General features: G+C 40.5%; 2 pseudogenes; both read right to left on the reverse strand.

Moving 5' to 3' along the window:
- Positions 1-42,776: 42,776 nt before the first annotated feature.
- Positions 42,777-51,796, reverse strand: LOC115845816 (large ribosomal subunit protein mL45-like; annotated as a pseudogene).
- A 433-nt stretch (positions 51,797-52,229) lies between these two features.
- Positions 52,230-53,105, reverse strand: LOC115845815 (dual specificity protein phosphatase 18-like; annotated as a pseudogene).
- Positions 53,106-72,089: the final 18,984 nt, after the last annotated feature.

A 72,089-nucleotide genomic window follows, 5' to 3' on the forward strand; every position in this document is an offset into this window, starting at 1 on the left:
CAATAAGACAGAGCTAAGACTTCCCTGTGATTGTGTCTGAAACCAGACAGAGGCAAGGATGCCCTGCAGTCACACAAATATCTCAACATCCCTTGTGCTGCTCACAAGGGTGACTGATGCTTCTTGACCAACGAACAGTGACCCCACTTTAATCCCTCCGCCTCCAGATAAAATTTACCAAAATACTCTCTCACTTCCTGACAACAGCCAATACAGAACTGTACTCCACTTCCCCTAAACCCTACTTAAAAGTACCCAGGACAAGCCCAAATTCTACAGGTTCCTCCCAGCTCCTTCTTACCAAATTACTCAACAGTTCCTCTATACGTCTCTTCCTGGCTGCAGTAAGTTAACCAAACCTAATTTTGTTTGACCACAGATGAGTCCCTGGTGGTCTTTGGCTGATGAGCTTATTCATACAACTAACTGTATGAACAGCAGTAACTCAAAGTCCAACCTCCAAAGCATTTCCTATCCTAAGCAGAAATTGTTATGACAGGAATCTTCAGAAAATTCCCCATTCCATACATCACTTGATAAAGGATTTTTACACACTGTGGAACATTGTTTTTTTCAAAGATGGCCCAACAATATTTCCCATCTTATATGCTCTTCTGCAATATGAACTTGCCATTCCCCTATCCCAAAGCAAAGTCTAATCCCCCTCTCCTTGAATCTGGACTGGCTTTACAGACACTCCAGTAATCAATAAAATGTAATGGAAGTAATGCTGTGTGACTTTTTAGTCTGTATCTAAAAAGTTCATGCAGCTACCACCCAATTCTCCTGTAGTATTAGCTCTCTGGATGATCTCTCCCTAGACACGTCTTCTCAGAATCTAGCCACCATGTTATGAAAAGCCCAAACCACATAGAGAGCCAATGTTCTCTACTACAGTTAATAGACTCAGCTGAGTCCAGCCTTCAAGTCATCTCAGCCCAAGTGCCAAAACATGCGAACACAGAAGCCTCTAAAATGATTCTAGCCTTCAGCCATTTCATGTCTGTCTGGCTGAGACCCTAGACATCACGGAGCAGAGACAAACCATGCTCACTGTGCCCTATACAAATTCCTGGCCTACAGAATCTATGGGCATTTTAAAAAAAAAAAAACAACAACAAAGTGTTTTTTTATGCCACTAAAACATGTATCATTCATTGGTTTCAGGATTGGGCAGGGGATAGAAATCTGATACGCCTCAAGGAGATTACCCATAAGGGCTTAGAGGAAAGTGAGAAAAATGTTTTTGGAAGCTAGAGAAAAGGGGACCTTTGTTATGTAGTGGTAGAAAGTTTTGCAAAACTATCATCTGTAGTAATGCGGAAATTAATAAATTGATGGATCTAAGACTATTTCTGGATGAAACATAAAAAATGTCAACTGGTTTAGCTACATAAAACAAGATACAAATAGAAAGAGCAGTGCTAAAAAGGAAATTATTCCATTTTCAAGAAGAAATTACAGGTACGATACTATAAAGGAGGCAGGACTTTCTAGATGCAACAATAAAACTGATTCTCAGTCCCAGTCTCTCTAGAAGGCAAAAATTCTCAAATTAGGAAATGGCTTTAGTGTAAGATCAAATTCAGGTTGGGTTGTAAAATCCCTGTTAAGCCTCAGAAGGTGGTGTCTCATGGAATGGTAGAGCTATATAAAGACCTTCTGAGAAGCTTAAGGACAGGCCTGGAAAACTCTTCCTGTTAAGTAATAAGGTTCTCAAGACAGAGAAGGGCCTGACTTAAAGAGATTCATGGTTATGGCTTTCGGCTAATGGAGTGAACTCCCACAAAGTCATAGAATCCACAGAATTTTTAAGAGATGTGTATGTGTGTAAGTACTATCAGCTCAAACTAATGGACACAGGGAGAGTACAAAATGAAGAGAGATTTCTGAACCCACAGATTTCTGTAGGCAGGGATCAAACTGAGAAAACTACTCAGCTGGAAACATAAGCTAATTTTTATAGAGAAAAGTGGATGACTCAAAGGGCAAAACTATGAGATTGGGGCAGCAAGCCAAAAGCCACAGGAGCAGTACTAAGCCCCAATCAAGTAAATGGGTATGTGGCCAGCTAGATTTCAGAAATACTGTAGACCAGTGACTCCATCATGTCCTCCCCACGCCCCACCTCTTTGCATGGGGATGTCTACTACAGCTGGCCTATCACTGTGGCTGCCATGATCCTGGGTGCCAGGGAGGAGAAGGGGGGCCAGATAATGGACTCTTTGGGTCACAGGAGTGGGGGAGCAATGCATTCGAAGAGGAACCACAGCCAAGGAGCCACACCTGCACCTGAGCTGATTTAGATAATAAAATCCTAGAGCTCCAGCTAATGCCATAATAGGAAGAAACACTGGAGATTGGGGACGGCTGAGTGTGTTTTACATGTGGGAGGATGTGCACTGCTGTGACCACGGGGCAGACTGAGACAGACTGTGTTTTCAGAGGTGGTCACAACAATATCTCCCATCCCACGTGCTCTTCTATATTGTGATCTTGTCACACTTGCATCAAGAGGTGGAGTTCAATCTCCCTCCCATTAAATCCTGGCTGGCCTTGGCGGCTTGCTCATAACCAACAGAATGAGGCACACAGAAGTGACATTTCCAGACTCCCGAAAGTAGGTCAGAAAAGGCCACACAACTTCGCCGTGGTTCTCAAGGAACACTTGCTGCCTGGACACTCCCTTTTAGAATCTAGGCACCATGATTTGGCAAGTCCAAGCCACCAAAAAAGGCCACCTGCAAGTGCTCTGGTGGACAGTCCCAGCTGAACACAGCCTGCAAGTCACCCCAGCCTGGGCATCAGAGATTAGAAAAGCAATTTCCAGATGATTCCAGGCCAAGCTGAGTCACCCCATCATTTGCAATTTCCCAGCTGGGGCTTCAATGAGCCATCTATGCTGCCCTGTCTGAATTCCTGGCCCACTGAATCAGTAAGCAAAATAAGTTTTGGTAGTTTGTTGCACAGACGTAGATAACCTGAACAGACAATGTAGATATTGCATTGTCCAATATGTTGGCCATTGCCCACATGCACTTATTTCTTTCTCTATCTCTCTTTCTTTTAGTGTGGCTATTTAACCTGAAATTTAAATCAATTCAAATTAAATAACATTAAAAATTTTAGTCTTCAGTCACACTAGCCACATTTCGAATGCTCAAAGACCACATACAGCTAATGGCTACTATATTAAACAACAAAGATATAGAGCATATTTATCAACACAGAAATTTCTACTGAAGAGTATTGGTCTAAAAGTACTCTTCAGTACTGTAGTTTTATTTATTTATTTATTTATTTATTTCTGTAGTTTAACAGGGGTTGTAAACTTCAATGTTTTCATGATGCTAGGCAGGTAAGTACGTGAATGAAACAGACTTGATGTAAACAATATAGACAGCTAGGATCTTGGCAAACTAGAGATCATTTGCCCTAACTCATAACTGAAATTCTAAACACTTTATGGGTAAAGTAAAACACATACAACAGCTGCATATGGGCAACAGCCCATTAGTTTTTAGCCCTCAGTTTATATGAGCAATGGAGTAGTGTATTAGAAATCAGGACCATCCCAGAAAACCCAAGAAGAATGATTATAATTGGTATAAAACTTTGTAGAATGTTGAGCTAATCTGTAGGGATATTTATTTATTGTCCCTTGTACAGTGTAGATCTACCATTAAATTCTCCTACTTTGAATTGAATTTGTTAAATTGCAACTGTCAAATAATTACATCCAAGATCAGGGTAAGAAAAAAAGTTAGAAAATTCAACAAGACACATTAAATAAAATATTTTAAACTCCAAGATCAATAGATTGTTTGAGTTGAAAGGATCCTAGAGAAACTTAAACCCAATCCATTTATTTTATTCATGGAAAGAATGAAAGCCAGAGAAGTTAAGTGGTTTGTCTAATATCAAACGGGTATCTATTAGCAGAATCACCAGGGGCCTTCTATCTGCAAACGTCTGTGAGAGATGAAGAGGTAGGCTCATCTGATAATTGAAGACTGAGTGTTGAAGTAACAAGTTACTTGCCCTTCTCTATCCCAACCTTAACGTAGCAAATTTGCATTGAACTGAGTTTTCAATAGGAAGTGTCTTTTTAATTTAAAAAAAAAAAGAAAAAAGAAGGGACTGGTTTCAGGGCATTTGACAGGCCACTTGTGAAATGCCTTGGATCAGAGCAATTTCAGGATCCCTCAAATAACATTCAAAGCCAACCTTGAACAACCGAAAAGACCCTGAAAAATTAAATCAGAGCTATACCAGATTATTCAAATGAGCTTTCAGAAATAAAAGACACTCAGAATAGCCCTAATGTTTGAAGTCTCCCATATGTCTGTTGTACTTTTGACTCAAAGCCTACATGTGCCTACAAACTCACATAATTTCCTTAGGCTTTCTAAATGCAGTTATTACATACAGCGGCCTCAAGAAATCTGAAATTGGCTTCACTTTCCTGGTAATGTTGGATTCTCTTGTCACCATTCCCACCATGACACAATTCTAACAGCAGAGAAACTGTGAACACAGAAAATATCTAAAAGTTACAGGGAGCAAATGTCTGTTATGTTTCAGTTGCAAGATATTTAATGGTCTCTTTTGCCTACATAAGCAAACTGTCACCAACAAAAAAAGGAAAAGAAAGAAAAAAGGGGGTAAAAAAACACGTTCCCTTGGCACAGGTTTTTCAAGTGGGAAGATATTCCACATGCTAATTAAGGCCCTGTTAGGGGCCTGACCTTCAGTGATGAGGTGTTTTTTAAACTGCTTTGGTTTCACCCTCTGACTGTGATAGGACTAGATAAAAATCTTACTTAAATGCTAATAAGAAACCATTTTAGTGGAGAACTTTGACGTTACATGTGTACTGTGGATTGGAGACTCTCACTTAATACATAATTAATAGGTTGAGTTTGTTTTTTCACGTGCCCCTCCCCCCACCCCGTCTTCCCACCAACTACACTGAAACTTTTTTGTTTTCCTTAGTATCATTTCTTAACTAACTTTAAAATAGACATAACTCATTCTACTGTATCTAGTAAGTTTGTTTTGTTTTGTTGTTTCTTTTTTTAATTACACAGTTATACAGAGGCAAATACAACTTTAGAATTTTAGGGTCTGAGTGATCAAAATACTGATTTTTTTTTTAAAAAACACTGCGACTCTGAACAAAGATCAGGATCAGATGGCCGGATTTAATAAATAATATTAAAATCTGTCAAAGGCAATGAATGAAAAATGTTTCATATTGACAAAAATTCACTATGAAGTCAGGAAGTTGTAAACCTAGTGGTCTACAACTTTGTTAAGTTCTAAGGACCATTTACATCAGAATCACCACAGACCCTTCTTATTTTTTCAGATACAAATTTTGGGGCTCCACCCTAGATTTCTCAAATCCCTCTCCTAGATTCTGCATTTTAGTAAGTTCTATAACTGACTTAATATAAAATTATTGAAAATCACCTTTATAGAGGCACACAGAGCACTATTTTCCTCCCTTCTCAAGTAAATTTAAACTAACTTTGTGGTAAGGATTTGCCCTTGAGATAGAAAATGTATTTTACTGTAACAATAGTCAGAAACTGGTATATCAGATTACCATGCACAAAATAATTCAATAAGTATTAATAAATGTGTTTCTATTAAGACCTTCAGCCATCTAATGCACTAACTTGTCCATTTCTTTCTTCAGTTACAAAAGCAAAGGCAGAAAAAGAATAGAAATGACTTTATTCATATATTATCAAAACCAACTTACAGACCTCTGAAAGAATTTCCAAAGACGGCTTTGGAAGAATAGGCTGTATAACACAGATGTTAATTAAGTGGGTTTGGGTTAATTGTGCAAATGATTTGTCCTGAATGACTATGTAAGATAAAGGCTTATTAGTGGAGAATGAGGATGTTGGTGGTAGAACAAAATAGCGAGGTGCAATGGTGTGGCCAGCTACCTCCTTTCTGGGATGCTTCAGAACCCAATTAAAATTCTATTGCAGTTGTGAATAGCATGCTTTATTCATGTGTTTCCGGTAAATGTTTGCTCTTGACACTCCTAATACAATTTACTGAAAGCAAAGCCTTTACGTGAATGTTGTATTTCACAGAGAGTTGATTTTGATTCTCTGCAATTATTGTTGCTACTTCCCCCAACCTGGAGAAATGTGTTTGTTATTACCCACAAAACGGGGGAGTGTTTCAAAGTAAATATGTATAAAATATTGATAATTACAGTAAATGAATAAGAAACTTTTACATGTATTAGCATAGCTTTTTCTAGAAGAGAGTTAACAAAATTAACTGTACATTTATGCCAAGAAGAAATGAAATAAACAAGTTACATTAATGTTATAATGTGGTTTTAATAGTCAGTAAGAACTTAGAAAATATCTGCCTCATCAACTTTGGCCCCCAAATAAGTCATTGCTTATGGTCATTAAAAGCATCACACAAAACTAGATTAATTTATTAACTTAGATTAAACTACAACCATTTGTTTTGTTGATTTTTATCAATAAATTCAGTTTTGGAAGCCTTAGTTCTACTCAGTCGGATACAGTTTTAATCGGAGAGGGACACATGGCTAAGGAGTAGCTGACCAAAATTGGTAAATATTGATTTAACAGAACTGTGCATTATTGTGATTTATCATCCTCAGAAGGCTGTTAATAATAGGGAAGTCCTTATGCAGGAAAATTTACCTTTAACATCGACTCATTTTCTTCCCGGAATGAGGCTGCGAGTTGAGAAAGACAAGCAGATATACTATCGTTATGTCATTGCCTGCCAAGTTTTTCCATTACTGAGAAAATTAGTCCTGTGAGTGTCCCCGAAGCCAGGTCTAATAACAAGAACCATGGACTCAAAATCAGCCAGCTAATTTTGTGCCTCTGTGTGGGTCGGGCTGCCATTCAGACTGCTCTTCCCTTGGGACAAAGCAGTCAGGTTCTGCCGAGTTGCCCACTGGTATCCCAGCACCGTTCTACTAAAACAGCAAGGCTTCATTTTCTACTTCAAAGCCTCACACATGGCATGGTACACTGGGCATCTGGGGCCACAGTAGCTTTGTTAATTATCCCAGAGTCAACCTCTCAGCATGGAGGAATCAGAGTTAACAGGACAAGGAAAACCAGCACGTGGTGCAGAGCCCCATCAGGTCATACGGAATGGTCAGAGCACCTTGACAATTCCTCTTGCTTCCATGGGACTTGATTACCTCAGCCAGAAGCAAATTCTTAACCTCGGGAGGAAAAAGATCTTTTTTGTCAATGAGAATTCTTAGGGTTTACTCTCTTAACTTCCAATATCAATTGACACACTTTCAGAGCTAGGATTTTAGCCTCCAATTAAGGACTGTTCTGTTTTTGTTGGTTTTTTTTTAACATCTTTTTTTTTTTTAAAGAAGATGTTGGGGGTAGGAGTTTATTAATTAATTTATTTATTTTTGCTGTGTTGGTTCTTCGTTTCTGTGCGAGGGCTTTCTCTAGTTGTGGCAAGCGGGGGCCACTCTTCATCGCGGTGTGCGGGCCTCTCACTATCGCGGCCTCTCTTGTTGCGGAGCACAGGCTCCAGACGCGCAGGCTCAGTAGTTGTGGCTCACGGGCCTAGTTGCTCCGCGGCATGTGGGATCCTCCCAGACCAGGGCTCGAACCCCTGTCCTCTGCGTTAGCAGGCAGATTCTCAACCACTGCGCCACCAGGGAAGCCCCTTTTTAACATCTTTATTGGAGTATAATTGCTCTATAATGGTGTGTCAGTTTCTGCCCTACAACAAAGCGAATCAGCTACACATACACACACGTCCCCACATCTCTTCCCTCTTGCATCCCCCCCCCATCCCACCCCTCCAGGTTGTCACAAAGCACTGAGCTGATCTCCCTGCGCCACGCGGCCGCCTCCCACCAGCTGTCCATCCTACGTCCGGTAATGTATATATGTTAAGGACTGTTTTTAAAACTACTGGCCCATTCTTGGTGGGGAGCTGAAATTGCTTCCTGCACAAACTAAGGAGCCAAAAAAGAATCATCCCTCCCCAGACTGGAACTAAAACAACCTGTTCACCGGTTCAAGGTCTTAACTTAGAAGTGGAGCTTCCTGAGATTTTGATGAAAAAGCAATCTTAAGACAACAGAACACTAAATTTGCCCTGTGTGGAGGTGTGGCGCCCAAATTCTCACCACCTCTTCACTGCCTACAGAGTATGAAAACCCAGGTGGAGAAACTAACGTAAAACTTATCTCTATCATCCAAAGTACCCTTTGGACTCTCACAAAAGAAAACTCCCACTGAAGATGAGCCCATAAACAAAATTAAAAAGAGCAGGAGGAAACCCACCAGCACAAAAGACAGCCAACCATACAATAAATGGGAGAATTCACACCTAATGTGATGAATACAGAAGAATCCCAAGAAGTGAAGGAACATATCCAAAAGTTAAAAGCATGACATTATGAAAAGAAAAAAAAAAAAAGTGGATTTGGTGGGAGGAGGAAAGAAATTCTAGAAATGGAAAAAGAGTCATTGAATTTTTTTAAGTTAATATAATCGTTAAATAGTGGGCTAGACAGTTTTTAAGAAAGAATGGATGCTTTTGGAAGATAGAGCCAAACTAGCTATCCAGAAAGCCACACAGAGAATGGAGCAGCAATATAGGGATAGAGTGGGGATGTTTCAAGTCCAAATATTGTTGGTAAAATGTAGGGCAATCTAACCTTAATGAATATTGCGACACCAAGAGACAGGCTGGCTGCTTTATAATAAACTGTTCATCCAAATAGCCTGAACAGGAAGCAATGCTAAGTGCAAACTGGTCCCTGGGGGCTCCACCTCAAGTTGAACTTGGTGATGTCACTGTAAAAAAATTAATAAAACAGAAACCTCAATTAACTAGAGTAGGGGAAGCTCTCACATCCTACAAGGATAGCAGAACCCAACAAGAAGACTCCTTTCTTGACAAGGACACAGCCAATGAACAGCAATGGACTCTGCTATAGACCTCCCAACATCCCTTTCCTCTCTATACAAGTGTCCTCCTTCCCTTGTCATGTGGGAACTTGCACATGGCTCTCCAGGTTTGCAGACTCCACATTGTCATTTTCTGCTGATCCCGAATAAACCCATCTTTGCTAGAGAAATATCTGACTGTCTATTTATTTCAGGTCAACATCACCAACTTGCCTCATCGTCCAAGCTCCAGAAACCTCTCCCGACTCCTTCCCCTTGTCTCTTCTTGGCTGTGCTATTAGTTCCTATCGTGCTACTTCTTTTTAATGTTTTAGATTTCAAATCCATGGGCTTGAATGCCAACCTCAGAGCCATAACTTAACCTCCCATTAAATTTGCTTGAAAAGGTAGACTCCCCTAAATGTGTCCATGAACACTGGGTCTCAGGGCTGGATTCGATGGAACATGGGTCTTGGTCCACTGTACCAGTTCTCAGTTTGATCTAACATAAAGAGACTTTTAATGTCTTACTTAAAATGGGAACCAGCTACCACAGTTTCTATCTTTCTCACATTTTTACTCTCTTCAGTGAAACTCAAATTTTCCATCTATGTTCACTTCTTTCAGAAAGAAATTCTGTGCCCAAGACCCCTATTTAAGCAGTCTCTGCTTTTTCACAAGACTGGCACAATATACATAAAGTATCCCAAAACTTTAGACTCACACAGTCACATAAGGAAGGACAGGGTCATATAACTTGAAGAGCAATGAGGCATCATCTAGCAACCATCAGTCTGCTTGCCAGGAGGAGGCAAGGAGCCCACAAAGATGCTGTTATACAGGATGCTCTACGTTAGGACCAAAAAGACTAAATTCTTCTGCTTTGGAGCCACTCAGAAGATGTTAGAATGGCACCGGGGTACTTAGAGTGCCTATGTGGTCCTGAAATCTACTTACACATAAATGCATGACCTGAGCAACTCTCTGTAAAATAACAAAAAGTTACAGCAAGGACTAAATGATATCTTTCCTGTGAAAGGATTTTGAAAACCAAAAAAGATTACTTACGGCAATAAAATTTGTGTTTATTCATTTGGAATCAGAGTATGTACTTTTTTTTTTTTTTTTTTCGGGTACGCGGGCCTCTCACTGTTGTGGCCACTCCCGTTGCGGAGCACAGGCTCCGGACGCACAGGCTCAGCGGCCATGGCTCACGGGCCCAGCCGCTCCGCGGCATGTAGGATCTTCCCGGACGGGGGTACGAACCCGCGTCCCCTGCATCAGCAGGCAGACTCTCAACCACTGCGCCACCAGGGAAGCAGAGTATGTACATTTTATCAGTTACTTGGATTTATGGTAGAAAGCGAGGTGGATTTAATTCAAGGGAGGGAAACAACAAATTAGAAGAACTTAGACTTAAACATTTTTTAATCTGACATCCACGTCATTATCAAAAAGAAGATCATTTTCAGAAGGATTCAGAGGCTCTCTCTCCAGATGCCTGAGTTCAACTGTAACCTCTCAGAGGTCCCTCCACCCAGGATTCCCCTACCTCAAAACCATGTTACAGAACAACCTAGAAAGTGCCTGTTCCCTGGCTTCTGAAACGCTCAATTCCAAGGGAGCCCCTTTAAAAGATATCAAGGCAGATATTAAATCATCACGGTCTCCTTTTAATGGTGGGGGGAAAAAGGCTTAGGGGCATGGTTTCTACACAGTTAGCAGCTCTTGGTTAGAAAGAACCTCTCTCGGGAGGCCAAGATGAAACAAGAAATGTCCCCTAACCCTTAAGAAAGTAGGGACTTTGTATATACATACACTCAACGGCTGCAGCCTTGGAATCAGCAGCCAGTTCTGCAGAGCGATGAGTCAAGAAACTGACTTCGTTTATTTTATGTGCTCTGCCCTTCTGAACAGAAGACAAGCAAGTGAAAAATAAATAGGTCATTAAATGTTACTCTCTTATGTAACAGATTGCATATATGTGTTGGTGTTCACTGTTTTAGAATTTAAGCTCTAAAGAGTGGTTTGTTTGTTTCCAAAATAATCTCTAGCTTTTTTCATATACATATAAACATAAAATATGCCTTATTTACACATAGTAGCTTTTTGAAAACAAGGATTGTTTTGTACTTTCTTTCACAAATTATGTATGGAAGAGGTCTTCAGAGTGAAACTAAAGTAAGCAATTCTGTCAGTCAAAATCCTAACCGTCATTAGCATAACGGCTGCCATTTGTCTACCAGGCAGGCCCTCTGTCTGTGCATTACAGACCTCATCACATTTAATCCCTACAAAATGTCTATAAAGTTGGTACTATTATTATACCCATTGTGCTGAACAAGACAGACTTAACATCCCCTCAGACTGAGTAAACCTGAGAAAGGCTTGACCTGACCTCTTTTCTTAAAGCATTTATTTTAGAAAACTTGTCATTATAAAGTCTTTCTCTTCCCTCTGAGATGTAAATTGTCTCTTAAGAACCTGGGAGCCATCCCTTTGAAATGTAATCTTAGCACCCTTATCTCCGAGTCTCTGTGGGAGGGTAGGAGCCTAACTTTTATAAGCCCCAATTAGCAAACACAAATGAGACGGCCTCGTCACCTTGACTGACCTCCCCTTAACATCCCCCAGTCCTTTGCCACTGGCTCATCCTGCACTTTGTCTCAGCAGAGTTGAGTTCTCCCCTATTGCCAGAGCCTCAAACCAAGTCTTTCTGGCCTGTTTAACCCTGTTTGGTGCATTTTTTCTTGACAGTTCAGATGAAGAGACTGAGCTGTATAAAGCTTCCTGAATTGCCCAATATCACCCCTTTAGCTGTGGGGCTAGAAACCAATCCTTATTCAATAGGGTAAAAGGGGATGCCCAGAGGGAGCTTTCTGAGCCCTCACTCCTCCACAAGAGAAACTGATGAAAACCAAGGAAATGCTGCAAAGGAAAGCTCAGACTCGGTTTCTATCTCGATTCCCCTGAATGGTCTTTGATGCATGATGAATAACTGTGGTTTCATCTGTCCCTCTGACCGCCAGCTGTGTCATGTGCAGACCCAGGGAGAACACACTCTTGTATGTAGCCTCCTTGCTGGGTCTTCCCAGAGCCTTCAGGTGGCAGCCTCCTCCTATGACTCTGCTCCCAGAGCATCAGCCCCAGGAGAGGCCCAAAGGGACCCTTCAAGAACAAGCTACCCCCTCAAAGCTAAAAACACGTAAGGGGGTAGCCCTTCCTGCAGGGCCGGACCAGCTCTCCATTATTATTCCTGCTACCCCTGGAGTCATGAGGAAACCTCTCCTTCTCTCTCTCTCTCTCTCTCTCTCTCTCTCTCTTTCTCTCTCTCTCTCTCTCTCTCTCTCTCTCTCCCTCTCTCTCTCTCTCTCTCTCTCACACACACACACACACACACACACACACACACGCAATTTAACTCCCAAAACCTCAAGAGGAAAAGCTGGCTTCCTCCACCCTTAATATATTTTCACCCACATACCTGCAACCTTCTGACCATCTACCTCTAGTATCTGAATCCTTAGTTAAAGATCTCTTGTCCTCAGCCTCAACAGAGAGAATAAGATATTTTGTAAATATGATGAACTTAGATAAAACTTTTCAGACTCTTCTCCCAAATGCCAAAGCCTCTTCCCAGACACCCCTCAGCTGTGCACACAGCCCCTACATGGAGTCTGAGCCCCCAGATGCTTCTCCCACCCCACCCACCCCTGACTCCCCAAACCCCCCAACTTCCTGGGTAATTCTACATTCTTAAACAGCAGAAATTTCAGTGTTTCTCTTAGAGAATCCAGAACGTTTTCAGTTTATTTTTTTCTAAGCTATACTTTGTCCCCCTAAAAAATATATGTCTAAAATTTTTACTGAAATTCAGTCTCCTCAGTCAGTTTTAGTTCAGGCCCCATAAAAGTTTCAGTGTAAAGGACTGCAAAATCTGTGCCCCATTACCAAAAAAAAAAAAAAAAAGACGGGCCAGACAAAACCTTGCATGGTCCCAGAGTGCCATCTAGGGTCTAAAAGTTGAAACAACAGCCTCCAGATCTCTTCCACTGACGTTTTTTCTGCAAAAAGCTAGGCAGGATGCCGGGACACACTTGTTCATTCTCTTCCCAAAGTGGTGGAATCAGCTGTTCACAACATCCACATGTTGAACTAAGGGGGATAGGAAGCCCTTAGGAGTTTTAGGATAAAACAATAAAATGATTTAACTGCATATTAAAAGGATCTCTCTGGAGACTGTGGAAAACAACCCTAACGAAAAAAAACAAAAGATGGGAGAGCAGTTGAGAAGATATTGGAACAATTCAAGCAAGAGCCAACCATAGGTTGCAGTAAATTAGAGGTAGTGAGATTCTGGATATATTTTGAAGAAAACCTAACAGAATTTGCTAAGGGCTTGACATAAGGTGAGAGAAAGAGGGGGGGCAAGGACAACTCCAAGGTTTTTAACCTGAAAAATTTAAAGAATTGTATTGTCAGTTACTAAGTTGCGACAACCTGGGTGAATCTCAGTCTAATGAAAGCCTGTAACCGTATAAATAAATTCTATTCCCATGGGCTTGGATTGCACCATTAACCTGAGGCACCTCTCACTACAATAAGGGCTGATGGTTGTGGGGAAGACAGGTGAGACTGCAGATGGATCCATGGCAACCCATAAGTGCCATCAAATATGCTCAAGAGCTTAGAAGATTTTTCTACAGCAACAATAGTCCACTACTGAGAAAAACACACATGAGCCCTTTTACAGAGGAGTGCCCAGAAAAATCAGCCTAGACCACAGCCCGAAAGGTTAGCCCCAGTTCTCTAGACTGTAAAGGATTAAAAGAAAACTCAATTCAACAAACATGCAAATCCCAATAATCTAACTTTCCACAGCCTCTAGAAGAACTACAGACAGCATGCATGAAGCTGTCGGTGGCCTCGTGGACAATGGGTCAGTTTTTGTCAGATTCTCATCCAGGACACTCTCAGTAACACCTGGGTGCTCCAGATAATTTCAGGGCAATTGAGTCCCCCTCTTTGCCATCTGACCTGTGATTATGATCTCCATGCCACAGAGGCAGCTCTAGCAATGACAGGCCAGATCAAAAGATGCTCTCCGGGCTTCCCTGGTGGCGCAGTGGTTGAGAGTCCGCCTGCCGATGCAGGGGACACAGGTTCGTGCCCCGGTCTGGGAAGATCCCACATGCCATGGAGTGGCTAGGCCCGTGAGCCATGGCCGCTGAGCCTGCGCGTCCGGAGCCTGTGCTCCGCAACGGGAGAGGCCACAGCAGTGAGAGGCCCGCGTATGGCAAAAAAAAAAAAAAAAAGATGCTCTCCTTCTAAGGATTATCATTCTGTCTGAAGCAGCTCCTACTAACACAGGTGCCCCCAGAAGTGGGTCAACCATGTTTCTCCTGGGGGGGGGGCATTGCTACCTGAATAACTCACTCACCCCTGTGTGTTCCAGGGGTGACTAGAGCACACAGTGTACTTGCAAAGGGTATAACTTCAGATGTTCATTTGTTGTGATATTTCTTAAGGACATACCATGTGCCTGACACTGTGCTAGATTCTCAGGCTGAGCGGTTAAGACAGTCCCTCTTTCAGGGAATCTGATGGCCTTCTAGCCCAAAGGAGAGAAAAACAGATCTTTAACCTGTGTGATAAGATTTTTTGTGAGATTAAATTAAATAATATGTGCTTCATACCCTGCTTAGTATATAAACATTCATTAAATATTAGCTTCCTCTAAGATCTCAATTCAACATAATTTACCAAAATTAAAAAGAGGAGGAAAGGGAGGGTCTCTCCTCCTTCCGTCTCCGTTTCCCTCAGGATAAATCATTCTCCCAGTAACCCAGGGTTTTGAATCCTCCGCTCCTGTCTCCCATACATCCCATCTGCTGCCTGGTCCTTTCATCTATCTCTACAGTGTCTCTTGCATCTCTTCCCACCTGCCTTTTCTTACTCCCCATCACCCTCTAAATCAGATAAAATCATCACCGTGACATTCCAGGCCATAGTCCAGCTGCAAATTTTTCAGTCTCATTGCCCACAACTCCCCTAACCATCCTCTGCATCCTGAGTCAAACTGGGTTCTCACTGGTCCCAAAGCTACCTCCTGTTTTACTCTCACTTTGCCATGGCCAGGAATCCTTTTCCTGACATCTTGACCAGTAGAGGTTCTATTCCCTTTTAAAGACCTATCTCCTCCATGAAAACTTCTTATTTCCCAAATCGAATGTGTTATTTTCCTCCTTTGAACTTGCCTAGAATTTTCTTCATATGTTATTTTGTTATATCATGTTCTACAGGTATCTATTTCTTCTTCGTCTCCTCCCCACCAGCTTGTACATTTCCCAAGAGTCTGTTCTGTGCCTCATTTATGAGAAGAGGTAGAGCAGTGATCAACAGCATTGGCTTCAGATTCAAATTGCCTGGGTTTAAATTTTGGCTCTGCTACCTGCTAGCTCGGTGACATTTGGCAGATTACTTAACTTCCCTGTACCTCATTTCTTCATCTGTAGATTTTCTGTATTTGAAAGAATTAATGCATGTAAATCTGAGGTCAGCACCTGGCACATAGAATAACAGCCTATTAAAATGGGATTTCCCTTTCTCAGTTTTGGTTGATACATAAAGACGACAGACACCACGTTCCAAAGTAAAAACACCACACAGGACTTACAAAAAGGAAATGGAAGAAAGTCAGTACTGAAACACTTAGCTGAACATCCACCTCCAGCTATTAAGATGTCTGAAGAAATTAAAAGGAAGAAAATGAGTACAGAGAGTTTGAGGAATGGATAGTTGGTACATCAAGGGAAAGTAATGGGCTGCCTGCCTTTTTTCTTCAGGTCTACTGTGGAAGGCTTCAGGAAGCCCATGCAGAGAGCCCCTGTGTCCCCCATGTTTGGAGAACACAGTAGACAGTGTAAGTCGCTCATCTGAGAACTCTGAGGCCCAGCATTTGGACTTGCCAGGAGCTGAATCAAAGGAGAGGAGGCTGCATCTGTCAGTTGTAGTCTCAGAGTTTGTGAGGGCATAGAAGGGAGCTTCCTTGAATGAGAAGTGGGGGGAAAGAGACAGAGAGAGAGAGAGCACACCAGAGAGCTAACCAACATTGGATTGTCTTAGATGCCACCTGAGAGCGTCACCTGGAGGGGTAAACAGACCTCAGCAGAGAGAAGCTGAAAGTACCACTGGATGGTTAGGGGCTAGGAAGGGTTAGCAACAAGCTGAAAAGAACACATCACCCACAACAAGAGAACTATAGGCATGAGGTCCCAGTTATTGTAGGTGGTCAGGGAGCAAGAGGTTTGCGGGGAATAAGTCTACAAAGAACCTACAAAAGAAAGAATCAGTTTAAACACCTGCCTTACCCAGAGAGCACAACTCCTGCTAATGACCGCTCTGGCCAGGTAACAACTTTCTTGTTCCCTTTTCTCTTCTGGACATGCCAACATTGGAGGTTCAGAAACTATGACTAGTAAGACGGAGAAAGAGAAGCATTAGGTGAGGAATGAGAGGCAGCCACCCACACTCCCTTCTCTAACCTCTCTGTCAGGCCTGAGCTGGGGGAAGAAGAGAAGCCTCAATGTTAAATCAAGTTCAACATTTTTATGATAATATAGGAATGGACATTTTAATTACTTGTCTTACCTGAACATAACAAATGACTTAGAGGAACAGAGAGAAGCAAAAGTCAAGGTGCTTTATAATTGCCTCCCATGAGTCATGCTTGTTCAAGGTTACAGCTCAATAAGTACTCAGGGACTGTTAACTCTTTGTATCAATTTTGTTCCCCCTTATGCTTTATAGTGTCTTGCACTAGGAGGTACTCATTTATTTACTTAGCCATTCAAACAGTTATGGAGCAACTGCCATGTGCCTGCATAATGGCTAGAAACCAGGGATGAAGCAACAATGAAACGGCCCCTATCATATAAAGATAATGAATCACTAATGGATAACTTTAAAAAATGAGAATAGGGCTTCCCTGGTGGCGCAGTGGTTGAGAGTCCGCCTGACAATGCAGGGGACACGGGTTCGTGCCCCGGTCTGGGAAGATCCCACATGTCACGGAGCGGCTGGGCTGGTGAGCCATGGCCGCTGAGCCTGCGCGTCCGGAGCCTGTGCTCCACAACGGGAGAGGCCACAACAGTGAGAGGCCCGCGTACCGCAAAAAAAAAAAAAAAAGAGAGAGAATAGAGAGCATGAGGTGCTCTGTAGAGATGTACGAAGTGCCACTGAAAGAGAAAAAGAAGTGAATAATGGCTAGGAAGTAGGGGAGCTGACACAGTAAAAGAAATGTTTGAGCTCCTCAAGACGTATTTGCTAACTTTGAACTATTTGCCTTTTGCTACCTTGAAAATACTCAAATTTAGAGGAGGTAGGAAATTCAGATGGTGCCCAGGTGAAGATCAAGGGAATGCTGGTGGGAAAAACACTCAGTTTCTCCCTTCTAATGTGCCAAGGGTAGGGCTATTGCTCTGAGATGCAGGGCCACAGAGAATTGTTGGCTCCTACAAAGGAAGCAGCCTCACCACCAGGAGACCACCTGTGCGGTGGCATTTCAGAGGCACATGGGTGGTGCCTCCTTTCGGGCACCCAGAAATATTCCCCCATTCAATTGCCTGAAATTCCATACAGAGACATTTATTGCTTTGTCCTGAGGGTCTCGCACCCATTAAAATGAAGGAGTGGATTATTACATTTATATTTTAGCATGAAGGAATTATTGGACTGTTTTCTAAGGACAAAGTTTGATACAGAAAAAACCAGCAATGCATCACATCTCAGGGTACCAAAGGAAAGGAAAAGACTTATGCCAGGTTCTCCAGAAAACAGCCTCTTCGACTCTGAGATGGACATGCAACAGGTTTATATGGGATTGCCTTGGGGAACAGGCTGAGAGAGGCAAGACTGGACAGGGGTAGCGCTGAACTGCAATGCAGTTGCAACAGAAGCATTAGTCTTGCAACTGAGGATAGGGGGCCAGGCTTTTGTATTCAGCTTTGACCAGTCACTGGATGAGGCTGCCTCTAGGGGTGGAGGGTTATGAGCTTGGCAAGGCAGCTTTCTTCAGCCAAGGGCAACTCCTAGAGAAGGGCTCAGCTATGAGCCATCAGCAAGTGGTGGGCATGAATGCCTCTGTCATAAGGGGGGTTCTGGAGGTACACCTCAGTGTTCACTACAGGCACCACTGAGGCTAGTAGAACACAGAAAACAGAGATCAAAGCTGAACACAAACTTCCCCTCCTCTCCCATGTAGCCCCACTCTAATAACGTATTTCTCTACTCATGAAGTCCTCTCAGTATTAACTGTCAATCGCTTCTCCTAGCTCCTGAATATTCAAGCCTCTCCTCAAAAAAACAAGCAAGAAATGTTACTAATATCTTTTAGCAGTGGCGTACTGCCTCAGTTTCCCCAACAAGATCAGGAGAACAAAGAGAAAAATGAGTCCGAGATTAAAGCAAGCATGAGGTTTACTGGTCCCTCTGTTCAGAAGTTCCCTCCGAGGTCAGATCCATGACATGCCAGGGAATAGCTGGCACTCAAACATACCTTCACGTCAACACCAGCATGTCCTGAGTTATTCTTTCTAATCCTACAGGTCTCTGGATGTCATTAAGGAGCTTTCTGGACCAGAAATTCCCATTGTACATTTTATAGCTCTCTACTGCCAGGAAATTTGAAGCTGTCCATGGGCCAACTCCACTGGACTTGAAGGAAGCTGATATCCAAAGTCCCCTTTCATGGGAAAATAATGCCTGCATCCATATATTCGCCAAACAAACATTTTCTCAGTGCCTACTCTGTGCCAGGTAATGTGGTTGGCACTGGGGATAAAGAGATAAGCAAGACATACAGCAGCTTTCTAGGGCCTCAACTCACTCTTATAGAAAAGGCATGGGTGGGACGTAATGCTATCAGGCAGGGCACTACCAACTTGCTGGCCAGGAAACCATTCACCAGGCCAAAGCAATCTGTTCTTCCAACAATTCACAGAACTCTGCCAACATCCCTCACCAAAATCTCAACAGGAAACATATAGCCAAGCGGTGATGTGATTCCTCTGGAGTAGGCCAATATTTAAACTCCTCTGTATTAGCAGGGAGTTCTCTGTGAATCCTACAACTGGCTTTATGATGGTGGGTTTCCATTCTCCAGACTGTCAAGTAATTGTACCTTCATGCCAGGCCCTTTCTTCTACGGCAAGGTCAAGCCATTGGAGTCCGCTCCAGTTTAAACAAAAGTGCAGAGATTTGGCATTGTCAGACCAGGAATACTGCTGTGTCTCAACCTCTGGCTCCCCAGAAGAAGGAATTAAAATTTATAACTACCTGTTCACCTTCCCAAATTTTCAGTCAATAATTAATCTGTAGTTCCAAACAATGTAGGCCACAGAAAATGTAATTTTGCACTATTCAAATCACCAAAATTGGAAATTGAAATTGTTAAAATCCCTCATTCTCTATGAAGGAGAATTTTTTAAAGTTGTTTTTATTTCCAGATGTGTCATTAAAGAAATTACTGAGTAGCTTTTATAAGTTAGGCTTATCAATTACTCAATCCTACAAGTGTTTATTGAGGGCCACACTGTGTGATGCAATGTGCTAGGCTCACATTCGGCAATAAAACCAGATGGCTCAGATGAAGCCAGACAAGGGAAGGCTTTGTAAGCCAGGATACATGATTTGTACTCGATTCTCTAGGAGGTGAAGAGCTAATGAGGCTTTCTGAGCAAGCAAGAGACTTGATGAAAATGAATTTTAGAAAGAGCAAAACATAGAAGGGGGTACAGGGTGAACTAAAGTGGAGTCTGGGCAGGGAGTCCAGATTGTGACCTGTTTCCAGCAGACAAAGATGGTGGCATGAAAGAGCAACAGGAAGGAAAGGTAAAATAAAAGAAGGAATTCAAAGGAAAAAATTCAATGTACTTAGATTCTGATTTTTTTCCTAAAACTTTCTTACCTACACTATCACTTATTAGCTGAGCCGCTTTGAGGAAGTTAATTAGCTTCTCTAGCCTTCAGTTTCTTTACCTGTAAAATGGGGATGCTAATGGTACCTACTACATAGGTACTATTTTTATTTTTATGGTTTTAAATGAGGTAATATATGGATAGAGAGTGAGGAAAAAGCAGAATGACTGCCACCTAGCAAGTGCTTGGTAAAGTACAGTTAATATAATTTGTAGTCAAAATACAAATGAGATAGACCTAATTTTTTCACTTTGGATAATATGTAGCCTTTAGTATTCACCACATTTTTCAAAGTTCCAGATTCATTTAAACAAATATATTTCTATACATAGAACATCTCTGGAAGGTGCACAAGAAATGGTAACAGTTATTATCTGGTGGGGCGGGGGTGGAGGGAGCGGGGGAGAGAAAATGGAAACAGGGATGAGAAGGAAAGAGTGCTTTTACTCTACATTCTTTAGTACTGATGGAATATTTTTTACTATGTGCATGTATTATTCAAGAAAATATTTACAAAGAGCAATCTGTGACCACACAAGAATATATTAACTTTGTTTACATAGATGTTTACATAGGATGAGAATAATAACCATAAAAATAACAATGTGTACCGAGCACTTATCATGGGCTTGGCACTGTTTCAAGCTTTTGCATGAACTCACTTGATCAATTCCCACAATATCATATGAGGTTAATAGGATGGCTGTCCTCAAATACAGATGGAGTATTATTAATATCCCCAAGTTACAGATAAGGCACAAGTTTTAATAACTTGCTAAAAATTACCCTGCCAATTAGTAGCAGAACCTTGCTGGAACCCAAGCAGTCTGGCTTCACAAATGTACAGATTTACACATACATCATCTGAAAAACCTATTTTTAAGTATTTGTATGGACTAAGGAGACAGGATGACCAAATGTAGTGTGGGATCTTGGATTAGATCTTGGAGCAGAAAAGGAACAGTCAAGGAAAACTGAGGACATCCAAATAAAGTCTATAATTAGTTATAAGTATTGTACCCATGTTAATTTCTTAGTTTTGACAAATGCAGCATGGTTATGTAAGATGCTCACATTAGGAGAAGCTGGTGAAGGGGAACTGTCTGCACTATCTTTACAACTTCTCTCAAAATGAATCTCAAAATAAATTTAAAAAAACAGTCTCTGAATGATACCAGCTGCCAAGCATGAGTGCAACTTCAGTAAGATGCTTCTTCAAGGGGAAGTGCTCACGTGTTTTCAAATTCTGGTCTGTCAGCCCAACTCCACGGCCCAGTGGCTGGCCACATCTGAACAACTTATTGACAGCCCTGGCATTTTAGAGAAATCTACAGATTGAAACAATTTTGCAGGAGAAGGAATAAACATCTAATTCATCTTTTTAAAAATAGTAATAAATATCTCTGGTGCCAGAATATGCTGGAACTATTGATCCTCCTTGGATCCTGTGTAAATGTCAGGATCCAAGAGAAAATAAACAAGTGTGTATTTTCCTCATTCTTCCAAGATGTTGCAGTTCCTTTTTAGATGTGTCTACTCTGCCCCCGCCAACTGAATTATTGAATACATAAGGATGAAGCTAAGCCAGAGCCACTGATCAGTGAAATTGGGTGCAACTGGGTGGAAGAGCTGCACTGCTGAGACCTCCAGCAAATGGCAACATCACTCAAAGTGTGGAGGATTCTCCACAGTGTGAAAACACTACATTACTTGGATGCCTGGATGCATAAGGCTCAGGGGAAAGGTTATTTTAGGAGCCTCGTGAAACTTCATTATGCTGGGTCCATTGCTCTTCAAAGAAATGTGAGGAGAGTTTGGAAGAGTGCCCTAACTCTGGAACTGTACTTTTTTTTTTTTTAACATCTTTATTGGAGTATAATTGCTTTACAATGGTGTGTTAGTTTCTGCTGTATAACAAAGTGAATCAGCTATACATATACATATATCCCCATATCTCCTCCCTCTTGCGTCTCCCTTCCACCCTCCCTATCCCACCCCTCTAGGTGGTCACAAAGCACCGAGCTGATCTCCCTGTGTTATGTGGCTGCTTCCCACTAGCTATCTATTTTACATTTGGTAGTGTATATACGTCCATGCCACTTTCTCACTTCATCCCAGCTTACCCTTCCCCCTCCCCGTCCATTCTCTACATCTGCGGCTTTATTCCTGTCCTGCCTCTAAGTTCTTCAGAACCATTTGGAATTGAACTTTGTTTGGCAAGATGTTGTTCTATCAAAACTCACTTGCTAGAAAATAAAACTTTGAAATATTTTTTAATTTGCCTTTAGAGAACCATCTAATTTCACAGTCTTATATTTATCCAACATCATAAGCAGACACTCAAGGCTAAGCAAATGTCGCAAATGTGTGCATAACCCTAAAGGGGCAAATTACTCTATAACATTCAACTGGGGCTGATGAAGCATTGAATGCCTAGGATTTACGCTCAGCTTCGTATAGCCTGAGGTACACGTTAGAGATCATAAGCCCCAAGGAAAAAAATACTGATCCACTTACTATTCATTTTGCTTTTTAAATCGAGACAGCTAAAGGCATATGTTACGGGTAGATATCTGTGAGAACTTCTACAGCAAAGAACAAGTTTTTATTTTTATGGGAAATCACAGGCCACTTGCTTGTAACCTGTTAGGTCAGTTATGAAAATGTCTCCAATCAGGTTCCCTCAAAGCAGACCCTGCACTGAGAAGAAGTTAAGAGCAAAAGATTCATTCAGGAAGTGCTTCCAACAGTGACCAATAAGGGAATGAGAGAAGCAGGACAGGAAAGCAGAAGCCAAGCAAGGAAGGGATCTCAGACAAAGTCACCCAGAAGGTAACTTCAGCCTGATGCTGTGGGGAACTCAGAACTATAAGCTATGCCCCAGAATTTGTCCTAATTCGAGGCAAGGTTGCTGGGATTTGGTACTGACTGGGCACCAGTCAGTTGTTGGCTAAAGGTCACCACATGTGCGTGTAAATTCCCAGGCATTTCTGCAAGCACAGGCACAGAAACTCCAGTACCCAAATGCAGGTCTCCAAAGAGAATCACAGGTGTGGGCAAGAGAAGCGAAAGCACACAGAAGCCAGGGAAGGGATGCACAAAGGATAAGAGGATATGAGAGGTTCTGGGCAGAGCTGGCAGAGCACCACCAGGTCTGTTGCCATTACAGAGTATGGTATTCCAATGCCACCTGTTACAAAAATTTACTGAAAACCATAACTCCGTAAAGCAAGTCTCTCACTAGGCACCTGAGTGTAGCTTGAACTCCGAAGTTTCTTACCAGAACATAATAACCATTGTGTTGTTTTTCATTGTTTTCAGTTGTTGCCACTTTCATTTTTAATTATAAATTACTGTTAACAATACTGTATTATATACTTGAAATTTGTTGAGAGTAGATATTAAATGTTCTCACCACCAAAAAAAAAAGGTAAATAACTCTGTGAGGTGTTAATTAATCTTATTGTGCTAATTATTTCACTATGTATATCAAATCATTGCATTGTATACCTTAAGTTTATACAACGTTATTTTTCAAATACATTCAATAAAGCTGGAAAAAAACTTTATTAAATAAATTATAAATTACTATTAGTTTTGTATCATCATTATCAATTTAGTTGTAGTGAGTTGTTTGGTTAACCCTATGGTATATAGTAAAGTGTATTTGCATCAAGAGTACTTTTGCCCTATAATTTTCCAATATCTAGACTTCTATGAATTATGTATGTATCAGAAAGAAGTGCATGAATTATCACATGCCTGTTGCTAAAGCACACGTATGTATGTATAATCTCCCAAAATATATTTGTTCAGTGGCGTACCATATCATCTTTTTCAAAAAGAGGGACTGGGTGGGGTTGGGGGAGCCCAGGGTCTGCTGCTCCTTGAATATTTGACATCCATTCTTGAAAGAGACAATCTGGAACCCCTGGGCATAAACCTACCAGTTTACACCATCACTCTCTGTATGAGGGGAAAGGCCATCCACTCTGTCAAGAAAGCCATGCTTGGGACTTCCCTGGTGGCACAGTGGTTAAGACTCCATGCTCCCAATGCAGGGGGCCCAGGTTCAATTCCTAGTCAGGGAACTAGATCCCACATGCGTGCTGCAACAAAGAGTTCGTATGCCACAACTAAGGAGCCCGTGTGCTGCAACTAAGGAGCTGGTGAGCCACAACTAAGGAGCCCATGAGCCACAACTAAAGAGCCTACCTGCTGCAACTAAGACCCAGCACAACCAAATAAATAAATAATTTTTTTTTTAAAAGCCATGCTTTTGAAAGGAAAGGACTGAATTCTGATAGACTACTAAAGGACACCCATTCTCCAAAGAAGAATCATAGATAGTTCTGGTTTCCTCTATAAACTTTTGCCTGCTCAAACTAAATAAAAAATATGCCTCTGAAAAATTTCTGAACTAACAGAAAACATCATCCCCCACTCCAACAAAAACATTTGAAGCTACTATTTCCTATACCAACAATTTATAAAATCTTAAAGTGGAAGGAATTTTAGGCATTATCTGTTATGATATCTCTTCATTTAGCAGTAGGAAAACTGAGGCTCTGGACAGTTGTGACCTGTCTTGAATATGGTTCTATGTATTTCCAAGCCAGTGATTCCTACAATAACTACAACCAAAATTAAGCAAGTAATTGCACCTTGCCCAAGTCACAATTAATAATCAAAAAGAAACAGATAACATTTAGCAAGTCAACTGAAATACCTTGGCTGTATCTCCACAAAATAAATTTATTACATGAGAGCTGGGGTTAAAGAACTCTACTCACAAGTCCTTAGCATTGTAACTCAACTAAGTGCTTACCAAATAGGCAGTTTTCCAGTGTAATTTTCCACTTGCTTCTCACCATTAGGCTAAATGTACCAACTGCACCTGCTGTGCCATTCCCTGCTGGCACTTCTTTTAAATTGGAATTACTCCTCATCACTTAGTACTCAGGATTTTTTTAATGGAACAGGAAGGGAAAAGTACAACACAATAAACCCAGAAATTCAATTTTTTTTTTTTTTTTTTTTTTTGCGGTACGCGGGCCTCTCACTGTTGTGGCCTCTCCCGTTGCGGAGCACAGGCTCCGGACGCGCAGGCTCAGCGGCCATGGCTCACGGGCCCAGCCGCTCTGCGAAATGCGGGATCTTCCCGGACCGGGGCACGAACCCGTGTCCCCTGCATCGGCAGGCGGACTCTCAACCACTGTGCCACCAGGGAAGCCCCAGAAATTCAATTTTTAAAATCACATGTTTTGGGTTTTGTTTTTCAATATCTCTCCCTGAGGAAATATAAGTTAGAATTTATAAGTTTCTGGTGTGTTCCAGGCCATGGCAATTTATCCAAACAACTTTTGTCCATCTGCTACCAACACAGGGCCTCTTGATCACCGGGTCAACCCTGGAGCCCCAACTTGACTAATGACAGTGCCACAGTCTTTAAGTTTACCCCATTCCGATATACACGCTACTATATATAAAATAGATAACTAATAAGAACGTACTGTATAGCACAGGGAACTCTACTCAATACTCTGTAATGACCTATATGGGAAAAGAATCTAAAAAAGAGTAGGTGTATGTATATGTGTAACTGATTCACTTTGCTGTACAGCAGAAACTAACACAACATTGTAAATCAAACTACAGTCAAATAAAAATTTTTTAAAAATAAAAAGTCAGTTTTCAATCTCAAGCCTGTACTCCTGAAGACCCTAGGTTTGCCCACCTCACTGCATTATGGAGTCTTAGAAATGCCCATTTAAATGACTAGAACCAACATGAGATGCTGATGTCTTGTGGTCAGGCATTTCTTTGTTCAAATCCCAAATCTGCCAATGACTTTCCATGTAACTCCTCTCATCATCAGTTTCTTCATCTGTAAAATGGTAGTAAAATGAACTATTTCACAAGATTATGGTGAAGATTTGAAATAATGATGGAAGTTGCCTTATAAATGTCCAGTATGTAGTAGACACTCAGTAGATGGAGGCTAACAGCAGTGATTTAAATGGTGGTGAGCTAGAGAAAGGGAGAATGGTCAAGGGCTATTGGGATGCCTCCCTCCACATATTTTGGCTACCTTTGACTGGAAGCCACCATGGTGGAGATGCTAGTAGTTCCTAGCACATCCATCCACCACTTTGCTTTGACTTATTTGTTGTATCTTGATAGACTTTGCCCACCAATGACCCTGCTCTGTGCTCAGAAATATCACCCACTTCAATCCCACAAATGGGTTCTGTTTGGCCCAAGTAAAACAAAGCCAAAGACTGTAAGATCCTGCTATAAATAAATCAATGACCACAACCTGGACCATCTCAATACCCACAATTTTATCTTCAGCACTTAGCAAATTACCCGTGTAATAAGTGCTCAGAAATATTTCTTAGTAATGACAGAGGAGCCCTGCACCACACTGGGGGGGCAGGGTGGGGGGGGCGTGGAGAAAAGCCCTACAGAGGGATCCTGGGCTTTGGAATCAAACAGAGTTTTATCCAGTCCTGATTCTACAACTTAGCAACTCTCAACTTAGTTCAGCATTGCTGGCTTGTTTTATGTATACCATACTAGCCTATTATTTAACTAAGTTATTTAGGTAGCAGTACTTCTTTACTACCTAGTTACTTATCCTCTCTTACCCTCTATGTCCTCATCTATAAAATGGAGATACCTGCGCCCCCCAGGCTTATTGTAAGGGTTAAATGGGATTATGTATATGCATAACCAATATGGTATTGCCCTTATATTGATAAATAACCATAATTTTATTGTCTTTATTCACTGTTGCAACTCTATCTTTTCTCATATTTTAGAACACTCATTTTTCTCTTGTTTCTAAATTATTTTCATTAAAAGGGTGAGTACACCACCTCTCATACCTCTGAGGCAGAACCTCTGCTGTTGCCGCTCTCTTGGGTAGTCTCAGCAACATAGACTCCTCACAGGGCCAGAAATCAGGGATGCTGATGTTACAAGCATTTGCCTATGATATGCCACAGCCAAAACAAGATGCCAACCCATTTCTTGGGTCACCTATAGGTCAGTATTCCACTAGTTCCATCCAACATGCACCATTAAGTCCATTTAACTGGCAACTTCAGCATAGATTTAAGTGTATATTTGCACTGATATACCTCAGTGATTTACTAAGGCTGTCCATTTTCCTCAGCATATATATAGAGAGATGGCACATGCCAATGTAACCTCCATATTTATTTCACATTAAGTACTAAAGATGAGTATTTTCTTAAGTGTTTTTCCAGGCTCAAGATGGCCCCTTAAAAATGATTGACTTTCAGCTGTCAAGACTGGGAATGAATTGGTTATGCTGAATTCACACTTGTCAATTGACAGTATTAATTGAATTGGGTATGGTGAATTCACACTTGTTAACTGACAATATTAATAATGGACATTTATGTTCTATGCTTTACTTACATTTATATTTATCCTCTAAATCCTCACAACAATCCTAGGTAGTAGACACTACTATCATCTCCATTTTACTGACAAGAGAACTGAAGCAAAGACAGGTTAAGCAACTCACCCAGGGTCACACAGCTGGGATTTGAAACTTGTCCTCTGTGACATCATACTGCCTCTGAAAGATATCAGGAAAAAAACATGAAAAATCAGCTAAAGTGTATGACGATGCCATTGACTCCTCCTGGTAATAGTCATGGACTATTTACTGAGCACATCCACTCTGCCAGGTGCTGGCTGTTTACCATTATTTCTGGTTAATTTTGCATTAAATCCTGGCCCTGATCATTGAGTAGACTGAGTACTGTGCAGAACTACACAATGCAACACCTGTGTCAGTGCATCCTTCCATGAGATCCCTCTGCTGGTAGTTTCATGGAATTTTGCTTTTGCTAAACTATGCTGAGACACTATCACATCCCCACCCCTGGCCCCCACCAACCTGCCTAGAATTCCTGAGAGTATATAAGCTCTGGGTCAGACATGCCTGTCCAAACCTCTGATTTCTTACAAAATTATTGGAACAACGTTGGAACAAATTTTAATTAACAGAAAATTATAATACATAGTAATTCATTATAGCCAATCTATAATGGGAACATTATGATGAGGCCTGGAGAATCATTCCTTCCTAACTAAAGATTACTTCTTTAATGTGAATAGAAAATTAGATCCACAGAATTCAGTGTCTCTCTCCCCTGAACACTGAATTAAACACCTTCTGAATTACACCACCTTCTGTATCTTTGAAAAAATCTCCATTCTGTGAAGGCCTTTACTGGCCTCACAATGACTTAAGGTAGGGGAGTCTTCTCAGTTGTGTTGCATCTTTTCTGACATAGCCACATGGAAATTTCCATTCATTCATTCAGTCAGCAATTATTGAGAATCTTCCAGGACCTGTGCTAGTGCTGGTGGCGGTCTCTGCCCTTGAGGAGCTTACAGTCTATTGGATGATAAAGACTTTAAACATTATGAAGAAGTATAAAATGTGGTCATTGCTTTCAGTAATTCCAGGAGCCACAGCAAATCCTACCCTTGTTGTTACTGTCACCATTCTTGACTTCAGAGATTATTTTAAGTTCTTCTATCCTCCCCCTATGTCTCATATTTTCTTTTTCTAGAACTACTGCAAATTTTCCATTTGCACTCAGACCCACTTAGGAAGCGTAGAGTATACCAGAAGGCTCCCTTGCCCTTGACTTCCTGTTGGGTTTCGCCAAAGGGGAGCACTAACCAGATTTTGAAAAAGAAGAAGAGAGAAAGTGAGATTTGTATATTTTTCACCAACTCTCTCCCTCAGCATCATTGTGGGGTGGAAAACCCCTCAACTGAAGACCACAGCTTCTGTCAGGCAACCCTCTCCACACAGGTCTCTTTCCCTAACTGCCTCCACTTTTTCTCCCTCACCCCACTCCAGATTCTGGTAACACTACAGGGCCCCAGGGATTATACTATCTCCACACCTTTGTAACTAGTCCTTTAATGAACTCCCCTCAAATTACCAACTATGAATGTGCCATCTTTTTCTTGCAAGGACTCTGACTGATACAGTGCTATGAATGTCTCCTTCAGTATGGCTTTTTCCTGTGCAGAGAATTATTTTTGACATTTTCTGAAGTATTTTGGCCCAAGCAGTTCAGTAAACCTTTATGCTTCACTATTCAAAATGCTGAAGATAGAAAGATAACTAGGACAATGGTTTTGCCCTGAAGGAACCTGGTCTAATGATACAAACAGATGCATAAATAGGGTGTCCCAAACTTTATTCTCCAAGCTAAAACAATTTTTTTTTAAAAAAGGAGTTGCTATAAATAATTACACGAGGACAATAAACATAAACTGTCACAGTCCCAAGTTCATCCTACACATAAAGAGATCATTGCCTTAAACTATAATGAGCATATGCAGAGTGTGAACAAGCTACCACAGGTGAACAAAACCGAACCACCTAACTCAAGCTTTGAAGAGGGGTCAACAGGAGGCTTCTTGAAGGAGTCTTGAATCTGATCTGCCCCCAGAGACTCCACCTCTCTGTAGCACCCCTGTGTCACATCATCTCCTTTGCTAGAGACTCACCTTGGCCACAGCTAACAGATTGAGAAATCAGGGCTAAGTACATCCTTACCTTAGCAAGAAATAAAAGATTCACTCTCTGACTTCAGAAATAAAAACTGGGACTTCCCTGGTGGCGCAGTGATTAGATTCCGCCTGCCAATACAGGGGACAACGGTTTGATCCCTGGTCCAGGAAGATACCACACACCTCAGAGCAACTAAGCCCATGCACCACAACTACTGAGCCTGTGCTCTAGAGCCCGCAAGCCACAACTACTGAGCCCACATGCCACAACTACTGAAGCCCATGTGCCTAGAGCCTGTGCTCTGCAACAAGAGAAGTCACTGCAATGAGAAGCCGGCTCACTGCAACGAAGATTAGGCCCCACTCACCACAACTAGAGAAAGCCTGTGCACAGCAATGAAGACCCAACGCAGCCAAAAAAAAAATTAAATTAAAAGAAAAAAGAGCTACCCACCACAGCAACAGCCAGCTCTACCCACCACCAGTCCCTCTCATCAGGAAACCTGCAAATGCCTCTTAGATAGCCTCATCCACCAGAGGGCAGACAGCAGAAGCAAGAAGAACTACAATCCTGCAGCCTGTGGAACAAAACCCATATTCACAGAAAGACAGACAAGATGAAAAGGTAGAGGGCTATGTACCAGATGAAGGAACAAGATAAAACCCCAGAAAAACAACTAAGTAAAGTCGAGATAGGCAACCTTCCATAAAAAGAATTCAGGGGGCTTCCCCGGTGGCGCAGTGGTTGAGAGTCCGCCTGCCGATGCAGGGGACACGGGTTCGTGCCCCGGTCCGGGAGGATCCCACATGCCGCGGAGCGGCTGGGCCCATGAGCCATGGCCGCTGGGCCTGCGCGTCCGGAGCCTGTGCTCCACGATGGGAGAGGTCACAGCAGTGAGAGGCCCACGTACCGCAAAAAAAAAAAAAAAAAAAAAAAAAAAAGAATTCAGAATAATGATAGTGAAGATGATCCAGGACCTCGGAAAAAGATTGGAGGCAAAGATTGAGAAGATGCAAGAAATGTTTAACAAAAATCTAGAAGAATTAAAGAACAATCAAACAGAGATGAACTATACAATAACTGAAATGAAAACTACACTAGAAGGAATCAATAGCAGAATAACTGAGGCGGAAGAATGAATAAGTGACCTGGATGACAGAATGGTGGAATTCACTGTTGCAGAACAGAATAAAGAAAAAAGAATGAAAAGAAATGAAGACAGCCTAAGAGGCCTCTGGGACAACATTAAATGCAACAACATTCGCATTATAGGGGTCCCAAAAGGAGAAGAGAGAGAGAAAGGACCTGAGAAAATATTTGAAGCGATTATACTCGAAAACTTACCTGACATGGGAAAGGAAATAGCCACCAAAGTCCAGGAAGCACAGAGAGTCCCATACAGGATAAACCCAAGGAGAAACACACCAAGACACATAGTAATCAAATTGGCAAAAATTAAAGACAAAGAAAAATTATTGAAAGCAGCAAGGGAAAAACAACAAATAACATACAAGGGAACTCCCGTAAGGTTAACAGCTGATTTCTCAGCAGAAACTCTACAAGCCAGACGGGAGTAGCATGATATACCTAAAGTGATGAAAGGGTAGAACCTACAACCAAGATTACTCTACGTGGCAGGGATCTTATTCAGATTTGATGGAGAAATCAAAAGCTTTACAGACAAGCAAAAGCTAAGAGAATTCAGCACCACGAAACCAGCTCTACAACAAATGCTAAAAGAACTTCTCTAAGTGGGAAACACAAGAGAAGAAAAGGACCTACAAAAACAAACCCAAAACAATTAAGAAAATGGTAATGGGAACATACATATCGATAACTACCCTAAAGGTGAATGGATTAAATGCTCCAGCCAAAAGACACAGGTTTGCTGAATGGATACAAAAACAAGACCCATATATATGCCGCCTACAAGAGACCCACTTCAGACCTAGGGACACATTCAGACTGAAAGTGAGGGGATGGAAAAAGATATTCTATGCAAATGGAAATCAAAAGAAAGCTGGAGTAGCAATACTCATATCAGATAAAATAGACTTTAAAATAAAGAATGTTACAAGAGACAAGGAAGGACACAACATAATGATCAAGGGATCAATCCAAGAAGAAGATATTACAACTATAAATATATATGCACCCAACATAGGAGCACCTCAATACATAAGGCAACTGCTAACAGCTATAAAAGAGGAAATCAACAGTAACACTTTAACAGTGGGGGACTTTAACAACTCACTTACACCAATGGACAGATCATCCAAAATGAAAATAAATAAGGAAACAGAAGCTTTAAATGACACAATAGACCAGATAGGTTTCATTGATATTTATAGGACATTGCATCCATAAACAGCAGATTACACTTTCTTCTCAAGTGCACACAGAACATTCTCCAGGATAGATCACATCTTGGGTCACAAATCAAGCCTCAGTAAATTTAAGAAAATTGAAATCATATCAAGCATCTTTTCTGACCACAATGCTATGAGATTAGAAATGAATTACAGGCAAAAAAACATAAAAAACACAAACACATGGAGGCCAAATGATATGTTACTAAATAACCAAGAGATCACTGAAGAAATCAAAGAGGAAATCAAAAAATACCTAGAGACAAATGACAATGAAAACATGAGGATCCAAAACCTCTGGGATGCAGCAAAAGCAGTTCTAAGAGGGAAGTTTATAGCTATACAAGCCTAGCTCAAGAAACAAGAAAAATCCCAAATAAACAAGCTAACCTTACACCTAAAGGAACTAGAGAAAGAAGAACAAACAAAACCCAAAGTTAGCAGAAGGAAAGAAATCATAAAGATCAGAGCAGAAATAAATGAAATAGAAACAAAGAAAACAATAGCAAAGATCAATAAAACTAAAACCTGGCTCTTTGAGAAGATAAACAAAATTGATAAACCATTAGCCACACTCATCAAAAAGAAGAGGGAGAGGACTCAAATCAATAAAATTAGAAATGAAAAAGGAGAAGTTACAACAGACACTGCAGAAATACAAAGCATCCTAAGAGACTACTACAAGCAACCCTATTTCAATAAAATGGACAAACCAGAAGAAATGGACAAATTCTTAGAAAGGTATAGCCTTCCAAGACTGAACCAGGAAGAAAGAGAAAATATGAACAGACCAATCACGAGTAATGAAATTGAAACTGTGATTAAAAATCTTCCAACAAACAGAAGTCCAGGACCAGATGGCTTCACAGGTGAATTCTATCAAACATTTAGAGAAGAGCTAACACCCATCCTTCTCAAACTCTTCCAAAAAATTGCAGAGGAAGGAACTCTCCCAAACTCAGTCTATGAGGTCACCATCACCCTGATACCAAAACCAAACAAAGATACTACAAAAAAAGAAAATTACTGACCAATATCACTGATGAATATAGATGCAAAAATCCTCAACAAAATACTAGCAAACAGAATCCAACAACACATTAAAAGGATCATACACCATGATCAAGCGGGATTTATCCCAGTGATGTAAGGATTCTTCAATATACCCAAATCAATCAGTGTGATACACCATATTAACAAATTGAAGAAGAAAAACCATATGATCTTCTCAACAGATGCAGAAAAATCTTTTGACAAATTCAACACCTATTTGTGATAAAAAAAAAAAAACTCTCCAGAAAGTGGGCATAGAGGGAACCTACCTCAACATAATAAAGGCCATATATGACAAACCCACAGCAAAGATCATTCTTAATGGTGGAAAACTGAAAGCATTTCCTCTAAGATCAGGAACAAGACAAGGATGTCCACTCTCACCACTATTATTCAAAATAGTTTTGGAAGTCCTAGCCACGGCAATCAGAGAAGAAAAAAAAATAAAAGGAATACAAATTGGAAAAGAAAAAGTAAAACTGTCACTGTTTGCAGATGACATAGCACTATACATAGAGAGTCCTAAAGATGCCACCAGAAAATTACTAGAGCTAATGAATGAATTTGGTAAAGTTGCAGGATACAAAATTAATGCACAGAAATCTCTTGCATTCCTATACACTAATGATGAACAATCTGAAAGAGAAATGCAGGAAACACTCCCATTTACCATTGCAACAAAAAGAATAAAATACCTAGGAATAAACCTACCTAGGGAGGCAAAAGACCTGTATGTAGAAAACTATAAGACACTGATGAAAGAAATTAAAGATGATACCAACAGATGGAGAGATATACCATGTTCTTGGATTGGAAGAATCAATATTGTGATATACTACCCAAAGCAATCTACAGATTCAATGCAATCCCTATCAAATGACCAATGGCATTTTTATGGAACTAGAACAAAAAATCTTAAAATTTGTATGGAGACACAAAAGACCCCAATTACTCAAAGCAGTCTTGAGGGAAAAAAGCTGAGCTGGAGGAGTCAGACTCCCTGACTTCAAACTATACTACAAAGCTGCAGTAATCAAGACAATATTACAAAAAGAAAAAAATCAGAAACATAGATCAATGGAACAAGATAGAAATCCCAGAGATAAACCCACACACCTATGGTCAACTAATCTATGACAAAGGAGGCAAGGATATACAATGGAGAAAAGACAGTCTCTTCAATAAGTGGTGCTGGGAAAACTGGACAGCTACATGTAAAAGAATGAAATTAGAACACTCCCTAACACCATACACAAAAGTAAACTCAAAATGGATTCGAGACCTAAATGTAAGACCAGACACTATAAAACTCTTAGAGGAAAACATAGGAAGAACACTGTTTGACATAAATCACAGCAAGATCTTTTTTGATCCACCTCCTAGAGTAATGGAAATAAAAACAAAAATAAACGAATGGGACCTAATGAAACTTCAAAGCTTTTGCACAGCGAAGGAAACCATAAACAACCCTCAGAATGGGAGAAAATATTTGCAAACAAATCGACGGACAAAGAATTAATGTTCAAAATATATAAACAGCTCATGCAGCTCAATATTAAAAAAAAACAAACAACCCAATCCAAAAATGGGCAGAAGACCTAAATAGACATTTCTCCAAAGAAGACATACAGATAGCCAAGAAGCACAGGAAAAGCTGCTCAACATCACTAATTATTAGAGAAATGCAAATCAAAACTACAATGAGCTAGTGGGAAGCAGCCGCATGGCACAGGGATATTGGCTTGGTGCTTTGTGACAGCCTGGAGGGGTGGGATAGGGAGGGTGGGAGGGAGGGAGATGCAAGAGGGAAGACATATGGGAACATGTTTATGTATGACTGATTCACTTTGTTATAGGGCAGAAACTAACACACCATTGTAAAGCAATTATACCCCAATAAAGATGTTAAAAAAAAAAAAAAAACTACAATGAGGTATCACCTCACACCAGTTAGAATGGGCATCATCAGAAAATCTAGAAATGACAAATGCTGGAGAGGGTGTGGAGAAAAGGGAACCCTCTTGCACTGTTGGTGAGAATATAAATTGATACAGCCACTACGGAGAACAGTATGGAGGTTCCTTAAAAAACTAAAAATAGAATTACCCTATGACCCAGCAATCCCACTACTGGGCATATACCCAGAGAAAACCATAATTCAAAAAGACACATGCACCCCAATGTTCATTGCAGCACTATTTACAATAGCCAGGTCATGGAAGCAACCTAAATGCCCATCAACAGACGAATGGATAAAGAAGATGTGGTACTTATATACAATGGAATATTACTCAGCCATAAAAAGGAACGAAATTGGGTCATTTGTAGAGACATGGATCGATCTAGAGACTGTCATACAGAGTGAAGTAAGTCAGAAAGAGAAAAACAAATATCATATATTAATGCATATATGTGGAATCTAGAAAAATGGTACAGATGAACCAGTTTGCAGAGCAGAAATTGAGACACTGATGTAGAGAACAAACGTATGGACACCAAGGGGGGAAAGCGGCGGTGGGTGGGGGTGGTGGGATGAACTGGGAGATTGGGATTGACATGTATACACTGATGTGTATATAATGGATGACTAATAAGCACCTGCTCTATAAAAAGAAAAGAAAAGAAAAATAAATAAATAAATAAATAAGAAAGAAAAACTTTTTATAAAGTATGTAGGTAAATATTCACATCATGACAAACATTTGTAGCTTGTAAATATACCTTAGTCCACAAATTATAGAGTGAAAGAATTATTACTTTTAAATTTTTCTTAATTCCACTAGATGGTGGGTATATTATTTGAATCAACTCGGGCCCCCCAACTCAGGATTTTGAGATGTGTGTCTGTGGGTACTGGGGTGAAGCTCCATAGTACTAAGGGTACAGAGATATCTGGTCCTTGATGCTGTCACCCATCCATCGTTGAGTGGTGTTTGGGCCCCAAAAGTCAACCCTAATTTCCCTTCATTCCTACACGCAAAACCTCGTCATGTCCTCTCTCTCAGTCTGTGAACTATGTTTCCTCCCCTCTGTGATATGTGAGGATTATCTGGGGCTGGACAAGGGGGAGGACAGGCAAGGCACAAGCCTCCTTCTCTGGATCTCTCTGGCTTTGAGGTACTAGCAACTCCTATCACAACCAGAGGAATCTTTATCACACCTGGTGCACTCTTACTTCCTTTGTATTCTTCCAAATCTCTGTCTTCTGCATCTGGGCCTATGAGATTGAATCTCAAGACTCAAGGTTTTTTCCCTTGTTTTCATGATCTGCTTCGTCATTCTTCAATGAGCCAATCAAGACAGACTGATCAGCTGTCCAAAGGAAGAGAGGGTAGCAGTCACAGGTAATAACTGGTGGGGAAAAGAGGTGAGGCATCCATTAATATTTATAACATTTTCCCACCCCAGATTTGTTAAGTGTGATTCCATATGCCCAAGAACTGGAGATATAGAGATGAATATGAGAAAGTGCTTGCGCTCTGGAAGTTCAGAGCCTATAAGGAATTGTAGAATCAAACAAACTATCAACATAATAAGTAATTTTGGAGAAATGAACTTTCCAGAAGACTGAAAAACTGGATAAAAAATATATATATTATTCATGGATACATGGACATTAACTCTGCTTTCTCCCTGCTGTTCTGTTCAAGGATCAGGAATGTTATAGACATTCCTTGAAACTAAAGCATACGGATTGCCAGAGTAAGTCTTGTCCTTAACAGTTCAAAAATTGCTGAGTGCCCATCACATGCTTGGTCAATTATTGGTGTAGCAGTAATTGAGGTTTCTGGATTTGATAAGACTCTATCATGAATGGTGTCACCAGCAGTTCTCAAACTTGGTGATTTACAGTCTTTTTGGCCCGGAATAAGCATGTTCTAGATGAGGTGCATCCTGACATTTGCTGAGGAGCAGGGATTCTGAATAATCACTTCAGGATATACACTCCACTCCCAAAATCTTCAAATAGTAGTTCACTTACAAAAGAATAGAGCTGCGAAGGCAACCTGAAGATCTCTGCTGAATTTATTAATAATGAAACTACCGCCAATACATATAGGCAATGTTCCTCAGTCTACTGGTAGGGAGGTATCTTAACTCATACCTAGCTCCCTGGGAGGTCCGCTTCTTTTAGGAGTTCATTTCTAAACTTGACACAAAAGGAAAAGTTGCTGATATACAGTCATTTTCCTTTCTCTCAGGAAAATTATTAAGGACTAATATATTATGACAGGTTCGGAAGATTTCAACATACTCCAGGCTGTAGCAATTTGACACGAAACCTCAGAAGTGCACAAGTGGAGATTTGGTTACATTTGCAGATAGAAAACTTCTATTACCCAGGCAATCTTTAGGATGATTAAGTGCAATCTTTAGGATTAAGTGCAATCTTTAGGATTAAGTGCAGTATAGTCACCTATTTATATACATAGATAGAATCTGCTCTCAGTCATAAAATGACAGAGGCAGCTTATCACCCACATAATCCCACCGTATCAGTGAACTAGAAGTCTTAGAAACTTCTGTCCTTCAGACCCAAATATCTGAACATAAACTCTAAGGAGACAGTACCTTAGATTTAGAGTTCCGGTTTGATTTAACCTTAATTCTTTTTATTAAAGAAAATCGATCTTTTTCCCCCCAAAGAGCTTCACTAGCTATCTTGCTAACTAAGAAATCTTACTGACAGTTACAGAACAACCAATGGGAGAGTAGCCATGAAGGAACTGACACAATTGAATCCCTGTTATCTTTGCTGACAAACAAAATTCTAGAAAGGATGCCCTTGCCTTTGAATGGTTACAATTAATCTGCAAGCCTCCAGGGTGGAGGAACTGAAAGGTATTTGCAACTATTGCAAAGAAACAGAAAATAACTGGCTGTTCCCTTATTCCCCCTCTGGCTCACTCTGTCAATTTTCACTACCTAAGCAAAAGTGGTATTCTGAATACTGAGAGGCTTTATCTCATGGAGATGAGTTAAAACTTTCTGATACTGTTATGAAAATATCTATTATTGAATTGTCATAAGTTTGAAATAAGTAGGATCAGTCTAAATGTACTGTTCTGTTTTCTGAGTTGGTCCCTAGCATTCTTATCAGCCAAAAACTTGGTGGGGGTACTTGGATTTTATCCACATACATAAACAGATTTTTAAATACAGAACACAAAAAGAATCAGAGTCCTAAAAAAAGGTCTGTGGTCATCAAACCATTGAGGCATCTGCTTATTAGTAAAAGTGCCATGCGCAGCTGGAAACATTCTCTGGAAGTCAACCCCAGGATAATGGAAAGATAAAAGCAAATGATAGGTAGCAGAAGCTTTGGAAGAAATGTAAAAGTTAGAGAACTTTTTTTCATGTGAAATATTGGTGGAATAAACTCAGCATCAACCTTTGATAGTAAAAACTCTTAGCAAAGTATAAAGACACAGGGAACTCCTTTACGTGGCAAAGGTACCCATCTACTAAACACCTACTACAAACCGAATACTAATATGAAGAGGAATCCTTTTTGTGTCAGTAAGAAGGTAAGATGCCTGCTATCATGCTTAACAAATTCAAATGGAAGGTGCTGGGTAGTGCAGAAAGAAGAAAGGAAGGGAAAGAGGGAAAGAAGATTGGGAAAAAAGAAGAAAGCAAGAGAGAGAAAGAGAGGTCAAGGGAAGGAGGAAGGAAAGAAAGAATAAAAGCATTGGAGGAAAATAACAGCATTATTTTTTGCAAACAGTGTGTAATTTTCTATGCAGAAAATTCAGGAGACTCTGCAGACCAAAACTTAGAGACAAAGAGCAAGTTCAGAATGTTTGCTGAACATAAAATCAATACAAAAAAGTCAATTACATTCCTGCATACAAATCACAAGCAATTAGAAAATGCAATTTTTTAAAGATACCATTTAAATGACAAAGTAATCTATAAGATACTTAGAAATAAATCTAGCAAAAGATGTCAGAATTTTATTGAGAAAAGTACAAAATTCTAAGGAAGGACTTAAAATTTAAGTATTTATGGATGGTAAGAATCAAATCTTAAAGATGTCACGTTTTGGGCTTCCCTGGTGGCACAGTGGTTGATAGTCCGCCTGCCGATGCAGGGGACGCGGCTTCATGCCCCGGTCCGGGAAGATCCCACATGCCGCGGAGCGGCTGGGCGCGTGAGCCATGGCCGCTGAGCCTGTGCGTCCGGAGCCTGTGCTCCGCAACGGAAGAGGTCACAACAGTGAGACGCCCGCGTACCGCAAAAAAAAAAAAAAAAAAAAAAGATGCCACGTATTACCAGATTAATCTATAAATTAAATGTAATTTCAGACAAAATCTAACAGGCTTTTTCATGCAACTTGACAAGGTGCTTCTAAAATTTATATGGAGGCAACCAAAAATTATAAGCAAAAAGACAATTCTGAGGGAAAAGGACAATGTAGGTGACTTACTATATCATACATAAAGATGTTATGCAAGGATAGTAATTAAGAAATTATAGTATTTGCCAAGAACAGACAATCAGAAGAGTAGAACAAAGTAGAGAGGCCAGAAACTAATTCTTGCTTAAATGGACCTAAATTTACATAATATAACAGAGATGAAGTCACGAATCAAGAGGGAGGGTGGATGGACTCTTCAATAAATGATGCTGGAACAGCAAGTTAACCAGATGGACACTAAGTGCTCAACAATGTCCAATTTTCCTCTCTTACTAGACACACTGAAGTCAACACTTCCACACTACCTTGCTGCTGGTCAGGCCACGTGACAGGCTATGACAACGACCTATGTGCAGAAATGATATGAGCAGGAGTGGGAGCTCCCTGCACTCCCTTCCTACAACGCTAACAGAGGAAGCTGTATATTCTGAAAAAAATGGCAGAGCTATTTCCGCCTGGGTCTTTGAGAGACCTGTGGAGCAAAGAACCAACTGTGCTCACCCCACCCCAGAATGGCCACCAGTGTTGCACACTTATAAGAAAGCAACAAATATTTGTTGTGTTAAGCCATTAAGATTTAGAGCTTAGTTTGTTACAGCAACATAACTAGCTTATCCTGATAGTGCAGTTATCCTATGTGCCAACTAAAGAACGTCACTCGCCATCCAGCTCTACAAGGATTAGGTCATTAGCCACCACAGTATCTGACTTCAACACACCCGAAAGGAGTTCAGGTGGAGATCAGGACTGAGGCATTCTGGGAAAAACTGGCAAAACAAGCCTTCAGATAGTTTGATATATTCAGGAGAAAATTTTACGAACCTAATTTCTTGCATCTTCTCATACCCAAAAAAAGCACTAAAATCATTAATGGAGACATCTGCTCCTCATGAGTAGCAGCAACCCTCTACCAAGATGCGTGCTGGATTGCACATACCCCTTCACCACAATCATATGTATGCTGACCTTCGCCCCTACCTCTTTGGAGCAGTTCCTCAGAGCTATCTGAGAGGCTGTCTCCCAGGCTACAGTCCACAGTAAGTCCCCAAATAAAGTTGAACTCACAGTTCTCTCATTGTGCAGTTATTTTCAGTCGACATATGGAAAAAAATAAATAAAACTAGATCCCTACCTCAGGCCACAAGTGGATTTTAATTTAATTTAGACCTAAATATGAAAAAGAAAAACTTTAAAATTTTTTAGAAGAAAATATAAAAGGGTGCCTTTCTGACCATAGGGCATAGAAATGTTCTTAAATAAAATACAACAAAACTCAAACCATAAAAAATAAATTGATAAATTTGAGTACATTAAAATTTTAAAACTTCGCCACAACAAAAGACACTATAAACAGAGTAAAGAAACAAATTCAATTTGGAGAAGTTATTTGTGAACACATAACCAAAAAAGATTAGTATCTAGTTTACATAGAAATCTATAAAATGATAATATATCACACCCTGAATAAAGAATAGAAATAAATATTCATATTTTAATAAATATAATTTAAAAGTATACACATTATAGGGCTTCCCTGGTGGCTCAGTGGTTGGGGGTCCGCCTGCCGATGCAGGGGACACGGGTTCGTGCCCTGGTCCGGGAGGATCCCACATGCCGTGGAGCGGCTGGGCCCGTGAGCCATGCCCGCTGGGCCTGCGCGTACGGAGCCTGTGCTCCGCAACGGGAGAGGCCGCGGCGGTGAGAGGCCCGTGTACCGCAAAAAAAAAAAACAAAAAACAAAAAAAACTGTGGCTCTACTCTTTGTTAAATGGGTGACTTTAGACAATTTGTTTAACCTTTGTGTGTCTCAGTTTTCTCAAGAATCAAGTACAGATAATATTTTCTTCCAGTGTTCCAATGAGGGTTTAATGTGATAATGTTTGGTTAAATTCTTAGCATAGCACCTAGTACAATGAGATGCTATCAGGAAATGTTAGTTTAATCTAACCCATAGGGCAGTTCTCCAGGCCTTCTGGTCATTTTGATGCCTTTCTATGGGGGTCCCTTACAGCATTTCTTCTTAATGTTTACCTGTAGTCTCTAATTTTTCAATGATAAACACATATGACTTTCATAATAGAATTAAATAAAGCCTTTTTTATAATGATGACTTTTTGGTAGGCATAAACAAGCTTATTTTAAAATTTATATAGAAAGGCAAAGAACTTAAAGTTGGTAAAACAGTTTTGGAAATAACAATAAAGTTGGAAGAATCACTCTATTTAGGCTAGAATGTCAAGGCTTACTCCACAGCTACAATTATTAAGAGAGTGTGATATCTGGCAGAGGACTAGCCACATAGATCAATGGAACAGAACCGAAAACCCAGAAATAGACATACAGCGAGAGAAAGAGAGAGACTGACTGATTAATTTTTAAAATTGGTTCACATAGTTGTGAGGGGCTAGAAAATTCAAAATCTTGCAGAGCAGGCCAAGCTAGGCTGGAGAACCAGTGAAGAGTTGATTTTGCAGTCTTGAATCTGAAAGCAGTAAATCTAGAGGCAGAATTCCTTCCTCCCTGGGGAAATCTAAGACTTTCCTTTTAAGACTTTCAACTGATTGAATGAAGCCCATCCACATTATGGAGGGAAATCTGCTTTACTCAAAGTCTACTGTGTAAATGTTAATCGCATCTAGAAAAATACCTTCACAGCAATATCAGACTGGTGTTTGGTGGAGGGAGGGGGAGTGGGGTTTGGTTTTTGTTTGGTTTTTTGAGGGATAAATGATTTCTTTGGATTTACATTCCCCTATGAAATACAAATGATGATTCAGTGAGTCCATGTATGAGAAAAGACCCTCTTAATGACATCATCTTTTATAAACACTAATTATTTTTCCCATGTCTGGATTTCCTGGAAGTCACATCACTCACAATGAAGCTTATCTTTCATTTCTGCCATTTTAAAGGCAGGCCTACTTCTAGCCTGAACCAGGAGAAGTACAGAACCCACAATTTGTCCAACACCCTGACAGTGTTTTATTTCAAACTCTGGTCCCTGCCCTGTGATTAGAAAGAAAATTCTGCCAGTTAGCTCCTGACAGCCTCTGCTGTGGGGAAAACTGGTATCAGACGTTCTCTGAAACATACTGCCTTTCATCTAGACTCAGAAGCTAGATGTGCAATTAGTAGAAGGAGGAAGAGGTGGTGGTAGAGGAGGGGGAGGAAGAGGAAAAGGAGGAAGGGAAGGGGGAGGAGAAGACGGAGGTGCATGGCTGTGCATACCAGCCACCCACCTGAGCCCAGCCATCAGCCATGGTTGTTGAGGATGAGACTGCTAAAAAGACTTAAGCAGGATGGGAGAGAACCAAGGTAGTTCCTTCTACAGCATCATGGAGATGGATGACTACCCAGCTCCCCGATTCATAGACTTCTCTGCTTCCAGCCACCTCACCCGTGCTTCATCTCAGGAGTCATTTTTGCCATCAGGTTAGCTGAGGCTTATGGGCTTCTCCTTGTGGTTCTTCCCACAGTTTCAGCTGGGGGCCGGGGATCATTACTGTCTTAAGGTTGGGCTGCTTAGGAAGTATCCATGGGGGTACTGTTGCATAATCCAGCTCCCAAAGGGATTTATCTGGTGCTTTTCAAATACAACATACTCCAGGACATCATTGGCCACATCTTCCTGTCCCTACATCAAACAGCCAAACTGATCATAGACAGTCAGTCTGCTGGATGTGCATGAGGACAGGGACCTGGCCATACATGTTGCCCTGCTTTCACAGACTTCAGCAGTGAATCTGAACCACTGGAGTGGCTCTAAAGATTCTACAAAGTTCTGGCAGATGGGCTTATGTTTGATCCCAGACCACATCCAGAAAACAGTGATTAGTCACCAAGGTGTGAAGCCAGTCGTGATCTAAGTCGTTTAGATAAATGTGAGCGGCCATGAAGATATCCTTAGCTTTTTCAGGGAAGTCCTTCGTTTTAAAATTAGCATCATATTCTTTTATCTTCCGAACGGACAATTCCGAGGCAACATTCTTCTTCCATTGCTCAGTGCTCTGTGTCAGGCTTCCTTTGAAAGAAATGACATGAGAGCATCACCCTCAGGAGGAACACAGGCATCGAAGACACCAGCTGTACAGGTCAGATGTGTGAGATGCTCCAAACGTTCCAGAGGCATGACCAGTCGCACTTTCTGGGCATTCTATAAACTCCTTTTCTGATTCATATTTGGGTTCACAAGTAGGGGGTATGAAATGTTTTTTAGTTCTCACTAGAACTACAGCTATGTACTGAGTCACCAGGACTGGCTGCAGAGACCACCACTCTAATGGTCTGGATAAGCAAGACAACCTCCCCCGGCACGGGGGCTGCCATTTTTTTCATGCAAGGGCCTCTGGAATGGGGACTAAGAGTGAAGAGCCTGGGACAGGTGAGAAGGCACATAGGGTGGAGCTAGCTCCATATGGAATCCAACCGCGTACCATAACCTAGCCAAATTGACACACAAAATTAAACATGACAGTAGCTTTTTTTGATAGCCAAAAAATAGAAACGGATTAGTGACTAAACAAACTTGTATATAAATACCATGGAATACCACTCAGCAATTAAAAAATAAAAAAATGGCAAACCATTGTTGCAGGCAACAACTTGGATGGACCTCAAAGGCATGCTAAGTAAAATAAGCCAGCCTCAAAAGGTACTGTATGATTCCATTTTGTCATTTAATTTTAAAATAACAAAATTATGCAGATGGAGAACAGATTGGGTTTAGGAATGGGGACAGGGGATAGGTATGGCTATAAAGGGACTGTAGGCAAGACTGATGGAACAGTTCTATATCCTAACTGTGGTGGTGACTACACAAATCTACAAATGTGATGAAATTGCATAGAACTATACACACACACACACACAATTGGTAAAATTTGTGTAACCTCAGTAGATTCTACAAATGACATTTGCCTGGTTGTAATATTATACTATGGTTGCCCTTAAGGAACTGGGTGAAGGATACATGAGACCTCTTTCTATATTATTTTTGCAAATTCCTGTGAATCTACAATTATTTCAAATTAGAAGTTTTAAAAAGTGCGGGGGTTTAATTTGGTTAGGTTGTACCCAACCAAATTAATTATTCACAACTATCTGTGACCTGCTCACTGTACATCAACTATATTATATAGACTTCCTGTTGGTAATTCTGTGCCCCATTTTTTTTTTTTAACATCTTTATTGGGGTATAATTGCTTTACAATGGTGTGTTAGTTTCTGCTTTATAACAAAGTGAATCAGTTATACATACACATATGTTCCCATATCTCTTCCCTCTTGCGTCTCCTTCCCTCCCACCCTCCCTATCCCACCCCTCCAGGCTGTCACAAAGCACCAAGCCAATATCCCTGTGCCATGCGGCTGCTTCCAACTAGCTATCTACCTTACTACGTTTCTTAGTGTGTATATGTCCATGACTCTCTCTGTGCTCCATTTTTAAAATCCATGAGCCTCTGATTGTTTCTCCGAAACCTGTAAAAGATTAATTATGGTCAGCCCTATTGGCAGACACCAAAAGAAGTTTGTAACCGTCGATCTCTGCTACACAATTTATTTCTTTATGGATGCTTCTCTTCTTTTACCCATAATTTCCTACTCGTGGAGGGAGGGAGGCAGGGAGTTTTCTTTGGCTGACTTGGTGTTTGGCAGCCACTTCATAGTGAAACTGGTCTGTGCTGGGCAACTGAGATGCAAACCAGCAGGTAGAGAGAGAGAACGACAGGTCTGGAAGACAAAGATTCCTGTCCAGATCCACACCTTGCACACAACGAAACCGCAGAAATGACTACTAATATAGTGCAAGGCGGGGAGGGGCATAGTTTTTCCATCAGTAAAACTTTGATGCCAAGGGGGCCATGTGCCCAACGCAGAAGGCAGAGGGATGGTGATAAAAGGAGCCATCTAAAACTAAATTGTGATTGAGCACCAGGATCGAATTACAAGATAAATTTCAAACGGTAATAAAAGTTTGCAAAGTCCTAGGTGAGTTTTCTGAAAATGTCAATTGATATGCATTTACACATCTTACATCTATATGATTGCCCAATCAGATTGTAAGCTCCTCAAAAGTTGGACCCTAGAGTGGCTGGTCTAGTTTGCTGCAAGTACTAGCATTCAGTAAATTACAGAAGGCTACTCACATGTGCTCAGTACCTAGTCTTGGCGTTCTTTTGCACATGCAAATTCATTCTGTTTAATCCTCACAACTATGCCATTAGCACATCTTATTGCCTGCATTTTGCAGATGTGGAAAAGCACTCAAAGTTTTAGTGACATTCTCAAGGATTTATATAGGCAATAAGTGGGAGGACTGACAGTCAAATATAGGTCTGTGTGTCTGGCCCTAAGACCGTGTTCTCTCAATAGCAATCAATAGTTCATGATTATAGTTCTAATGACACAAAAAGTTCCTTAAGTTGCTTTCTGAATCAAGCAATAGTAAGTTATGCTCTATATCATTTTAGTGTTAATTGAAATTGGGAAGTCTGGATATAGTAACCCTTTATAGAGAATAAAATTCATCTATAGTGCTTCCCAACATAAAAAATGATATTAATTAGAGGGAGAGAAGGGAAAGGAAAAAAACTGAAAAGAGGAAAGAAAGGAAGGTTGACTCTGTGCTGGCTTTAGAAAGGAGCTTTATCCAAGTTTCAGAGCACTGTGAGGTTATTGCAAATTCTGAATTATAGCAGTTTCCAATTACAAAAATATTTTGGTGACATCTTAAATCTTGCAGGTAGTATTAGGAACTTGTGTTGAAGGACAACACAGATTGTTTGTGACAGCAATAGAAGGTACAAGTCCTGCCCCATGCAAAATTTTTAATTCTACCAAGTAATTCCAGAGGCATTTTTTTTAATTAAGGGGTAATATAAAACAAAACAAAAATATCTGAGACAGCCTCTCAAATAGAGCACAGGATTAGAGCTGAAGTCTAATGTAAAATATGGAGTGAACTGCATTAGCTGCTGAAAATGTAGAACTTTACCTGAGTCCTGTATTCCTAGAAAACAGGGATGATCAATACATCCTTTCGTATTTCAGAAAACAACTTATTGCAAAGAATCACCCTTTCACATGTAACTTATATATAAGATGTTACAGAAAAACCTGAAGAAAACTTTTGGCCAACCCAATAAAACCCACGGATGACCCCACTGTTTATCTATGACAAGGCCAGACACAGACCCTTGAAATTTCCATTCTTTGTCTTATAAAATATTGGTTGAACTGTTTGTCCCCACTGAACAATCTGGACACTAATGTGACTTGACCAAACTTTCATCAGGCTTCTCTCCTTCCCCCAGGACCCTGAACTGTGGGCCACCCTTGAGCTTAAGCAAGCACTGGGACACAGAACAAAACCCCTTAACAGCCTCTCCTGAGAATCAGCTGACCACAGAAAAAAAGACATTTTCTGCTGAACTGACCAATCAATCCCCTGCTCCCTCCACTCCCCACACTCAGATCTTTCTAACCTTGTTTACTCCTCCCTTTAAAAGAAACCCCTTTCTGCCTGGCCTTGGCAACATTTGTAGATATTATTATGGTCAGAGTCTTCTGTTGCAGTAGTTCCTTTCCTCTTACTGTAATAGTCACCCCCCCTCTCTCAACTGCAATAGTCTTTTCAAATAAAGTCCCTCCTTACCTAAGTCTGGATTTGTTTTTTATTTGATACTACCTAAAGATGGAGTTTCTAATTTTTTTTTTTTTTTTTTTTTTGGTACGTGGGCCTCTCACCGTTGTGGCCTCTCCCATTGCAGAGCACAGGCTCCAGACGCGCAGGCTCAGCGGCCATGGCTCACGGGCCCAGCCGCTCCATGGCATGTGGGATCTTCCCGGACCGGGGCACGAACCCGTGTCCCCTGCATCGGCAGGCGGACTCTCAACCACTGCGCCACCAGGGAAGCCCTCTAATATTTTTGGAAGCATTTTTCTCCTCTGTCAAAGTTTGCTTTTATTTATGATTTCTCTTTTATGGATTTTAAGTATTCATGCCTGGTTCAGACGTCACACAGGCAGAGGGACCAAACCCTCTAAGGGTGTTAACAAGCTTCCCACATACCTCTTAGGTTAAAATGGAAATGAATAGGTAGGAGGGCTGCTTCCATATGCAAACACCTCCAGATAATGAATTCTATTCTAATATCTTGCTGGCTGCAGAATTACAGCTTCTGGGCCATTTAATTCACTTCCAGCTAATGCCTGAGGTGCCAATGTATACCAAAGAAAAAGAAAAAGTAGATCAAACTAAAATATTTCCTTAGGTCACAGCAAGTTAAAAGCCTGGCCAACTCCAAGTTTCACAGAACATCTTTGTCATCTTATCCCTGAACTGGCCCAAATAAAAAGTTTGCTAGTGTTTACAAACTATCAACTATGCACCTTGAAAATATTTATGTCATCACAAAAGTTTCAATGGCATTATTCTCAAAAACAAAAGTGAGGATACCGTGGCCTGGCAAAGGGTATTTTTGGCTAGTGCATTTAATAATAGGCAAAGTCATAAGTAAGTTAAAAATTGTAGATCACATTTAATTATGCATATTTAATGCATTACTTACTGAAATCATAGCTAACTTTAAACATCCAGAGTATGTAGTATCTATAGTCATAGGGTGCTTTTGCTGATTCTTGCTCAGAAGTTTCTGGTACACACTGTCATGGTCGCCAGGATCAGCAGTGTGCTGCGAAATGTTTAAAAACTGGCTCTGGGGGAGAGGGTAGGCCCTGATGGGTTGCACTTGCCAATTTCCACGGTGTAAATACTCCCACCATGGCTCATTTGAAGCTATCAATGTGACTGCACTTGGAGTTGAGAAAGAGATGCTCAGCAACACACCATAAAGATACAATAGAAGTAAATAACCTCAAGAGAGCATAATAATAAAATGAAGTAAGATAATTAGGAAGTGATGAGTTTTGAGTATATATAATTTGGGGTTTTAGTATAACTTATTTAACTGTAAGTTTGTGTAATTTAACTTTTTTTGTTTGGTTTGGTTTGGTTTTTTTTTTTTTTTTTTTTGCGGTACGTGGGCCTCTCACTGTTGTGGCCTCTCCCGTTGCGGAGCACAGGCTCCGGACGCGCAGGCTCAGCGGCCATGGCTCACGGGCCCAGCCGCTCCGCAGCATGTGGGATCTTCCCAGACCGGGGCACGAACCCGTGTACCCTGCATCGGCACTGCGCCACCAGGGAAGCCCCTAATTTAACTTTTAATAATGGCTGTGTGAAACGACAGGCTTGCAAAATCCCTGGAAATTTAACAGTGTCTGTATTCGGGCACAAGCTGGTACCAGTGCCCACTAGTGAGTCCAGGATCCATCCTTCACTTTGGCTACAACCCCTAGAGGACTAGGTAACATTATTTAAGACAGGAATGATTTGGCTCACAGAAGCTTAAAGGATTTTACTGGCCAAAAGGCATATACTACCTGCGGTGGGTTGAACTGTGGCTCCCAAAATATATGTCCAACTGGATCCTGTGAATGTGAGCTTATTTGGAAAAAGGTCTTTGTTAATGGAATTAAGTATCTCAAGATGCGATCATCCTGGATTATCTGGGTGGGCCCTAAATCCAATGACCCATGTCCTGATGAGAGCAGACAGACAGAAGAGAACACACAGAGACACAGGGAAGACGTCCACGTAAAGAAGGAAGCAGAGACTGGAATGATCCGTTTATAAGCCAAGGAATGCCAAGCACTGCCAGCAGCCACCAGAAGCTAGGAGAGAGGCATGGAACAATTCTCCCTCCTAGCCTCCAGAAGGAACCAACCCTGCTGACATCTTGATTTTGGCTGGCTAGCCTCCAGAACTGTGAGAAAATTAATTTCTGTTTTTTTAAGCCACCAAGTTTGTGGCAATTTATTATGACAGCCTTAGGAAACTCATACACTACCCCATGACAATTAGTCTTGGTCAAACTGGGCTCAGAGAAAGAGGCTTTGGAGACTTTAAAAGCGATAAATTAATAACTTGGAAAATTATGCAGCACTGTAATCATGTACAGTCATAGTGGAGGAGACAAGTAAAGTTTCAAGGGAAAGACAGCTTACAGGTGGTATTCTTCTTTGCCATAAAATGTCATCTCAATACTCCTTATAGATCAGGCATGGCTAGACTCCCTGGTGACCCAGACATAACCTCAAACGTACCAATAGCCAAGGCTTATTTACCAGGTGAGGGGAACAGATGTTCTTAAATTTCTCAGTGATAACCTTCTTTTTTACCTCCAGAGGCTCTGCTCCTGTTTTACAGAATATTCTAGTTCTATTAACTGGGAAACAAAAGGGTAAAGGAAAAAAAAAAAACTGTGAGATGTAAACATCCAAGAGACCTTGAAAAGAGTAGGAGATTTGAAATTTTACCATTGATTATGATTATTAATCTGACTACATAATTTGTGGGGCCCAGTGCAAAATCTCAAGATAGTTCCAGCAGAGCCTTAAACCAAGTGAGAGCCCTTCTACACATGGGTCTTGTGAGACTGTATAAGTCACATGCCCATGAATCCAGCCCTATTAATGGGATATCAGACCTAGCTACTACAGATTAGAAATTGTGATACTGGTGCCTAATATACTATTCTCAAAATTTTTTTCAGCATTCTTACTTCCATTTAGAAATGACCGGTCATATATCTGTTGCAAATAAATGCTGATATGCACTGAATTTTTTTACATAAATGTTCATAGAAGCTTTATTCACAATCACCGGAAAAATGGAAAAAACCCACATCTTTCACCTGGTGAATGTAAAACAAACCGGTATATCCATACCATGGAACACCACCAAAGAGCAACAACATGGATGAATCTCCAAGACATCATGCCCAGGGAAAGAAGCCAGCCTCCAGAGGTCAAATCATGCATGACTACATTTATGTGACACCTTAGAAAAGGCAACTCCACAGGGATGGAAAAGAGATCACTGTTTGCCAGAGGTTGGGGTGGTGTGAGGGCTTGACTACAGAGCGGAAGCATGAGAGAATATTTAGGAGTAAGGGAACTGCTCTGTGTTCTGATTGGTGATGGTTATATAAAACCTTACATGTGTCAAACCCTTAGAACTTGTACATCCAAAAAAATTTTAATTTTATGGTATGTTAACTTGGAATTTTTTCAAACGAAAATAAGATTTGGCTATATATCCAAATAAATTTCTCTTAAAAAGTACTTTACATTTTCCATCTGAGTTTCTGCCAGAGAGGCTGCTTTGGGGGGCTCTGCCACATCAGCCCTGATATTCTGTGGGACTGTTTTTCCATCTGTAAAACAAGATCAGTCCAGAGCAGTGATTTTTCATTCATCTCTCTCCCCAGTTTCATCCCTGGGCACTTCTTTGTGACGTAGGGGCACATTTGAAGAGAAAGAATGTTCAGCCTCCACTGGGCTCCAGACCCACAGCTCTGCATCAGTCAGAGCAGTTGTGCTTTGCTTTATTTCATATATTGTCTGCAGAACTTTCATTTAGAATAGTTGGTCCCAAGCCACATGGTTAGGTACCTGAGGAGTTTAAACAATCCCACATTCCAGGGCCTAGTGGTAGGGCCGACTCTATTGCCCCTTGGGCAAGTTCCCCCGTACAGCTTGGTGGTTAGCCAGACTGAAGCACTGGTTTAAATGGTCAATGATTCTAAACAAGATGTTTGAGGAATAGCTGGAATCATGCTCCTTGCTTCACAACCTTTGGATATACAATGGGATTCTGAAAAGGCTGCTAAATCTAGGCTTGCCCTGACATACCGTCTGAAAGGAACTTAAACTACCCCCTCCCCCCACAGGATGGATGATTTTGGGGAACATCACTTTGCACACAATAAAGGGCTGGGCATAGATGGGGGAAATGCTGTTATGAGGATGAAGGCACGGACCAAGGACCAGCAGGGCCTGAGAGTAGCATTAATAGTAAGAGCCGCCCTTTACTCTAAGCAAGTACCCTGTGCCAGTCACACTGCTAGCAGTCCTTTAATCCTCACAACTCTGGGAGAGAAGGGCTGTCACTGTGGAGACTGATAAGGAAACCGAACCTCTGAGAAGCTACAGGTCACGTGATGACAGCACCAGGTCCCAGCCCACACCTCCAACCTTCCAAGCCAAGGGAAAACCTTGAGGCCTGACATCAAGCCTGCTCTCTCAGCACTCACCCCCAGAGAAAGGGACTAATGCCACCTTTCATCAAAGGCTGCTGGGAAGTCACCACAGGCACCTTGACACCTTGCCATCTGGAACAGCACTCAAAAATTATTTTTAAATTTTATGTAATGAAATGCTTTCTTCAAAAACTATCTTATGCTTCAGTCCAATCTATAAACCCAGAGTTAGACTGCTATAGTTGAAGGTCGGCGGAAGGGTGGCCTGAGGCTCCCAGGGCTCCCAGAGCACCACTTGATCACTTATCTAGCAAATTGGCACTTACTGTGAGAGGTACAGGAGCCATGATGCCTAAGGCCCTGGCTCTGCACTCCAAAGAATGAAGTGGGATTCTGGCTGACTTACTCCTGAGAAGTGGGACGGGGGGAGGGCTATTAGACTCCAGGCCTGCCACTTGCACTGAGCACTGCTGGCAGGTCCATCTGAATGGGCACCACCTGCCTCACCTCCTCCCTGGCCTGGCCCCAGTAGTCGTGCCCTGGCACTCACAGGGTAGGAAACTTATTTTCACCATCTTATATTTAGGGAGTTTTATTCTTCAAAGTTACGGATTATAAGGTTAAAAACTGCAGTCACCCTCCCTTTTTTCTTGGCCTTATAAGAGCCATCATCAGATTTTCTGTATCAACTAAAGTAGAATGTTCAAGTTCAGATCTTGGTGTAGGATCAACTGCAGACCCGCACCTCTGACCCCTGGGGCAGGGGCTCGCCAGGATGGCTCACCGTTTGGCTGCCATCAAACCAACCTCTTTCTCATAGACGTTAGGGATTACGTCCATCGGGGAGTTGACGGTGTGTGCAGTGTTCTTGCCAAACAGCTGGAACTCCTAGTGGACAAACTGCTCCCAAAAACCGTTGTTGGGCAGGATGAGTGCAGGCGCGGCCTAGTCCCGCCATGGGTGTCTGGCAGGGCCAGGCCTGGTCCTTCGCGAGGCAGCAGAGCTGAGGGCGGACGAGCGCTGGAGCAGAAACGGCGACTCTGCACAGCAGAGGGCGGCCCTGCTTCATCTCTGGATCGTGGGTGCCCTCAGCAATGGGGCCCAGGAAGTCGCAGAGGCACGAGATGGGTGCATCAGCCACAAGCACCTGCAGCTACTGGGTGTCCTGGTATAAGGTGTTCTCTACCTCCACCGAGACGTTGATGACCGCGGTGATCTGGTTGCAGGACAGCCTGAGCTTGTTGCTGGCGGCCACACCGTTGCTGGTGTACAGGCTGCTGGTGTTCTGTGAGAGGCCGCTGGCCGAGGGCTGCAGGAACCGAACCAGGAGGGCACCCCGGGTGCGGTCACCAAGGCGGAGGGGCGGCGGCCAGCAAGGAGCAAGGGCTGCATCTTTCTCCTGGGCTGAGTCCACTGAAAACTCTCAACCGTCGGCAGGTGGGCTCCTTTAGGGAGCAGCCACACCAAGAAATCTTGGGGAAAGGGTCCGGGAGAGAAAAGACAGGTCGCGACGTGGGAGCCACAATTCCCGCTGGTCCGGCGCTGCTCTGGTTTCCATGGCAGGCCTGAACGGGCCCTGCCTGGTCTTCGGAGAAAGCCCGGCCTCTGCCTCCCTGACCCGGCACTGTTTGGGCCCCGGCCCACCTGGTTACCCATCCACGATCGCGACAGGCCTCACGGCTACCCCTGTCGAGAAGTCTGCATTGAATTTTGTTGAGCATTATAAATAATTAGGTGATTCCTTCAAATTTCTGAAGGAGTTTGGAATGCAGTTTACTATCTCTTCTAAGCACAAAGAGAAGAAACCCCATTTAGTCTCCTGTATTAGATATTAAATCCAGAACAAAAACTATTGAGAATGGGAGTGCTTAGCATTGGAATGGATCTTTAAGAAAAAAGCCCTCTCTGGAAAACTTTAGGATGGGACGGACACCAGTTACCTGGGTCATCTCAGTAAGGTCATCTAAACAGCTCTGAGAGCTGGGCCCCAAAAGCCAAATGAAAGACTCTCAAAAAACAATCCAGAAGCACGAGAAAATAATGTCCTCAACCACCTAGAGTATTTTACTGATTTTCCAAGACACATCTGTGTCTCCATAAAAGCAAATACTCATATTGGCTACTTTTTCTCAAGTACCTGGAGAGTTCCCCACTGGCTGTTGCTGTTACTGACAGTTATTTAGGATTCATGATTCACCAGACTGTAGCTTAGAGGCTCTGGAGGGACACTGACCCTGCCAACACCTTGATTTTGGACTTCTGGCCTCCAAAACTGTGAGAGAATAAATTTCTGTTGTTTTAAGCCACCCAGTTTGTGATATTTTGTTACAGCAGCCCTGGGAAACCAATACACCTCTGTAGTCTTTTACTCATGAAAGTGTACCTTAACGCAAGAAAACGAGAGGGACAATCTTATAGAAACAGCCTTGAATTCACTCTTTTTTTTAAAAAAGTATTTCCCAAACCTCATTATTTTCAATGTAATCTGTAACAAAAAACCTATGACACATTTTGCAACCAATCACAGCACACTCAAGCAACCAATCCACTGACTGTACTAGGAACTGCCAATCCCACCCAACAGTTTAATTTTACTGAGGAAATGGAGCTCCCAAGAGGCCAAATGGCTCACCAGCTTAACTATGTATTTATCCTCATACTCACCATGTTCTAGCAAGTTCCTTGAGCACAGGTAGAAAAAGACAACTTGAGGAATGTAGAGGATACCTCATCATTGCTCACATCAGTCCCCAAACTTTGCCCTCTGACTCCAGTTTAAGTCATTTTGTGCACGATGGCTGAATGCTGAAACTTCCATAAGCAATTAAGATCATAACTCTGACTCTGAAGGCTGATAAAGTGATGTATTCAGGCTGCTGTACAAACCAAGAAACAGCTCAGTGTCCTGGGATTAGGATGTGACACAACATCCTGTGTCAGGGCATAGATCTCATGCAGAAGAGGAAGAGCGTCTGTGCTTTGATATTGCCATCAAGAGACTCAGATTTATTATTAAATCCTCATTGGGTAGAAAGACCAATGGTGAATTTATCAAGAAGCCTGCAGTATAATTTTGAAGAGAGTGAGTTCTCTGCACCTCAAATAAAAGTCTAATACAGGCCTCAAGTATAGCCAAGATAAAATGTCAGAAATTTGAACGTAAGAAATTTACGAGTGCAATTAACTAATATCTTTAGCCTGAAAATTGTCCTCTTGGTTAGGATGCCCTTCCAACAAGATGACTCTTGCTGACCTAGATTTCTCACCGTAATAGTCCTATTTGCATCCTGCCTAAATGTTAATTTAGTTGTCATCCATGTTTTGGAAAATAATATATCTATTTTTGAGACATAACCAAAAAAGTTATAAGAAACTAATTTCTCTGCCAGTAAATCTAGTCTTCTTAGAAAGAAATTGAAGAATCACATAAGTAATCTAAACATTCAAACAACACCTCCAAGGAGATCCAAATACTCACCAAATAATCTAATACTAGAGTTTGGGTCTAAAACCCTGAGTTAAAGCAGGATAACCTCCCTAAGGCACTAGAAGAGGAAAGAGTCAAGGGTAATGCTGGGAAATGCCAAGGGTCCAGAAAAGCCAGCAGATCTGCCTTCTAGCCGAAGGGATTGCAGTGGTATCTATATGAGAGAAAAGGTTAGAGCCAGGAGCCAGGCAGAAAGAAAGCCAAGAATACAATTGGGAGAAAGCAATTGGGGTCCTTGACAATGGCTTTTAATAAAACTGAAAGGGCCTAAAATGCCAGTGAGTCAAAGTAGATTAAAGACATGATGAGGTATTTTTCTTAATACCCACTGCTGATTTTATTTATAAATTAAACAAGAAGGGAGGGACTTCCCTGGTGGTCTAGTGGTTAAGACTCCGTGCCCCCAATGCAGGGGGCCCAGGTTCCATCCCTGGTCAGGGAACTAGATCCCACATGCATGCCGCAACTGAGAGTCCACATGCTGCAACCAAGACCCCAACTGCCGCAACTAAGACACAGCACAGCCAAATAAATAAAATAAAATATTAAAACAAAAAAAACCCAAAAAAACAAGAAGGGTGACTTTGTCTATTAAAAAAAATAGGTTTTCTCAAAACCACTTAACTCCTGAGCCAGTCACAGCTCCTATTACCTCTTATAGTCTGTAAATGTGCCTGCCCTGTTCTCAACCCTGAAGCAGTCTGAAGTATACATGTTACCCATTGTAGGATCACTATGATTGATTGGATCAATACTAGACACAGGATTCAAGACCAGGCAATTCATTGTCTAGCCAGCACCCAATTAAAATACTTTCTCAAGAATCTAAACTAAGAGGTATACAACTGTACTCAGTGGGTAGAATGTAATTGAACTAAAGGGACATGTGACTCTGACTTAGCGCACCATTTTGGTGGAGACAGATGTGCAAATAGATGATAACAATCCGCAGAAAAAGAGATTGGAGCAACATAAAGAAAGAGGCACCTGAGAGCGTGTGGTCCAAGAAAGAGTGAGAGGGAGAGATGGGGAAAGTAGCTGCCTTGGTAACTGATGGCATAGCAGTCCTAAGTCACAATTTGTATGAAATATCTATAAGGACTTTGTCTCAGTAAAGTTTCTGTATCCTTTTGACAAATGTCTCGAATTTTGTCAAATTCTCAAAGTTACGTGATTTTGGCTAGAGCAGCACAATAAGTTTTTCCTCAAATAATACTCCTACTATTACCAGATGGCCCTTAGGTGGGCAGAACTGTCTTCTAGAGAGAAAAACAACTCTGGGAAAAGAGCAGATGCTATGAACAAATTATCAAAAGTATACTCCAAAAAAAAAATTTGGGACTTCCCTGGTGGTCCAGTGGTTAAGACTCTGTACTCCCAGTGCAGGGGGTCCAGGTTCGATACCTGGTCAGGGAAATAGATCCTGCGTGCAGCAACTAAGAGCCCACATGCCACAACTAAAGATCCCGTGTGCCACAACTAAAGATCCCGTGTGCCGCAACTAAGACCCAGTCCAGCCAAATAAGTAAATATTTTTTAATAAAATATAAAAATAAAATTCATGTACATATATACCTCTGCATGTAAAGCAGTATAGAATATTATAGATTCGTTGGTGTTAAATGGGACAAACTTAACTCCTGTTTTTGGGAAAGCTACAATAAACTTCACCCAGAGGTAACAATTGTTCATAATGATCTCAAATTCCACTGATATACATATCCCTTTTTATTTCTCTTCCTTATCCCTCAAGATAATGAAGACTACTCTGAATGTTACCTGAGGGAAAAGCAGTGATACCTAGATGTTTCTACAAGATGAATTCTAGGTAAAAAAAGTTGAACAAAGTTTAAAAAGAAAGAAAAAGCCAACTTCATTTTTACAAATTTTGCCTTCAGTGGAAGGCAAAATTCAAAAGGGAAAATATGCTGTGAAAAGAATATTTTTGATGCTTTTTGCCCAAAATATGCAGGATTACATAAAAAGAAGGGGGAGGGGAATAACAAGAAGACCTAGATTATCAGACAGGCACCGCTAGTTCCAACATGAAGACCCAAACATAGTCACTCTAATAAAATGGTATTTAAATGACACATTCAAACCCATACTCAAAATACAATCATGCCAGCAAAACCAATAGAAAGAATTCACTGTTTTTTATTCAGAGGAGGAAAGAAATCTCTAAAAGAAAATGATGATAAGAAAGCTAGCAACAGCATTCTACACAGAACAGAACAGTCTGGCCGGCTGTCATTTCTGAAGAACCCTGCTCTCAAGATGGTTTAACACAAGGCAGTTCTTTCCAGAGAACCCGGAACACTGTAATGATGATTCAAACCAGGTAAAAAAGAAACAGTAAAAAGAAAGTGCTGAAGGTTTTCAATGTATTCTCATCTTAAAAGACATTTTCTACTACTTCAACAGAAGAGATGCCTTTGTGGTTGATTTTACATGCTTGCCTTAATAGTTTCTTTTGTGAATGGAAAAAGCCTTCAAATTATTGCAGTAAAGACTATAATAGCAGCATGTCCAGAAAGAACTAAGACTTACAAACAGACCATTCTATAAAAAATGCTGTTTGTATCAACTCTGGTTACCAGAATTCTTAGGGCAATGGGTAGAAAGTGTCCATTCGTTACGGGTATCTATACATAAATATATCTGGATGGCATATTTAACTCTGAAACAGAAGATGACAAAAGATTTTTGGGGAAGGATAAGTCCAAATGGTGAAATGGAAATCACGTATACAGTATTTAATGGGTAAGTCCATGTACTATGATGATTAAGATCTCAAAGCAGAACAATTTAGTTGAGTAATGGCTCCACTACATACCAGTTATGTAATCTTGGGCAAAGTAGTTAACCTCTCCAGGTCCTTATCTATAACATCAACATAAGAAGACCTATCTCATAGAGTTCTTTGGAAAATTTCGTAAACAAACACATAAATCACTTAACACAGAGCCTGAGTCACAGTAAGTACTGAATAAATCAATGTGATGATGATGATGATGATGATGACAATGACAACATCAGTTTCAAGTGCCTCCTCATTATGGATCCAATAATGATCTATGTGACCTGTGTGTCTGCTCAGGTCCAGTCCAAGCATTTTTTGTCCCCATGTTCTCATTATCCTACTTATCATTCTCTGTGTTTCCCTAGTCTTTTCCAATGATTTTAGATGTGGGGAGGCCATTTTCTTATTTCAGGTTCCCAGTAGTTCTTCTGAGTCTTTGAAACTACAAATACATAAAGTTCTCTTTAGAATCTTTACAAATAGTTTTTCTTCCTTTATCATTACCTTTAAATGTGACCTGCTCACTTTATTTACTAGTATAGGAATGGCATATGTTTGTCTCTCTGAGGCTGCAGTTCTTTAAATTCAACACCACTCTCTCGTGTTCTTTGGCATGTCTGTACTTTAGCAGGCAGTCACATTCCAATTGGATTCCAACTGAAAACAAATTCCCTAAGTGTGCAAAAAAAAAAAAGATACTTCCTTTATAACACCATTAAACATTATTCCTGACTATTAAATTATGTCATGGCTACTATCGTTCATCCTACACCAGCCAAGTATTGGACTCAAACAGTGAAAAAGAAATGCTTGTTAAACTAAATTGGATTATAATGATACCATGGAGCAGCAATGTTTCTGGGAGCCTTTGGACAATCTGTTTCAGCCTACTGAGGCCATGGCCATTGCTGTATGATGAGGCTTCCTTCATCTGGGAACAACTAGACATGAAAAACACTCAGTAGGAGATGATGATGCCACTGGTTTAGGATGGTCTATTCTCACAAGTTACGGGAAATGGAGGAAACAAAAACATGAGGAATTCTTCAATCTTACATCTTATTCTATCTAATATCACATGAATTTTTGCATGTTTGCTGCCCTGTAATTATTCTATTCATGAAAAAATTTAAGCCTGTCTCTCTGCCCAAATAAGAAAGTAAATGTTTTCATGTAGTGTTGGCATTTCACATCATCTTGGTTTAAAAAGAGGGTGCAGGTCAATTGGCCACCAAGGTAATAATCTTGAGGTCATGCCTATGAAGCTTAACCATGAGTGAACCATGAATGTGGTCCCCAATATTCTGATGTATAAATTATTCAAGGAAAGAGAAGTTACCAGCTAATGGGTGAAAAACCAGTGTGGGTAAGACCCAGTGATTCCTTAATATTATATTCTAGGCAGAAAATAAAACAGAATTTGTTGGGAAAAGAAAAACTACCTATTTTGTTAATATTTGTGATTCTTGTTTTATACACAGCTTAGTCATTTGCCTCTGCTCAGGGAGTTTGGAAGCCACCCTTATAAAGGACCGAGAAAACTACAATGCATATCCTTAACCTGATCTTTGACAAAGATGGCAGAAGGAGACCAGGACAGTGGACCCACACCAGAAGGTCAACAGTTCTCAGGACATCTTATCTGACTGAATAGGTGAGGTGGGACCAGTCAGAGCACCTCATGTTCCATACCATGAGCAAACTGAGTACAACAACATTTCTGATCTGACCTAGTAAGCAGACAACACCCCAGATAATGGGTTGTTGAACAGTTTAGAAAGAAAACACTATCCAGTGTCCATGAAAATAATAAAAGAGTTAAATTCAGTAAAGAAAAAAAAAAAAAACTACTACAAATCTATGTTGCATCCATAGCCTGGATAACCAGGGGGAAAGCAGCTATGTTCAAATCCAAACCACTGCCTAAACATACTTCCAAGTGCATAAGTAGTTTGGTTGTCCCTTACCAGTCTTTACAGGTCACTGTACTGTTTTATTGTCTATAAAGTGAGTTACACTAGATGATATATTTTATATACACACACACATACACACACACACACACACATATATGTATGTATATATGTAATTATATATATATATATACACACATATATATGTAATTATATTATATTATATGCCTGGAGAACTACAATTGATTAGTTTCTCAGAATTTACAAAAAGACTGCTATAATCTTTCAGGAAACTTCTTTTATTGGCTGGCTATTGCTACAAAATTGCTGTATGTCAATCAGCTACAAAGTCTTAATGACATACAGCAAATATTTTTCACACTTCTGAGGGGTTCTGCTGATCTAGGCTAAATATAGCTGATCTTGGCTGGACCACTCACTCATACATGTGTTTTTAGGTTGGCTCTGCACCATGTGACTTCATCCTTCTCATGGGACCACTGAACTAACCTGGGCATGACCTTCTCATGGTGATGGCAGAAATAAGAGTGAAAGTGCATTAAGCAAAATCTTTAAAGGGCTAAGCTCAGAAGTGGCACTCTGGCATTTCAACCACATTTATTGTCAAAGAAAGTCACATGACAAAGCCCAGAGTCAGAGCAGAAGGGTACTGCAAATTTACATGACAAAGAGGAGTGAAGGATTGGAGTCACTATTTAATCTACCACAAATCCACCATTAGGCAAGAATTATTCATGCTCCTCCTATCCCCCACCTGGGATGGTGGGGGTCCACCATCCCAAGACCCCCAAAAGTTTTATCTAACACAACATCAGGTTTGAATAACTTATAATAGATGATCATGCAAGTCCTCCTGATCCAGAAACCTATGAATGAAGAAGGCAATATAGCTGCCTCAAAAACACACAGCATACAATGGTGGAACAAGGACAGGATAATCACAATAAACATTCCAATTCAAGGAGGAGGAAAATGAAAGGCAAATAACAGTTACTGGTATGTAGCAAGTCTGAAAGTCTGCTGGGAAAATGTTTCCAGGTCCCTCCACTTTAGGAGTCGTAAATAGTCCTTGATTTGACCCTGGTTATATTTCCCAAAAGTAACTCCCCAGTTCACTTTATTCATGGATCTTAGCTTCACTTTCTAGGATGTCCTTCCTTTCCATCATCCTCTTTGGTCACTTCTACAGAGCTCAATAGAAAATATGTACTTTGAGAAAAAATTTTAGCCTGCTTTCTGGATACAAAACATTAAGGGCTCAGAAGGCTTTTAACATTTTATACTGCTCATTCCCTACTAGACCAGGCAGATGGCACTTCTGCCCGTACAGTCTTCTCAAAAATTTTGTTGGTTTCCAGTGTATTTCATTCATTTTACTCCCTGTGCCCAAAGCCATTCTTTGAGAACAATTGTTCTATTTGTCTCACTATCCCTAGACTTTGAAAGAACTGCTGTATCAGACTGTTGTGGACCTTGACCTTAAGATTCCTACAAACACTTGTGTGCAACAGAGAGCACATATTAGATTTCATCCTGATTCTTTCAGAAGTCAACAAAAAATCATATAGCCCCTTCTTTGACTTGGACTTTACTCTGGGACCATCACTTACTAGCAGCACCCCAAGTTTGACCTTTACCCCAGCCCAGACTTTACCTTACTCTGAGAATCTCTTACTGACTATAGAAGCTGGAGAAGAGAAACAATTTTATGTTCCAATTCATTAAGTCCTGGGCTCTCGATTTTTCCGATAAATTCTGCTTGCAAATGGTCAGTTCTTTTGAGTTCTTCCTTTCTTGTACTACCTTATATGCAGCTAAAGAGAAGCAGCTGATGTTTTCAAATTTTCACTGGGAGATCTCCTTGCCCAAATCCAAAGTTTGTTTAAGTACATTTTCTGTCTTCCAAGAAACCACAAGTGACCATTTCACCAAATGGGTTACCATTTTTTCAGTCTCCTATAATAGTTTCTTCACCATTTTTTCAAACTCCCACCATCAACTAGCCCTAAAAATAATGCTATGTATTTCAGGTGTTTATTAAAACAACATCCCATCTCTGTATACCAATTTTTGTTTCAATTCCCTTTGGTTGTAATATCAAATGACCTAAAAATATACTAGCTTCATATATATGACAAAATAACATTTAAAGATATATTTGAAAAGATCATAATTGAAAACTTTCCAAAATTGATGAAAAGTGTCAATCTACAGAACTTTTAAGCTCCAGGATCCCTAAGGCAGGATAAACACAAACATCACACCTTTTCAAACACAATAAAAGACAAAGATAAGTAGTAACTTTTAAAATTAGATTTTCTGCTTTTAAGCAGAAGGGAGGAAGAAGAAGAAGAAGAAGAGGAAGGGGAGGAAGGATGATAAGGGAGGTAAGAGGAGGAAGAGGAGGAGAAGAAGACATTATATACAGGGTAAAATCCATATAAATAACAACCAACATGTTACCTGAAACAAGGAAGAACATACAGCAACGCAACAACATCTTTAAAGTGACATATCAACAAAAACACCCAGCCTAGAATTCTACATCAGGAGAAAATATCCTTTAAAAAGAAGGTGCGGCTTCCCTGGTGGCACAGTGGTTGAGAGTCTGCCTGTCAATGCAGGGGACACGGGGTTGTGCCCCGGTCCAGGAGGATCCCACATGCCGCAGAGCGGCTAGGCCTGTGAGCCATGGCCGCTGAGCCTGTGCGTCCAGAGCCTGTGCTCTGCAACGGGAGAGGCCAAAACAGTGAGAGGCCCGCGTACCAAAAAAAAAAAAGAAGGTGAAATAAAGACATTTTTGGAGTGATTACAGCAGCAAGAATTAGTCTTCTGTACTACAAGAAGTGCTAAAAGTTCTTTCAGGTTAAAAAGAAATTATAACCAGATATAACCTTAAATCTGAAGGAAAATGTAAAGGCCACAGCCAAGTGTGTGTGTATATGTGTGTATTTTTAATTTTTTTAAATAAATTGCTGTTAAAAATATCAACAAAGTATTATGAAAATTATCACATATCTGGAAGTTAAATATAAGACAACAAAAACAAATGGGTGGGGGGAGGCTTTTAAGGTTCTTATACTCTTCATAAGGTAGGAAAATATTATTTAAAGGTAGACTGCAATAACTTAGATCACATTGTAAACTCTGGGATAGAGCACCCCATAAAATATTCAAAAATGTATAGCTAAAAGTCAATACATGAAATTAAATATAATAATAAAATATGAATTCACCCAAAGAAGGCCAGAAAGAGGTAATAGAGGAATAAAGAACTCCATAGGTGAGTTGTACCAGACATTAAAAAATAATACCAATCTTACATAAACCCTTTTAGGAAATAGGGCAGGAAGAAATGTACCCCAAGTTTTGATTACAAAAACCTGTAAAGAACATTTACAAGAAAGCTACAGACTAATACGCATCATGACCACAAAAGTCCTGAGCAAAATACTAGTAAACTGAATCCAGAAATACTAAAAAATAATAATAATAAACCATGACCAAGTGATATTTTTTCCCAGGAATACAAAGTTGATTTGACTTTCAAAAATCAATGGACTGAATTTCTGATTTTAGCTCCAATATATAAAGAGCTTGAAAGTCATCTCTCCAGTTCTTCTAAAAGAAAAAAAGCTGAATGAATTAAAAATCAACATCTCTTCTAGGATCCATCAGAGAACTGAGGTCACAGGGCAGATCACTGCCCTGAAAACTGGCAAGACATGTGAAAACAGAGGATCACAGTTCACCACAATCAAAATCCACTGGAGCTATAAAGTTAAAAAGTGAAAGGAACACTTAAACAGTAATTGAAATTGCTGGAGACTGAGTATGAACTCGCTTGAGAGTTAAAAAAAGAACTCTAAAGATACAGTCTTAGGGGGGACTCCTACACTGCTGTGAGTTTTACATGTAGGCACCCCACCAGGTTTTCCCAGTGAAGACTTGAGAAAAATAGCCTCTGCTCCCAGGTGGGTAGGGGCAGGGAGTGAAGGGAGGGGGAAGAAGTAACCATTTTGAAATAATCCTGGAGCATTCTGTTCTCCATAACAAAGGGTAGCCCTCAAGGAAAGCTATTTTACCAGAACCTGATCTGACCTATCAGAAGGGCAGTTAGACAGCTCCGGTCCCCTCTAGCCTTCCTGTCTCACCTAAGAGCAGAAAAAAAAAGAGCTAAGAAACTTTCCTGATGGTCATACTTCAGGGACTCAGGCCCACTAAAATACTAAGATTTAATCATAAGATTATAGAATGGTTTCCCTCCCCTGTACCTTACTACCACATTAACAAGGCTCCAGTATAATAACAGTGGATTACCACTGAGGGAGGTACAAGGCAGAGACTCAATTTAAGAAAGGGTTTCTAGGGAAACCCAAAAACCATAGGGAAGACAAAACCAAGGATACTAGAGGAAACTGAACCTCTGCCATGCACAGCTATAGGAAACATTAAACATAGCCTAACTCCTAGCCAGATAAAACATAAAATCTCACACTAAACTTATGTTTATCTCAGTTCCTATTACCCAATACATCATGTCAAGCTTTCAAAAAAAAAGTACAAAGCATGTTAAAAGGCAAGAAAAAAACTCAGTCTGAAGAGACAAAGCAGGTGTCAGAACCTGACTCAGACATGGTAGAGATGCTGGAATTATTGGACCAGAAATTTTAAATAACTATGATTAATAAGCTAAGGGCTCTAATGGAAAAAGTGGACAACATGCATGAACAGATGGGTAATGTAATTAGAAAGACGAATAAGAAAGAATTAAAACAAAAGGCTAGAAACCAAAACCACTGTAACAGAAATTAAGAATGCCTTCCATGGTATCAACAGTAGACTAGACACAGCTGAGGAAAGAGTCGGTGAACTTAAAGAAATACCAGTAGAAATTCCCAAACTTAAATGAAAAGAGAAAAAATATTTTAATGTGGAACAGAATGTCCAAGAACTATGGGTCAATTACAAAAGGTGTAGCATATACATACTGGGAAGAAGGAAAAGAAACAGAGATGGAGCAGAAGAAATATTTGAATTAACTATGGCTGAGAATTTTCCAAAATTAATGACAGATACCAAACTACAGATCCAGGAATCACAGAACACCAAGCAGGATTAATACCCCCAAAATCTACATTTAAGTATATCATATTCAAACCATGGAAAATGAAAGACAAGGAGAAAATCTTGAAAGAAACCAAATGGGGAAAAAAAATCACCTTACCTATAGAGAATCAAGAATATGAATTACAGGGCTTCCCTGGTGGCGCAGTGGTTGAGACTCCGCCTGCTGATGCAGGGGACACAGGTTCGTGCCCCGGTCTGGGAAGATCCCACATGCCGCGGAGCGGCTGGGCGCGTGAGCCATGGCCGCTGAGCCTGCGCGTCCGAAGCCTGTGCTCCGCAACGGGAGAGGCCACAACAGTGAGAGGCCCGCGTACCGCAAAAAAAAAAAAAAAAAAAAAGAATATGAATTACATCAGACTTCTCTCCAGAAACTATCCGAGCAAGAAGAGAGTGGAATTAAACATTTAAAGTGTTGAAAGAAAAAAAATCCACAGAATTCTGTATCTGCTGAAATTATCCTTCAAAAGTGAAAAGAGAAATTAGGACTTTCTCAGACAAACAAAACCTGAGGGAAGTTGTTGCCAACAGAACTGCCTTGCAAGAAATGTTAAAAGTAATGTTATTTGAAAGTTGACTTAGGGGATCCCCTGGTGGTCCAGTGGTTAGGACTCCATGCTCTCACTGCCAAGGGCCCAGGTTCAATCCCTGGTCAGGGAGTTAAAATCCCACAAGCCACATAGTGTGGCCAAAAAAACAGAAACAAAAGCCAAAAAAAAAAAAGTGGACTTAGATTATACTGCAAACTCTAGAGCAGTCACCAAAAGAACATTGCTGGTGGGAATGTAAAATGGTGTAGCCAGTATGAAAAAGTTCGCCATTTCCTCAAAAACTTGATCATACAGTTACTATATAACCCAGCAATTCCAGTCCTAGGTATCCAAGAGAAATAAAAACATAAGTTCACACAAAAGCTTGTATATGAATGCTCACAAGAGAAGCATTTATAATAGCCAAAATGTGGAAACAATTCAAAATAGACATCAACAGTGAATGGATTTAAAAAGAAAATGTGGTATATGCAATGGAATATTATTTGACTATGAAAAGGAATTAACTACTAATACATGCTACAACATGAGTGAACCTTTAAAATATGCTAAGTTAAAGAAACCAGACACAAAAGATCACATATTACATGATTCCATTTACATGAACTGTTCAGAATAGGCAAATCTATAGAGACAGAAAGTAGATTAGTAGCTGCCAGCGGCTTGGAGGGAAGGAGAACTGGGGAATGACTGCCTAATGTGTACAGAGTTTCTACTTGGGATGATGAAAATGTTCCAGAATTAGACAGTGGTAATGTTTGTACAACATTGTGAATATAATAAAAACCATTGAATTGTAAACTGAATTGTGCAGTATATATTTCCAGCTACTTTTGAAAAGCAATGTAATTAATATTTATAGAATAAAGAAGAAAAGCTATATGATCTTATTAGACACAGAAAAAGCACTTGATAAAGTCAGTACTCATTCATAATAAAAATTCTCAGAAAACTAGGAATAAAGGGACCTACCACAACCTCATAAGGAAATCTATGACAAACCAACAGTTAACATAATATTTGATAGTGAAAGAGGGAAAACTTTTCTTCCTAAATCCAGGAACAAGCAAGGATGTTCTCACTCACTGTTATTCAACATTGTGCTGGAGGCCCTAATAAGGGATAATAAGGCAAAAGAAAAAGAAAGGAAGGAAGGGAGAATGGCATGCAGACTGGCAAGGATAAGAAACATAAGAAACAGAAATCATGGAATATCATTGTGACTTGAAGATAGCTCAGTATTTCTTAGACAGGACACAGGAAGAAATAAGTGTAAGAGAAAAATAATTGAAAATTTGGAATTTATCAAAATTTAAAAATTCTACTCATCTAAAGATACAATTAAAGAAAATGAATAGGCAAACCACAGAATATGAGAAAAGATTCAAGAGCATATACCAGATAACTGTTATCTTGGGTATATAAAAAATTTCTTACAAACAAAAATAAAAGACAACCCAATGAAAACATGTTCAACATCATTAGTCACCAGAAAAATCAAACTTTGAAAAATGGTCTGGGGGGAGTTCCCTGGCAGTCCAGTGGTTAGGACTCTGCACTTCCACTGCAGGGGGCACGGATTTGATCCCTGATTGGGGAACTAAGATCCCACAAGCTGCCTGGCATGGCCAAAAAAAAAGAAAAGAAAAGAAAAGAAAGAAAAGAAAAATGGTCTGGCAGCTTCCTATAAAACTATACCTCTTATTTATGACCCAGCAATTCTAGTCTTTAGTATCTACCCAAATAAACAAGAATGTTATTCAAATTTTATCCTTAGCAACTTCATTCAAATGAGATAAAAAGGAAACTAAATGTCCATCAACAGAAAAATGGATGAACAAATTATGGTGTAATCACACAATGGAATACTATAATACACAATGGAATGGAATAAAAAAGAACAAAACAGTGATACATGCAACAAATGGATGAATACCAAAAGGAGTATGCTGAATGAAAGAAGACCTAAAAGAGCTCATAATTTATATTTTATAAACTTATATGAATTTTTTTAATAAAATGAGCAAAATTAATTTATGGTAGAAAACATCAGAACACTGGTTGCCTCTGGTGGGTGGTGACAGGAATTGACTAGGAAGGAGCAGAAGGCAACTTTCTGGGACAATGAAAATATTTATACCTTAACAGATTTGAGTGACAGTAACTTTAATATACGGATCAATCCCCTTACATGTCACCAATGTCTCAGTACCAACTTCACCACTCCTACACTGGTGCAATCACACGCCTCTACCCATTCAAACACCCCAGGCTGAGCCACCCCCACCTCCCCACAACGTGGACAACCTTCTCAGCCCGCTCTGCCTCCAACACGCTGCTCTGGGCCACTGCGGCTCACCAACACGTGCCTGCCTCATTCAGCACCATCTTGGGACTTTAGGGGGAAGGGCTGTTCTTTTACATTGGAAAAGACCCTTCCGTTTCATTTGAGCCTTCAAAAGGTATGTCATTTTAACCCATTTTACAGGGTACAAAAAGTTTAAAATCTTCTCCCAAGTTCCTTATTGGTAGGTGGGCACAGTCCAGGATATCAGACCCCTACTCTAATGTTGCTTCTACCAGCCTTAGAGTGAAGTCCTCATCTGTACCTCTAATCCCTAAATCTTGCTTTCAGAACCAGGGGATTCGGAGAACAGAGAAGCAGGCAGAATAACAAAATGCAACCTGCCAACAGCCTCTGTGGTTAAGGTGAGAACCACCATAACACACCTCTCATTCAGTTGTACAATCTGTTCCTGCAAAATAATCAGCCAAACCAGGATACTTACCTTCATGCGCTTCTGATGCATACCCCACGTGCCAGGCCCTCCGGTTCACTTCCCCAGTCATTCTCATAAGAGGAAGAGTTAGATTAGATTCCTATGCCTGCCCTAACAAATTACCACAAATTTCGTGGCTTAAAAGAACAGAAATCCAAAATCAGTTTCAACGTGTTTTTAAGCAGGGCCTCGCTCCCTCCAGAGGCTCTATGTAAGAATCCATTCTTTCCTTTTCCAGCTTCTGGAGCTGCATTTCTTGGGTCATGACCCCTTTCTCCATCTTCGAAGGCAGCAGAGTAGTATCTTCACATCTTTCTCTGCTTCCATCACCACATCATCTTCTGCCTCAGTGTCAAATCTCTGCTCTGTTTTCACATCACTTCCTCCTCTATCATAAAATCTCCCTCTGCCTTCCTCTTATAAAGACACCTGTGGACTTTTAGGTCCATAATCTTCCATCTCAAAATCCTTAAACACATCTGCAAAATCCCTTTTGCTCCATGTTCCAGAGATTAAAACCTGGATGTGCTTGGGGACCGTTATCCAGCCAACCACAGGGACCAGTGGAGACTTACCTCCTTCAGAGGCAAGCACTAAGCACATTCCTATTCAGAAGTGGTGTGGGGAGGGTTAGAATAAAGTTGATTTATTTTTCTAGTCATGGTTAAGATAATGCTACCAGCTAAGGCATTTCAAACATTTTAGAGAATATCATCCTGTTCTTTCTGTTTTCCACAAAAGAATTGTCTGTTGAAATTTACCATCTAATTTTCAACAGCCTCTTTCATTCAAGTATCTTTTCCATCTCCAGTTGATGCACAGAGCCAGGGAAATCTCATAGAAATGAAAATAGTTGGTGAAAACTAAACATATTTTCCCTTAAAATGCAGTTTGAAATATTTGCCCATGGAGTTTCACCCAAAGAAACAATTATTTTAAGCATGAAATTGAATGTTAACATTCTAAATATGAATGAACTCTCTCTGTCTCCCTTGGTCTTTGTCTTCAGGGAGGTGAGGGAAGGTACCACAAAAGCACAGAAATATGCAATGTTTTTAGTTGTTCCTAATTTTTATTATTGTTTTATTTTATTTATATTTTATTTTAGAAAGTTTCAAATTAATACAAAAGCAGAAAAAATAATATAACTCCATGTATCCAACACCAGCTTCCACAGTTTCCAACACTCTGACACTACCATTCCATATACTTCCCACCAATTTTTTTTTCTGGATTATTTTCAAGCATATCCCAGACATCATAAAAATTTCTCCTTAAATGTTAGCTTTTATCACTAAATATTAGACCTCTTTAAAAATACATATAACCGGGCTTCCCCGGTGGCACAGTGGTTGAGAGTCCGCCTGCCGATGCGGGGGACACGGGTTCGTGCCCCGGTCTGGGAGGATCCCACATGCCGCGGAGCGGCTGGGCCCGTGAGCCATGGCCGCTGAGCCTGCGCATCCAGAGCCTGTGCTCCGCAATGGGAGAGGCCACAACAGTGAGAGGCCCGCGTACCGCAAAAAAAAAAAAAAGTGTATATATATATATATATATATATATATATATATATATATATATATATATATATAACCACTACATCAATAACACATTCAGCAGAATTCACAATAATTTATTGATAGTTTTCAATACCACTCAGTCTTCAGTTACCACCACTTGTTTCACAAATACGTTTTAACAGGTGGCTTTTTCAAACCAGAATCCAAATATGGTTATTATTGTTTTTAAAATCTTTATTGTATCTACAGTTATTTTTCCTTTATAATTCTGTTATTTCTTCCTATTTGTTTGGATTGGCCTTGCCAAAGGTCTACCAGCTTTGGTTTTGTTAATCTTCACTATTATTTTTTGTGGCTGTAGTCCTTTTTTTTAACTGTGCTAAAATCCACTATCTTAACCATTTTAAGTGTACAATTCCATGATATTAAGTACATTCACAGTGTTGTGCAACCATTACCACTATCAATTTCCAGAACTTAGAAATGAGCAATTTTATAAGGAGACCCAAGAGAGTGACTTTAGCTCTTCATGACAACTTCTATCCTGAAGAATAGGTTAAATGCAGAGTTCAGAAGAGATATTTACAAATATTTCATTAGCAGTTTCCAATTTCATGCCAATTTTTAAAGCTCTGACCTAGATCACAGTTAGGTAGCTTTAACTTGCATTCAATAAATGTCATTTATAGGAAGGATATATAACTGTATTAACTCCTCTTCCAAATAAACTGTCAGGGTCCCACCTACTAGGTATTGATCTTTTATATTCAACACCCCATCAAACAGCATCACATAGTAAATGAAATTGCTGATTTCATCCCAGGGTTCATAGAATTATAAAACTGTTTCTAAAGTCTAATTCACTAATGAACGGCATCTCAATTTATAAGCTCTGGTTTACTCTTTGAAATGTTTGCACCCCATCAACAGTCACAACCTCACTGAGCCACTTTCCCTCCTATTAATTAGAAGAGGTACAAACAATTCTTAGGAGAATAACTAGCAAGCTGTTGGCAAGCTTCTTTGAAAATGTATTGGGATTAAAGCAATTAGCAAAAGTGTAACCTGATTAAAACAATTGGTAAATTGAAGAGAACCTCAGTGATACAATTTGCTCCTCTATTCTACTGGCAAGACATTGAAATAAAATGTGATGTATGTATTTTTAACTAAGTATTCATCCAGGAAAATCCAAGAGATAAGAAAGCAGACATCCTGAACATTGCATGGGATATGCCACATGAGATTTGGTTTATGGCATCACAACTCACCGTCTTAGAAAATGTGAGAGATCCAGTCAGTGATGGAGAGGCCACTAAGTACTCTGAGGCATGGGTCTCCATTATAATGAGATTCATTTCTGATGGAAAAAATTCATAGAATTGAAGAAGTGAGGAAAGGCGAAGAAGTAATACTATTTTTATGTCTCATCCAAATATGTAGATAACACTGGAAAACCTGCATGGGGAACAAGGTATGAAATTACTTTCACAGTATATGAACATCATGGTCACTGCTAGACTGTCATAATATTCTTTAAGGGATGTCTTATTCCAGGACTTTAGATTTCAGCTCTTGGCTGATAGCAGCCTACAAAACATCAGCATGAATTAAACATGGAAGGTTCACAAAACTCTAAATAAAACAAGGGAAGGTTGTTAAAGTTTGGCTTCTTAGAGGTACAGTTAAAATAAGACATGATAGAAAATCCTTCTGAGAGACAAAGGAAGCAGTTTTACAAGGAGTAAACAAAGATGATGCAAATGTAATTATCTTAACTAAATAGGAATAAGCGAAAATGGATGGCTGAGCAATTTTACTTCTGCAACTGATTTTCTTGATTTGTAGAAGGAAAAAGAAAACCAGCTCCAGAGCCAATGCTTTAACCATTCATTCATGGAAAATGTGAGTGTCTACCATGCTCTGGCAGTAGGCTAGATGCTAGGGATACAACGGGGAAAAAAAACATGTTCCCATCTTCATGAAGCTTGCATCCTGGTAGAAGAGATGATAAATAAGTAGATACTTTTTTAAAATAGTAAGTTGGACAGAAGCACATAAAACAAATAATTATAGCAGTTTTAGCAGAAACAAGAACATGCCAGAGGAGACATGAGCGGTGACTCTCTAGTCACTAATTATTATGCATGTGTCTTCACTTACTGGGGGGCAGTTTTTCACAAGAGTCAGCCAGACCCCCACAGACTCATTTCATTAATGATGCTGGTTATGGTTGTAAATTAAAATGAGACAATAATCGTGTGTGTCAAGCACTCAGGAAGCTGAGCTGTTCTGGAAGCCTCCCTAGCTATGACAAAGGGTGAGATCCAAACAATCTATTTTTACAAAAACACATATATGTAGACACAGTCAGAGAAGACAAGGAAGTGCAATATATGCAACCTAACTCTGCATTGTGCTACAAGACAGAAATGGCT

This window comes from Globicephala melas, chromosome 16 (genome assembly GCF_963455315.2).
Source record: "Globicephala melas chromosome 16, mGloMel1.2, whole genome shotgun sequence".
In the NCBI taxonomy this organism is placed as follows: Eukaryota; Metazoa; Chordata; class Mammalia; order Artiodactyla; family Delphinidae; genus Globicephala; species Globicephala melas.